General features: G+C 47.1%; 1 long non-coding RNA gene across 1 annotated transcript; it reads left to right on the forward strand.

Annotated features, from left to right (window-relative positions):
* Positions 1–28,175: 28,175 nt before the first annotated feature.
* LOC129533817 (uncharacterized) lies at positions 28,176–36,971 on the forward strand. The gene is made up of 3 exons (XR_008680189.2): positions 28,176–28,318; positions 32,822–32,936; positions 36,880–36,971. It is a non-coding gene; the product is annotated as an uncharacterized lncRNA (long non-coding RNA).
* Positions 36,972–71,827: the final 34,856 nt, after the last annotated feature.

The raw sequence follows: 71,827 nt of genomic DNA on the forward strand, positions 1-71,827 counted from the left end.
ATAAGCAGGAGGGGTTTAATAAATAGTAGATATTATTGTTATTATATCCCTGTTATGCAGTCATTGAGTTTTTGGATCATAAAGACCCAATGTTACTAAACTTTATTGTTAACTGTAGAAATATCCTCTTAATAAAAGGAAATAAGTGCTGATTATAGAGAATTCACATAACTTTTGTTAAGGGCAAACAAGATGTTTATTGATCTCTTAAGAGAAAACAAAGAAGAAAATTGTATTCTTGTGCATGTACAAAGGATAAGCCTCTACTTGAGTGAGAAACTAGAGGTTAATATCAAATGCCAACTGTAAATAAGGTTTTACATACAAGCATATTATGAAACTATGTTCCCCATATAATCTGGTTTAGATGGCAGTAGGCAGACTCTGGAAAATGTTACATATGTGTAAATAGGGATGTCATGGTTGACATAGTCTTTCCAGACTTTAGATATGTAAGCGTCAGTAACAATGAGAAGGAATACCTGCTGCCCAGGGTTATCTTGGAGATAAATGAGATAACCTATGTAAAGAACCTACATAGTGCTTGGCATACGTTAGGTGTTCAACAAATCTTAATTCTGCCAATCCATCTATCCTCCCATCATCCACTGTTAGTCTGTCTGCTGTTTTCCCTATGCCCAAATGCCCTGCATTTGGCCTACATGCTTAATAGTTAAATAGTTTTGCTGTCTATGTATTCTCTACGCATCTGGGTTTTTTAAGGAAATTTTTTAATTATCGTTTTTTAAAATTTTATTTATTTATTTATTTATTTATTTATTTATTTATTTATTTATTTATTTATTTTGAGATGGAGACTCGTTCTGTCGCCCAGCCTGGAATGCAGTGGTGTATTCTTGGCTCACTGCAATCTCTGCTTCCCAGGTTCAAGCGATTCCCCTGCCTCAGCTTCCCCAGTAGCTGGGACTACAGGCATGTGCCACCACGCCCATCTAATTTTTGTATTTTTAGTAGAGACGGGGTTTCACCATGTTGACCAGGCTGGTCTTGAACTCCTGACCTCAGGTGATCCACCTGCCTCAGCCTCCCAAAGTGCTGGGATTACAGGCTTGAGCCACCTCGCCCGGCCTTATTTTTTATTTAAAAATTTTTTTCAGACAAGGTCTTGTTCTGTCGCCTAGGCTGGAGTGACAGATCGTGCAATGGCATGATGATAGCTCACTGCAGCCTTGAACTCTTGAGCTCAAGTGATTCTCCTGCCTCAGCCTCCTGAGTAGCTAGGACTACAGGCATGTGCCACTGCACATACCTAATTAAAAAATTTTTTTTGTAAAGACGGGGCCTTTCTATATTGCCCAGGCTAGTCTCAAACTCCTGGGCTCAAGTGATCCTTCTGCCCCAGCTCCCAAGTAGCTGGAACTACAGGTGCATGCCACCATACTTGGTTCAATTTTTTTATTTTAGTTTTTGTAGAGATGGAATCTCACTATGTTAAAGCATGCTTATTCAACTTTAATATGTATACAGATTCTTATTCAACAGTCCTGAGAAACAATCTCCCAGGTAAGTCTGGACCTCAGTCACACTTTAAATATCAAGAGTGTAAAGCAGGGCTTCTCAACCTCAGCACTATTGATGTTTTGAGCTGGATAATTCTTTGCTATGGAACTCTCCTGTAATTTTAGAGCATTTAACAGCATCCCTGGCCTCTACCCACTGGTTGTGACAACCTCCCTGGTTATGACAACCAAAAAGCATCTCTACACATTGCCAAATGTCCCTTGGGGGGCAAAATTACCTCCAGTTGAGAACCATTAATGTAGAGAACAACTTATCCACAGGTAAGGGCAGAGACCAGGTAATTATTTTCAAATAGTCCCATCAATTACCATATGCAATCAAGCGTTTAGTAACAACATTTGATATTCTGATGATGATGGTGATGATGATGATGATGATGGAGATGGTGATAAGAATGACGAGAATTTTAACCCCCACAGATTTCTATGCCCAGAGCCTGGTCTTAACTTTTGCATCTGCTTAGGGAAAGGTCCTGCTTACCTTCATTTTGCATCCATTTTCCCAGTAATCCTACCAGGACATCTTATTGAATGTGAATCATCATTTGGAGTTCACATGTTGCTGTCACTGCTATAAACTACATGGAGTGGCAGGTGTTATCACCATTGTTTTGCAGATAACATAACTAAAGCTCTTCAGGGTCAAGTGAAGCATCCAGGGCCATAAGACAACTTGGGAGCCAGATCTGGGTGATAGCTAAGATGTCATAGCTGCCCCCTGGGAGGAGGTAGATCTAGTCATTCTACCCTGGAGCACAAGGAACTGCTATCCCTCCCTTCCCTCCTCTTCCCTTTGGTCAAGGGTACACAGAGCCACTGGACTAGTAATGGCTGGCATTTATGGGGCACAGTTTAAAACATTTTATGAGTATTATTCTATTATTCCCTCATGACAATACCTTGATGGTAATATCACAGATGAGGAAACTGAGGCACAGAGAAAGTTAAATAACTTGACCGAGGTTGTAGAGTTAGTGAGAGAGTTAGGATTCAAACCCAGACAGTCTGGCTCCAGACCCCACATGCTATATTGCCCATTGAAGCTTGGAAATAAAGTTGGCTGCCTGGTAGGCTGTCATTTTGTCAGCATGGAACCAGAGGACATGGTCACCAGCTGCCAGAACACCCAGGATAGACCCCTCTGCTGGATTGTGGCTGCTGCTGAACCCAGGCAATGCCTAACCCTGTTGGAACATCTCCTGCCATCCCTGCCTGGTGGGAGACAGTCCTTCTGTGCAAGTCTTCAAAGCTTATTCAGGTGCTGTCACTGAATGACAGGTGCACAAGCTTGTTAGCCTTGTAATGAATATCCCAGCCTCCTCTGGTGGGAGCCAGCCTGCCTAAGGATGATGGGGAATGGAGAGAGGCAGAGGAACCTCCTTCAAAAGGCTTCAGTCATTGTCAGAAAGTTTAAGAGAACACACCTGTGCTGGCGGCTAGCATGCAGATGCCAGCTGGCTGTTGGGTTGTCACTAAGGAGAGGGAATGAGAGAAAAGAACATGGGATTTGGATTCAGAGTTTGAATCTTAGCTCAGCCACTTTCTAGCTTTGTGACTTTTGGCAACTTACTTGACCTCCTTGAGCCTCGGGTTCTTTATCTGTAGAATGGGGTGCTAACACCTATCTTGGAACCCTGTTGGGAGGATTAGGGAAATCCCATGGGTAGTGCCTGGCAGATCCTGGGCATTCAGTAGGTAAAAGATGTGGTTATAAGGAGGCCTAAATGCCAATGAGCCAGGCGCCGGGAGACTCTGTGGTGCTTGTTGGGAAGATGGAAAAGCCACACACAGGAGCGCTGTTGTGTTTGTCTATTCAAGATTCCCCGTCTTGGGGGAAACAACTCCCCATCTTTGGGGAATTTCCTGTCTCCCATTCCATGCAGTACTAGTGGAATTTCCAACTTAAGCATTTCAAACTCAGGGTGGGCATATGGCCCAAGCTCGACCTGGAATTTTATATCAGACACTTGGGCAAAAAACTCTTTCCTTGTTGCTTGAAATTGCTAAGCTGGATTTATTTAAGCCTAGAAATATCTAGGGCACAACACCTACCCCTACCCTTCTGTCCGACCTACACAACCCCATGGAGACGCCTGTCTCCAGCAGGAAAGGGCCACAGACCTTTATATAAGAAAGAGGGCACTTAAGTGGTGGTATCATTTCAGATGTGTCCCCCTCCCCCCTCCCAGACTTCTTTATTAAATGAGCCAAGTGAGTCCTATTTTAGCTTCAGCTTTCTCAAGTTGGGTTTTTATAACTTTCAACCATAAGAAACCTAGCTACTACAAAGGAGGTATTCTAAGAGAGTTGGGGCAAACTATAGAGGGCATCGTGCTAAAGGTGTTGGGGTCAAAAGTCAGGAAAGGCTGTCTTAGAGTGAATTTCCCCTGCCATGGTTCTCTTGCTTGTATTTATTTCTTGCATCTTTCACGTCCTTTTATCTTAGAGTATTTTACAGACTCCCATTGTGCTTGAGGGAGGCTTAGATAGTCAGGGCTGGAATTCTATACCTAGAATTTTATTCTAGCTTTGCTCGGTGGGCCTTATCTACAGACACTGGGTGCTGGGCAGGATGTACATGATCTGAGTTGTAACCCTAATGCCAAGAAGACAGCATATTCTTGACTTGGATGTGAGTTCCCAAGTGCCTCTGGGACAGTGCAGATGTGCAAGATGCCAGAAGAATGAGCAATAGTGATGAAGTGAGGTTAAGCCAAAAGTTGGCCCTCCCAATTATGTTTGGGGGATGAGCAAGTGAGGTCCTGTTGAGGGCTCCTAGCATGCCCTCCCTTGATGCATGGGGTTAATTTGATTAAAGAAACTTTCTCTATGCAACTGTGATATAAATTGGGAAAAGGAACTCTGCCCTAGATTTAGAATTAGGTGAGCAGGTAGCCTTAGGTTATGTGTTGAGAAGAGTTAAAAGTGTTAAGAACACTGACATATTATAATCATAAAGCAAGGGAAAGAGGAAACTATTATTTCTTTGACTACATGTCACACACCATACTAGGTACTTTATAAACATCATCTCAGTGAAACCTCCTAAGAACAACTCTGTGCCTCATGCACTGCTGGTGGAAATGTAAAATGGCTAAGATGCTTCTGAAAACAGCCTGGCAGTTCCTTAGCTGGTTAAACATAGTTACCATATGACCCAGCAATTCCACTCCCAGGTTCATGCCCAAGATAAATAAAGACACATGTCCACACAAAGACTTGTGTACAAATGTTCATACAATGTTATTCGTGATAGCCAAAAGGTGGAAACAACCCAAATATCCATTGACTGATGAGTGGATGAATAAAATGTGGTACTGTCTATCTACAAAATGGCAAAAAAACAAATGAAGTACCTCTACATGTTACAACATGAGTGAACCTTGAAAACCTTATTCTAAGTGAAAGAAGCCAGTCACAAAAAAGATCACATATTATATGGTACCCTTTACGGGAAAGTCCAGAGAAGGCAAATCTATAGAGACAGGAAGTAGATTAGTAGTTGACAGGGGCTGGGATTAGGGAGGGGATGCGGAAGCTGGGAATTGATGGCTAAAGGGAGGTGAGACTTTTTAGGGGGATAATGAAAATATTTGAATGCACAACTCTGTGAATACGTTAAAAGCCACTGATCCATACATATTAAGTGGGTGAATTGTATCGTTTGTGGATTATATATCAACAAGGCTGCTAAAATTGAAAGTTTCTTAGAGAAGTGAGAGATGGCAGCTATTTTTCAAAAGTCTTGAATAATGATTTGACCTTTAAACTATAAGCATGTATAACACAGAAGAAAACAAAAATTAAATTAGAAATCACACACTAATTCTGAAAAAAAAAAAGAAAAAAAAAAGAGGAATAGTCCTGTAATGTATTACTGTTTCTGTTTTACAGAGAAGAAGCCAAGATTCAGAGAGGGCTAAATAATTCACTCAAGGTCAGGTTGCTAATAAACAGAGGAGTCAGAATTGGAACTTAGGTCAGTTTGAGTCCTGATGTTTAACCATTTCTAGGCATAAGAAGGATCAGATGTTCCTTGGAAAATCAGCCTCTTTGGGGGATTGTGCATGGGCCACGGACAAATGAGGTTGATCTCATCCAGCCAGCCAAGCCAGTCCAATTAGCCCTAGTGATCTGTGGAATGGCGGGCACCCTCTCACCCATCCGCGTACTGTAAGAAATGCCACGGGTCTGGATGCAAGACTCCATGCTTCCAAGTTTGTGTAAGAAGGAGGGGCTGGCAGGAGAGCAGCGGACAAGGATCTCAGCTCCACCTCTTCTCAAAGATTCCCATTCCAATTTCTGCCGCTGGCCCTAGGGGGATGCTGGCCCTTCGGTGTCACTCTGGCCCCACCATGGACAAACAACTCTTCTCTTTATACCCTATAACAGGGCCAAGTAGAGACCAGATGATCTTTAGTAAAGGCTGTGGCGAGTCTTGACTCTAGACGGTGGAAAGCAGGGTGGAGAGCAAGTCACTTTGTGGTTTTGAACCTCAGTTTCCTCATTTGTACAAGGGGGATAAGAATGCCCAGATTGTAAGAGCATGAAGATTTAATACTCAGGCAAAGTGCTGGTATGGGGGTGAGCACCCAATGCCTTTGTGTCCTTATGCCTGTGCGAAATCCTGGGGATAAGAGGTAGCAGTCAGGGCATTTCCACATTTGAATCCCTAAGCTTGTCCTCTTCATGTGTCTAAACTCACTTTGGAGGAGTAGCTCCTGTGAATTATTTCCTAGAAATGGCTTGGGAACCATCTTGCCTGGGGTTGAGTACAATCCCTCAGGAGCTGGCTCCTGCCACTAAGTACTTGCCAGCTGCTGCTTTTAAGTGTGGCACTCTGAATGGCTGCATCGTCCCCACCTTGGGACCGTGAGGTCCTGTGGGTGGGATGGGGGTTTGATTGCCAGTCCTTTCCTATCAGTCAGCATGGTGCCTGACTTGCAGTGGGCGCTCAAGATATAGATTCAAGGAAGGAAGTAGAATGTCAAAGCTGAAAGAAACCTCAAAGGACAACCAATCCAGTAATTCTCAAGTTATTTTTAACCTAAAAACCCTTTCTTCAAAGGAAAACTTTATGCAGAGGCCCAGTCTATATATAGATACAAGCTGAGTTGTTCTGACAGTGGTGGGTGGGGCCAGGCCTCTCCCAGCTTCGACTTCCCTCTTTCCATCCACTTTGGTAGATTCCTTACAACTGCAGGGAGGAGAGGTTGAACCTCACTGATCACATCTCAAATGCTCATTTTACAGATGGGAAAACTAAGACTCAGAAAGGAGGAGCGAGTTGTGACTTGCTTAGAGTCTTGGAGGGTGCAATGCTGGGTTTGCAACAGGGACCCTAGCTCTGGGGCTAGTCCCCCTTGCCACATGAATCTCTAAGCACCCTAGGCCTTGAGTGTGGGTTGAGAGCCCCAAGTGTTTCTAAATGCTCTTTTCTTTTCAGCAGTGCTGACTGCCCTGGACTCACACAAAACAGCATCACTATCAGGATCACGTTAATCTTTAACTGGAGGGAGCACGGGGCAGAGGAGAAAGGCAGAGGTTTGGGAACCTGCCAGAATAAGTCAGACTTCATTAGCATCATAATAAACGGATACAACTCCCACCTCCTCAAACGAGCAATTCCTCCAAGGTGGAAGGGATCTATTCCTCTTCCATTCTCTTTCTTCCTTCCTCCTTCCTTTCCTTCTTTTCTACCCTTCTCCTTTTATTCAGCTGTTCGCCAATGCAAGATGCAATGGGCCTTCTGTTATTTAGTTGTTTTTTTTTTTATTTGAAAAGCAATCTACATACCAGTCCCTGGACACATAGAATTTCCACTGATAAAACACACAGTCCCTGCCTTTCTGGAGAACCTGTCCTAGAGCTGGAGAGAGACAACAAAGCAGTTTATTATGCTGCACTCTGCTAGGTGTTCCAAAATAAGGCAGCCAGCGTGGTTAACTGTCCATTATCCTTATGGCGACCACATTTTCCCAGCCCCACATCAGGACACCTGACCCGGCAAGCACTCATGTACCTAGGGAGACAACAGAATGGAATATGGGAAATTGTGATGGCCAGCAAAAGTCTGGGCTATTTGGGCATCTTAATTATAGCATTGATCTCAATTTACCTGACATCAGATTTATGTGTGTGTATAGATGGAGTGAGGAGTGAAAGAACAATAGTGGATGTATTTCAGAGGGCATGCTCAGGTATCTTTGATGCCTTGACCTTTTCATCAGATGCCACCAAGAATCTGTATTTTTGTTTTCTTCTTTAATAAAATTTTGGGAAATTTTAACCCTGTTACAGAGCAAATAGAATCAGATTTCCGTCTTTGCAATAATACCCACAGCTGATTCCATGCACTTGTGATAGTTGTTTATGTTGCTGACTGCTACCCTGGCCCCCTCTCTGGGGACTAGGGCTCTGTAAGGGTGTCTAGCTTCCTCATTGGCAGGACAGGAAGTTCCTTGAGAGCAGGAATGGAGTCTTATGTATCTTTATTTTTCTATCCCCTCCAGTGCACTGTACAGCCCTTAGAATAAGGTAGGGCTTAAGTAGGGCTTGTTGAATTGAATTATTGAGTAGACAGGCTTGCAATGGGAAATAAACAAACAAAAGGACCAACGCCTTATAATTCAGTGCTGCTCAATCTGTCACTTGCAGACCAAATCCCCAGCTCCCTCGGATGGCTGGAGAAGGGAGCTCCCAGACATGGAGAGAGGGATGTACCCGGCACTGCACTGTGCACACAGGATCACACTCATCCTTCCTGCATCTCTGGGATGGAGGTGCTCTTACTAACAGGTTAGGGAGCTTCAGTCTCCCAGGGAGGAACTGGAGAGCTGGGATTGGGCCCGTGGCCTGCCTATCCCGGCTGTGCCCTTTTCCTCCCAGACAGTGCTGTCTGGGTCAATGTTGCTATGACTCCTCCCCTCCCCTGGCCCCTCACGATTCCTGGAAACAGCCTGCAATCCCCTGACCTCTTGATCAGTGGCTATGGAAACAGTATCTACTCTGACCTCTGTAGTGGCTTTGCTCTCCTTATTGGTCCCAAGTTTCTAAAATATGTTAGTGTAAAGATCTCACACAGAGTCCTGTAGCCATCAAGGGCTGTCTCACTGGTTTTTGGTTATAGGAAGGAATTTTGTTTCTTTGGCCTTCTTTCTGTGTGTGGTGTCTGGCACATAATAGCTATGCAATTCCTGCTTGTTGAAAGAGGAAGGAAGCAGGGCTGGATTGAATAACTGAATTGTCCTGGCTTGGGTCATTCCTTAGCCCTCCATTCTTTGGACAGTGGAGGCTCAGCCTGTGAAAGCAAAGCAACCAGGAAGGAAGGAAGGAAGGAAGGAAAGAAGGGAGGGAGGGAGGAAGAGAAAAGACCAATATCTCCCCTTTTTCCCCTACAACCCTCCCTCCCACAAGCTGTGTACATTTCCCAAGAACAAATGTTTACCCTGTGGGCTAGCCCCTAGCACTCAGAGTGTGGGCCATGGCCCAGCAGTATTAGTATCTCCTGGGAGGCTATTAGAAATGCAGAGTCCTAGGCCCTACCCATACCTACTGAATCAGAATTCTCATGCATCAAGATATTCAGATTTACGTGCACATTAATGGTTGACTAGTGTGGGGCTAGATGACCTGCAGTTAGAACCTTGTCTATTCCTCTAAGAGAGTAGTCAGTTTCCTGAACATTATAAGGAAGGCATTGGAGAGGATTTTAATACCAGGACCTCAGGAATGGAGAGAGGAAACATCTTGAGAGGAGACTAATAATGATTTTTATCATCATAATTGTTAAAGTTTATTGAGCATTTACTAAGTGATAGGCACTTGACATTCATAATCTTATTTAATCCTCACAACAACTTTATCAAGGAGATATCATCATTACACCCGTTTCAGAGATGAGAAAACTCAGCCTGGGGTGATAGAGCAATTTGCCAGGATCATACAGGGAGATTTGAGTTATTCATCTAACTCTGGCTTCTCCTTGTTCTATAACGTTGGCCAAATGACTTTGATCTCCAGGCCAGGCTGACCACCCTTTCACCTTCAAACCAGAGAGAACAATGCCCAGAGCCTTCTCAAAAGCAGACAAGGAGAAGAATAGTAAGTACACAAGTCTGCAAGGTCCTTCAGAGCTAAGATGTCCTATTTTCAATGCAATAGAATCATTTAACTGATAAACATAGAAGCAATGTCAAGATGGCAATAAATTGGCTCGCTATCAGGCAAGGCCTTTGTGTAATGTTCAAAAGAAACTAATTAAAGAAATTTTTCTTTAAAGTATATTTGACCCAGACATTTCTACATTGGCCCAGGATGCCAATCCAGTTTGAAAACTTGGTGTAAAGCTTGCATTATTAATGCACACTTGAAAAATGATATTGCATATTTGCCTTAGAACATTTTGGGAATGGGGGAGGATTAAATGTATCTCTTGAGGATTTGATCAGGGACGGAAGTGGAGGGTGGGGTGATGCCAGAGAAGGTGTGCATCTTTGTAAAGCATATATCATAAAGCTTGGGTCTTTATCGGAACTCCAGCGTTCAGATGACTGAGACAAATTTTAAAGAGAATTTTTTCACATCTAATACATAAAACATGATCTCCACCATCTCTCTCTTTAAACAGCTTTGTTAAATAGTCAGCTGAACGACATCTCCCTTGCTGGATGAATCCATTAGGGAATCATATTTACATACGGGATTTTACTTGACAATCTCTAACCACTTGGAAAACATCAACCTTCTCAGCCTCTCAGCACCCTTTGGGGAGCTGTATGCATACTCCTGGTTTATTTCTCCCACCCTGGTGTGGTGACAGTGGCTCCCAGAAAAGTGGACTTGGCAGAACCAGTGCCCCAACTAGTGCTTTCCAGGATACCTCTCACAGGGCTGCCCCCTGACTCCCACTTGCTGGATTGCTTGGACCCATGGAGATGGGCATGGGAATGGGGCTGGTGCAGCTCCTGCCATCCTCATCCTCATCACTCAAATGTACACTGAGCAGGCATGGAGTCTCCAACAAGGAAAGAAGCTGGCATCTCAACAATGATGGCAACAGTAAGAGTAGCTCATGTGTATTGCTTAATATGTGACAGGCAGCATGCTAAACACTTGGTGTGGGGTTGCCCAGTAAATCCTGGTGAGCCTGCGAGGTGCTTCTAGTGTTACCTTTACAGCATCGATGAAGACGTTGAGGCCTAGAGAGCTGAAATGATGGGCTGAAGTCCCACTCTTACGAAGACAGTCTCAAGCCCTCATTTGTCTGTTTTAGTTCACACTCATCTACACTATCATGATAGACCAAAGGGCATTATATGTACAGAAGGAGTTTCAGGAAGGGAGAAAATGGAACTTGAAGCGCTTTGTCATATATGTATTCAATGTGTGCATTCAGCAAATGCCTCCAGCTTTGGTTCCCTTCCATTCCATCCTAAAAGGCTGAGATAATTTTCTTCTTTTCACTTAAAATAGTCTCTATCTAGATATGTGAAGCAGCTAGCACGGTAGCTTGCACACAGTAGATGGTCAATGACGTGACTTCCCTTTTCCATTTGTAGTCCATGCACACATGCTGACACTCCCTAATTCCATGAATCGATATATTTCTTAAAACGATGCTCAGAGGAGGATTCTGAGAACACAGATGGGACAGGACTACGGCCGTGGTCACTTTAAACGTGGTTTGCCACGTCAGCAGAAGCCATTGAAAGCAGAGGTAAGGTTTCAAGGAAGGAGAGGGGCCTGTGAGGCAGGTGGAAATGGACAGAGTGGTGGATGGGCAGCAGAGTCGAGCAAGGTGAGGACGGATTTGATATTCTGCTGTGTGAAAGCAGGCAGGGCTGATGCTGAGGAAGAAAATCACCGATAGCCTAAGGGCCATCCTGTGTAGCTGTGCAGGTTGTGCACTGCAGAACTCTAGGGGGCGCTGTTCCTACCACCCTGGGAAGGGAGGCCCTGAGCGGACCCTGCACAGTCAGCAGGGGCCTACGGAAGGACCTTGCCTGCAACATTTACTGAGTACTCATAAGAGTGGAAGCATGTGTGGTGGGGAAAGGGTTTTTAAGTTGGGCCTTATAGTTAGAATTTTGACAGATGGAAAACAGGGAGGGGCAAAGCCCAGGTGGCTGACTCCTATTCGTCCTTTAAAGCTGAACTCACGCCTCCCTGTGCTGGGACCCGTTCTGTGGCAGCAGCTGCGCCACCCTTTTCCTCCTACAGCACCGGACCTACCTCACCCTAAGCTTCACCACCCCTCCCTGAAAGGGTTCATTCCCAAGTTCGTGGAGTCTCATGGTCCCCCTCCCAACCCCCCCGAAACCCACCATCCCGCCTCCACTACCCTGTAAGCTCCTGGAAAGCAGGAACTATGTTTTTCACTCCAGTAGGCAGGGATTAGCAGTGGTGCTAGCACATAGTAGGTCCTGGCATGTAGTAGGAGTTGAATGAACCAAGTAACCAATGTATGAGTACAGGAAGCTGGTGTGGGGGCCAGTCATGCGGGCAGGATGGCCAGTGTACAGCCAAGAGATGCCAAGGTCCCCAGAAGGGGCAGTGGACCAGGATGAGAACAGGCAGAGCTCAGGGACCTCCCGGCTGTGGGCAGCAGGGAGAGTGGAGAGAAACCCAAGGAATGTCAGCCACCCCACGTGGAGCTGGGGGCTATGCTCAGGAATCTAACACGCAGCTCAGAGCCAGGCGACAGGCTCCAGCCCTGTGTCCCTGAGCCTTGTTTGAAGGCTGATGATTTTTTAGCGGCGTTTGTCTCCCTGAGGGTCAGAATTCAGGAAATGCCTCTCTCTAGTAGAAAAGAGAAGCGGCTGGGAGACAAATATCTTTTATCAGATCAAAAAATTAACATGTGAAGCAAAGCCAATACTGCCTGGCATTCTGGGGCATGGAGAGGCCAGAGACCCAATGATGTCTGACGACTGACTGAGGGACAAAACAGGCAGTCTTCAGGGGCCAAAGCAGGGGAATGCCCTGCTCTCCAGCTCCTGCTTGCAGGGGCCTTCCTGAGACACATGGGCTTGTTTATTAAGGCCTCAGAGGCACTGACACCTGCCCTCCTCCCCACAGTGGGAATTGGACCCTCCTGTGGTTGCCACTTACTGAGTACCTAAATCCCATCCACCCTAGATGTGGGTGGGAACACAAATAGAGGCTCTGAGAGGCAGTGTAGACAGTGAGAAAAGCAGTAGACACACCTTTGTTCAAATCCTGGCTTCCACTTCCTGGCTGGGTGACTAGAGGCAAGTCACTTAACCTCTCTGACTGCCTGTCAAAAAGAGCTAATGAGTCCTTCTCATACAGCCGTTGTGTGGATTCAGTGGGACACCTTCTGTAAGTCAAGTGTCTGGCGCATAGTAGGTTCTCAATTAATTACAGCTGTTATAAATGATTAATAACCTCGTGTCTCCTCTCAGCCTAGCTCAGGCTCTGCTGCCTGCTGCCTTCAATGTCCCTGACCCCCACACTTGCTGCTTCCATCTCCAGCCCCACTCCTCCTTCCAGGCCTAGCCAGAGGGCTGCCTACTCCATGAGCCCCAGGCCAGCTCTTCCTGTAAGAAGGGTCCTCCCCTTAGGCCAGGATGTTCCAGTTTCTCTCTGCCAGCCTCAGCTACCTACCCCAGACCCCATAATAACACAGTGAGACCTGAGCTCTCAAGTTGGACACTCTCTTTGATGTCTCTGTGCCTCAGTTTCTTCATCTGCAGACCTGGTAGAGTGGCACGAAGGCCTTAGGTCTATGTTCCCTGCAGGCAGGAGGCAGGGAGCAACATGTTCTTGGAATAGGGGGTGCCCATGTGTCCTGAGCACCACCAAGTACCCCCCTTTCTTTGAGACTCATAGAGGCTAAGGGGCTGGGTGGGGGCCATGGGGTAAGCAAGAGGCAGAGTCGGGGTGTGGGGCTAGGGGGGCTGCTCCCCAACTGCCAAGGTCCTCAGAGGGGCAGAAACCAGTGTTAGATGTGGAATACTCCAACTATCTCCTTGTCTTACTTCCTCCCCTCAGCTTCCTGCCCCCTCTGCATAGTCAGCTGCTTTCTTCCCTCCTATCTCCATAAAAACCCTCTGGATGCTCTCCATCCTCCTCTGCTGGCATTATCGGTTTGGCTGTTATCTCTCTCCCTGGAAGGCTGGATGCTTCACATACGTCCTGCTTCCTGGGCAGTACAGCAGATTCCTTATAATGAGCATAATCTTCACATTAATCCAGGGCTCCTCTCTGAGGGACCCAGGGTGCCCGATGGGCTTTACTGAAGCCCTCCTCACTGGAATCCACTGGGGAGGAAGCAGGTAAGAGGAGTATTTTCCCATTTCACGAATGGGGAGGCTAAGGCTGAGACACCTGGTGCCCGGATCTCCCCCTAGATCTCCCCTTGCCCAGGAACCAAATATCAGCCACCCTCCCCTGGGGTTGCCTCAGCCTCACCAGCCGCATCCCCTCTCCATGGCTTTAACCCCCTAGCCCACAGATGCCTAATTCCTCCCTCCCACCTCACTTCCTGGCTGGCTGCCTCTCCCAGCCTCTGCCCTGCCTTTAGGCAGAGACTCAGCTCCCCTTCCTGCTTTTCCAGTCCCACATGACTTCAGATCTTTCTTGAGGTATGGTGCCTTCCCTGCTTGACTCTAGTGATCCTGGAATTAGGGGCTCCCACACATTGTCCAAGGAGCTTCTCAGTACATTAGATCAGGGTTCTTAACTGCAGGGGTAGGGGGGATGGTGAAAGTCTATGAACTTCTGAAATTGTAGGTCAACATGTCAGTGCACGGATACGTGGAAATATTTCAGAGGGAGGGTCCACAGCGCTAACAGAGTCTTCGAAGTGGTCTATTGTTGCAAAAAGGTTAGGAGACATCGCACCAGCCTGCGAATGATGGGAATCACTGAGGAACTGGTTGCTTACGCACAGTGCACACAGAGGGCAGCTTTATGCTTTATCTTATCTGGGGCCTGTGGCCTCTGAGTAGGGCATCTCTGCCTGGCTATTCTGCCTTGGAGACTCTGACTCTGCCCTAATTTGCTCCCCATACCCAGCTCCAAACACCTTTCTTCTGCATTCCCTCAGGGGCTGGATACCGGCACACAGGTTGACTTCTCCCTTGTGGGGTCAACTTTTCCTCTATCAGGATGCCTTGGCCATTTCTGGGTCCTGGTCTCTCTAGTGAGACTGGTGCTACTCAAAGTGTGATCTGTGGATTGGCATGTTGGGTTGTGCTGCTTTAGACTTTATCCAGGCAGTTCATTTTGTTTCCCTTGACTGTGCTGTTTCCCTCCTTGCCTGCCTGTCAAAATCCTGTCCATCCTTGGACAGGCCCAGCAGTCCCAGGCCCAGCTCCAATGCCACCTCCTCTGGGAAGCCCTAATGGATGAGAGCTGTCCTTCCGATTGCCCTAGAGCTGGCTTCTTTCCTCATTGACAGCACTTACTGTGCACCCAGCAGTGCTCCACACATAGAAGGGGCTCAAGAAATGCCTGGCGTGCCCTTCGTTGCTCCTGTTGAGGAAGAATTCACTCATATATTCAACTGTGCATTTGTTCAACACATTTGTGCCAGACATTGTGTTGGGGGACTAAACAATGAAAGGGACAACAACGTGGTTGCCCTTACAGAGGTTCTGGTCAAGGGAGGCAGATGGACACGAGGACAGGCAATGGTCTCGGTGTGAGTGATAACTACTGTGTTTGGGGTCAGAGGGTATCCTGAGCGCATATGAGAAGGGCACTCATTGCCTGAGGAAGATGGGGTCTCCGGTGAGACCTGGTGGCGTAGTTAGCCAGCGCCGTTGAGGAGGAAGGAGTGTTCTGGGAAACAGGGCGAGCCCACCTTAAGTGTGGAGCCTGCTGTGATCCAGAATTTAAGGCATTTCATCTGCAGAAGCAAAGGCTGTGAGAGGAGAGGAGAGGAGAGGAGAGGAGAGAGGAGCCCAGGTCATGGAGGGCCCAGTAAGTTTGAAGAGCTTGGACTTAATAATAAGAGCTGGCAATGGGGAGCTGTGCTAGCTACTCTGCCTGTGTCACAAATTACCCCAACACAGAGTGGTGTAAAACAGCCATTCATTATGCTCCCAGAGTCTATGGGTCAGGAGTTGAGTCAAGGCACAGTGGGGAGGACTTTTCTCTACCCTATGATATCTGGGGTCTCAGATGGACCATTCAAGGACCAGGGGCTGGAATCTGTCTGGATGTTGATGCCGGTTTCCTGCTGGGGGCCTCAGTTCCTCTCCACATGGGCTGGAGTCCAGGTTTTGGCCATTCAACCTGGCCTGGGATCTGTGTCTGAGACTTCCCTACTGCATGTCATAATCGTCTTAATCTCCTCTCTTCCTGAAAATGCTAGAGGTAACCTCCTCTGGGAAGCCCCCCCGCCATCTCTCTGGTTAAGCGGGCCACTTGCAGCCTCTGCCTGAAGTCATTTGTCTCCTTGCCTGTCTCCCCCACTAGTCTGAGACCTCCTTGAGGACATCGTCCTTATGTCTGATACCCGGTCACCTGGCATACAGAAGATGCTAGATAAATGTTTGCTGGATTGTCAACTAAACACGAGAAGGTTGGCCTACCAGGGTTGGCATGGCATTGACTCTTTGGCTTATCTTTGTTGAATCTGCCCTTTTAATGCTGCATTTTACCTGCCTCCTTTCTAAGCTCATTTAGGTCAAATATTTATAACTATTATGGGGCCTCATTCCTTACCTAGGGCTTCCACTCCTGCCCTCTTCAAATTACTCTCTACAAAGCAGCTCCAGGAGGCTGCATCAGATTTAAATCAGAGCATGTCCCTGGCTCAAAACCCTCCGATGTGTTTCCATTGTAAGTGAAATCCATAGCCCTTTTGCAGCCTATGGTCTACGAGGCCCTGCATTATGTGCCTCTGCCTTCCTCACTAACCCCATTTCCTAGACACCCACCTCCCACATTTCAGTGACACTGGTTTCCATTCTGCCTGAACAAGCAAAGCTCCTTTCTGCTTCAGGACTTAGTATGGCTATTCTCTCTGCCAGGAACACACTCCCTTCATCTCCTTGCTTGGCTATTCTTTATCACTGAGACAATAGCTCGAATGCCACTTATTCAGATTTTCCCTGAACTCCTAGCTTATGTAGTATCCTCACCCCAGCCACCCTCTCTTCCAACACTCCTCCAATTTTCTGCATAGTTATTATCAGAAATAATCTAGTTTCTCTACCTGTTTACCTTGACACTGCTGGTCTCCTTCACTGGAATGCAAGATTGCTCAGGGAAGGATCTTGCTATTCATTGCTAGATATAACATTCAGAACAAGATTCTGACCCATAAATATTTGTGGAATGAATAAATGCATGCATGGAGACCCATTGTACAGATGGGAACATCTAGGCACAAGTAGCTTGCTGGCTGAGGAGTCTGTGGCTCTAGGCCTCCAGCCCCGCCCACCTCTTCCTTGCTTTGGCTCCCATCCTTCCTTTTCCACCCACCCCTCCCTCTTGTGTGTTGCCAGAGTACTCCTTTCTCTCCTCAGCAGCCTGGGCTGGGAAGGGTCGGCTGAGCTGGTGAACACAGGCAAGCAGCTGCAGAAGCATCGCAGGAAGTGAGAGAGATCCTGGTCCTGGGGGAGCGTTAAACTCCTGACTTCAGGGGGAGGTGAGAAACAGGCAGTTGTCTCCGCCTGCTTGGAGCAGGAGGAAGGCTCTTCTCCTGGTGTTATTGATGGATCAGATGCAGAACTGCAGATTATGCTTCCTGCACGGGCTTCCGTGCCCACCTCGTGCAGAGCATCCAGGCCCCAGGAGGAAAGATGCTCACCAAGGAGTGGTTGGCCTGCTCGCTTGCTCACTCCCACCCCAGGATTTATGGTGCTGCCCTTGAGCGGGAGTCTCTGATGGAGATATACTGGCCTGCTTTTCTGCCGGAAGTGGGCCCTCCCGATGAATCTGAGCGGTGACTGTAGCAGCCACCTTGCAGGAGGCAGGAGATCTACGGCCCTCTCTCCTGGCCCTCTACCCTCCTGCCCATCCGTCCCACAACCACTTAGCCTGGAAAGAAAGGCCCTGACCCTCTTGGTCCCTGTGCAATAATAACCCTTGGCGGCTGAAGGATGGCACTACCCAGCTCTCTCCTGCTGAGCTCCTGGGAAGACAGCTGGCTGCCAATCAGTGGTGTAAGTGGCTGCACATTACCAAGCATCAGCTGCTCTTGTGGTGCTGTCCACTCCCAACAGCAAATCCTATGATGGACCAAATGTGGAACCCCAGAACTTGTGCCTAGATTTTCCCATCTGTGCAATGGGTCTCCATGCATTTATTCATTCAACAAATAGATACGTGTCAGGTCTTGTTCTGAGTGTGGTACCTGGCAATGAACAGACAAGGTCCTGCCCTGAGCAAGCAGGCAGGGCTGGGGTGGGGGGACTCACATGTACTGATGGCCCCTTCCAAGTGCCAGGCATGCGCCACATGCTGCCTGTTCACCTCTGTCAGTCCCCTCGGCAGCTTTGAGAAGCGAGCGCTGTTGGCTCTCGTTTCCAGACACAGAAACTGAGGCTCGGGAGGGGAAGGAGGGGGCTTTGCTTGAGTGCCATGAGCATGCGTCGCTAGTTAATTTTTCTGTCAACCCTAAGAGGTAGGGCCTACACATTGTTACTGCCTCTTAGAGATTAGGGGCTTGAACCTCCATGTGGGGACAGAAGGGATGGGGAAGAAAGGATGGGAGCAGCTATTTGTAGAGCCTTTTGTACCAGACACCGTTAAGTTCTTTATGTGTGTTTTATCATTGTCACAGTGAGTCTAGAAGGTAGGTAGGTACTTATATTCTCATTTGATTAATGAAAACTAGGGCTCAGAGGGGTTTGGTAACAGCGGGGGCCGGGGAGAGTTATCCTCTTTCTGCATCTCACAACCAGGCCAGCTGGGATGCTTCTTCAGGACCACACTGTTCAACATCTGCTGGCAGGAGGGGAGTGGTAGCCTTCATTTTTAAAGACCAGGAATGCTGCACCCCTTTCCCCACCTATCATTGTTGCCTCCTGCCGGCACTTCCTCCTGCCAAGACTCTGTACCTCCAGCCTTCCTCAGGCCAGGGGGACGAGGAGGTGATGTCTTCTGGCCTAAGCCGGCAGGAATGTCTTGGCAGCCTCCCTGTGATTTCTCTCTGCTCAGTCAGAGTCTGTCACACTGTCTCCTCCCCTCCTACCAGACTGTGCCAGCCCTGGGAGACTTATGGAAAGGCACTTTGATCACAGGAGCCCAGGGGAGCTGTAGCAAGTGGGAAAGTAAAAGAGCGAGAACATGCAGGTGAGTTTTCTATCCAAAGCCGGATCAGAGATTCCTGTTCCCTGTGGTTATGCGGGGACTTGTCCCTGTCAGGCAGCAGTGACCAATACAGATACAGACAGCAGGGGCATGACCAACACAGATACAGACAGCAGGGGCAATGTGTAAGCCTGTCATTAGCAGAGGTCGTTAGGCCACTGGGGAGGACTTCTATGGCTTGGCTGTCACTGCTCTGCCATAGTCATCACGTTTTTTCGGGAGAACCAAACCTCCCCTTTACTCCTTGTCACCCCATCGGCTCACTGGAATCAGAACATCAGAGCCAGAAGAGCCCCTAGAGATCATCTCGTTCACCCCTTTGGTAATGGACAGGGAAATCGAGGCCAGGGGTGAGTTATTTGCCCAAGTCATGTGGTTTCCCAGTGGCAATGCTGAGATTAGGATTTGGAGCCCTGGTTTTCTGGGCAGGATTCTTTCCACGACAGGAGAGGAAGTCTGGGGTAGTAGTTAAGTACACAAGCTTTGGGAGCAGACAGATCTAGGCTCACATGCAGGCCCAGCCCCTGGCTTGCTGCTGTATGACCTGGGAGGGTCTCAACCTCTCTCTTTCATCACTGGATGCACATGGATCAGGACCATTGTGCGACCTAAATGAGAGGTGTACCTAGGAAGAATTGGGTAATGTTTACTGCTATCATCACTGTCATTGCTGTTGGGGCTTCATGCTCCAAGGCAAAGCAGATGAGGAGCCACTGCATGAGTGTTGGGGGAGGTGGCTGCAGAGTGCACAGGGCAGGCAGCCTCCTCCCAGAGAGTCTGGGTCCGTTTCAAGGGCCTGGACTTCTTAAGGGTGCTAAACTCCCAGGAGAGTCAGATACCTGACATAGAGGCTCTTATTTATTCCTCCCAACAGCTCTATGAATTGAGTGGAACTATCCCTATTTTACAGATGAAATTTAAAAAACCAAGGTCCAGAAAGTTTCAGCAACTTACCGCATTTCCCAGTTGGTGAGAGGTAGGGCAGGATCGCAACCCTGGGGCTCCTTAGTTTTTTCTGCTCCACCAACGGCACCTGAGACCAGCCTCGCTGTGCTTGCAGGGCGTGAGATGGGCGGCTGACTCAGCTTAGAACCTTCGGAGATGCTGAACCCCACCCTGTCCTGGCCTGGATGGGGGCCCCCATCTCTCTGGGCTGTCTCCTGGGCTAAGCTGTGTCCAGCTTCACCCAACAGAGGGCGCTAGGGCCCTGGTTCTCTGGCCAAGTCCTGGCCCACCAGGTTCTGCCTGGTTTCCATGGAGACAGGTGGGGTTGAGTCGCCCCAAGATGGTGCTAAGGTAAGAACGCGCTCTCTTTTCTTCCTCTGCTGCTGCCTGTGCTGTTGATATTCTTGACTTAGGTCAGCTTGGGGGTTTTGGCTTGGGAATAACACAAAATAAAACAGGATGGGGTTTCATAGTAAATTACTTTAATTTTTATGGTGCTGTGTGCCCTGTTTCCTGACAAAGTAACTCTATATTTGATAGTTTACAAGTAGAATTTTTCTCTTTGGGTGTTTTTGTTCTCCATGCCCCCACGCTCTCACTTTATCCCTGCATGCCCTCCTCCTTCTAGCCTCCATTCGAATGATTACAACCCCAGAGAAGGAGCTCAGAAACCATGGAATCCACCTCAAATGTTACAGCGAGGAGCCTGGGAGCCCAGAGGGGTGGTGCCTGGGCCCAGGTCACACTGGGGGTTGGTGGCTGACTCTCAGAGGCAGGATTTGATTCCAGGATCCATCTGGGATCCAGAGGCCCCACGGCTGCTGGCAGGATATGCAAATGGGTAGCAGGCTCAGCCCAAGTTTGGGGGTGCCTAGTCTCTAAGAGTGAGCAGAGGCCTAAGGGCCTGTTCTCAGAGCTGACCATCAGGTCTGTGATGTCCTCAACTCACTTTCCCTAGTGCCAAGGCAGAGTTGGGGAGCCCACCCTTCTACCCCACTCCACCTTTATTCAGATTATCCTTCTGGGACCTCCTGTCCTGCCACCTTTGTTCTCAAAGTTCACATTTATTGGGAGGGAGGTCCCTTTGAGGTCACCTTTGAGGTCACCTTTGAGGTCACCTTTGAGGTTCTTGGTAAACTTATCTGTATTAAAAGGCTGGGGTTGTGGGATTGGATCCCCTAGTAAGGTACTAGCACACTTAAAAACTGCTAGGCTGGGTGGAAGGGAGGAGAGGCCTCCAGCAGCCTCAGAGTCCCCAGGGATATCCTGGGCCCCGTATTCACCTGGCTGCACCCCTCCATTCCTGCAACTCCAGGGAGCTAGCGCTACTTGCGAGTCATTAGATGAGGTGTTTGAAATGCACATTCCTCCAGGTGTGCCAGCACCAGCAGCATCACCTGGGAGTTAGTTAGAAATGCAGACACTTGGGCCCTACTCCAGACCTACTGAATCAATGTCTGCTGGACAACGATATCCAAGGGTGATTGCTTGCATGTTGGTGTTTAAGAAGGGCTATTTGAAACCGCACCTTGAATCTTCATCCATCCCCATTTAACAGATGCAGACACTGAAGCCAGGGCAGTTAAATGGGCAACCCCAGGTCATGGTGTTAATAAGTCACAGGGCTTGGGTTCAGATTTCACCCTTTCTGATGCCAGAGGACTTTGGAGGATGGGAGGTTTTCAACAGAACAAGATGGGGGAGAAGTGCCTTTGGGAAAAAGGGACAGCTTGAGCATGGAGACATGAGACAGTGAGGCTGAGGGAAAGTGTTGTGATGGGGTGAATTTAGGAAGCAGATTGGTTACCTGGAAAGGGGCCTTGGCTCTCCTCTGGTAGGTAATGGAGAGCTATTATCTGGGAACAAGAGAGTTCATTGAGCCTGTAGGTCCTGCCTTGCAGGAGAAGTTGGGGCTGAGATACGTCCTTGGGACATTTTCTTAAGGGCCCTGGCTTCAACTCCATTCTGGCCTCATACCTGAATTATCTAGCTCTGTGAGAGTGAAGCAGAGGAGTAAGTGGGCAGGCCTCTGGGGGCTTGGACTGCAAGGAGCCAGGTGGGGACCATGGGAGGAGCTCTGGATGGGCAGGCAGGTTCATGAGCCCTGAGTCACCTCTTCTCCAGTGGAAACACCTGCAATGCCCTTATCTAGATCTTGAGGGCTTGGTTACCAGTTCCTGTGCCACACTGAGCCGCCTCTGTGGATGTGCTTCCATGTGTCACTACTCTGACCAAAGCATGGGGCTCAGGACGGACCCCCGCCGTAGATCCTGCCTGATTAGAGAGGAGACCAGGCCATCTGCCTTCTTCCTGGGTCTGGGCGCTCTACATCTAGTAATGTAACCTAACTCTAGCATTTTTAGCAATGGATTCATTGTAGGGAGTATTGGCATCAAGTACAGTGGAAGGAGCAGTGGGCTCAAAAGCAGGAGACTCAGGTTCTACCTATTTCTTTCATTCTTGTCCCACAAGTCAGCTCAGACATAGGACCACTTTTCCCATTCCTCACTCTCTTCCAGTCACCTCATTGCCACCCTCTATCTCAATCAGCATCCTCACAGCTGATGGCACTTCCCAAATCAAATTCTTTCAGAGCCAGAAGCTCATGTCCTCTTTAGGGAAACCCGGTGGTGAGATAGGTCAGATTTGCTGTCCCCATTTTACAGATGGGAAGATGGCAGCCAATGAAGGTTAAGGAAGTGACTTACCCTAAAACCACACAGCAAACAAGGGCTTAGGCCAGAAACCTGGGCTCTTGACTTTGAATCTACAGCTTTAAAATCTTGAGGATTTTTAATAGTTTGTCTTGGGATACTTCCTAGAATGTGAAACCCTGGGCTCAGGACTTGAGTCTGTGTGCCTGGTGCTGAGCCCTGGGGCTGGCACCTGGCAGGTATTCAGGAGTTGTGAAACTGCTTGTGTCTTATCTCCCCTGTCCCGGGTCTAGCACAGTCGGAGGCACTGATGAGGATGTATTCAGTGGATGCCCAAGTGCTGACCAGAGCAGCTTCATGCCTGTCCCAGTCACCTCTGACACCTCACATGCCCCTTCTTATTCCCTGTCTTTGGGAAGCCTCTTTTCTACTCTCTTTCTTTTCCCTGTTTCTAGTATTCTGCTATTTTCTTGCTGTGCTGAATACCCCTCCTTCCAGACCTGCCTTTCCTCCAAGATTCCTCCTTCTGACCCAGGGCATAAGGCATACGTGGGTGGGTACCCGAAGTGATGGTAGGTCTCATGGGATGGGGCCACTCTGAGCTGCTCTCGGGCCCTACTTCTATTTGTGGCCAGTCTGTTTCTCAATGTGGGGACAGCCTGGAATGGAAGGAGCCCTGGCTTGCAGCCTCTGCTCCTTACACACTGGGTGACCTTGCGCAGTAGTCAAGATATGCGTTCTGGAATAAGCCTTTCCAGGCTTGAATTCTGTTTTTGCTTCCTGTTAGCTGCATGATCTGGGACAAGTTACTTCACTTCTCTGAACCTTAGTTTCCTCATCTTTTAAACAGGGGAATAATAGTATCTGCTCCATAGGATTTTAGAGGCTTAAAGGAGTTAAGACCCCAAAGTACTTAGAAATAGCTTAACATACGTTGACAATTACTATACTTTGGGCCTCAGTTTCCCCACCTGTACAATGAAGGGGTTATGCCTGCTGCTCTCTAAGGTTCCTCTGCCTCTGACATTCCAGAATTTAAGCTCTGAGCCATCATGAGCTCTGCTTAGTTCTCTCCTTTTGTGGAATTCTCAGTGCAGGGTCATGTGCAAGATTAATAAATAAATGAATAAAGAAATAAAGAGTGCCTTTCATTTGCGCAGTGTTGACTAGTTTTCAAAGTGCTTTCTCATCCATTAATTATCTCAATCGAGTCTCATTCAGGCCTGCGACGTAAACAGCCCAGGGATTATTACTGTCATTTCAGATGAAGAACAAGAGCTTCCAAGAGGCAAAGTGACTTGCCCAAGGTCATACAGTTATTTGATGTCGGATGAGAAGAGGTGGAAAAGAGAAGCTGAAAGAGAAAGGAAGGCTGGAAAAGGTGGGGGTGAGCCTGGGCAGTCTGGGTAACAGAAAAAGTGGAATTTGGCTGTATTTGCCAAAGCCAACTTTAGAGTTTTGGGGTGTTTCTTCCTGCTTTAGGGTTTCTTGAGTATTTGACTTCTTGGGAGTTTTCTTCCTTCTACTGTGACTGGGTCAGTGGCTGGGGCTCAGTCTAGCCTTTGGATAGAAATTAGCAACATCTTTGGCAGCATTTGTAGAGGTGTGGTGCTCAGAGCAAAGGAGGTGATAACCCACTCTGTGCAGGACACCAGGGTTCAGTCCTAGGCACTGCACTTTGAGATGGACTTTGACACACTAGAGGTGGGTGATGGAGAGTCTGAACTTTGAGCCACCTGGAACAAAGTTGAAGGAGCTGGACATAGAGACGAAAAGACTGGAGACTTTCTGCACTGCTTTGACATATTAAAAGTAACTTAGACTCCCTCCAGAGGCCTCAGCGGGCAGAACTGATATCAGGGTGGAAGGTACCAATGGAAAATTTTATTGCAACAGGGGAAGAACTGGTTAATTTCTGCTGTGAAAATCCTTGACCCCCATTGTCTCCCACTCCAGGCACACTGAGACTGATGTCCCCTTGTCTCCTTGTTCTTCCCATTCCTCTCCTTTCCCCAGTGAAGCCCTTTCCTGGCTGCAGGAGTTGGATGGACCCAAACCCTTGTCATACTTCCCAGGAACTGAGCGCTCCCTGCAGGCTGGGCCACGCATTAAGGGACCCTGCCTGGGGTGCAGGCTGACAGTTCAGGTCCCTACCAGTTGTGAATAATAGTCATGCAAAATTCTGTGCAGGGAAGGCCCCTGGGAAACCAACAGTGCTTGTTTTTGGAGACAGCACCAGAGTGGTACAGAATTAAAACACTCTCCAGGCTTGACCGTCTGCTTGTTGGAGGCCTGGGTCACTGAGTATTTAGTTAATTCAGGTATAGCGGTAGGAGAGGGGCCAGGGAGGGTGTGTGTGGAGGGTGGTGCTGGGATCCCGAAAGGGGATAAGGAATGAGATCTCTGGGTCTCGGGGAATGAGGAGACATGTCTGTCCTGGCACCGTCTCTCTAGGTCCAGGGCTCAAATTGGAGCCTGCTGTCCTCTCAGCCACAGTGCTTATCCCCAGATGAAATAAAAACAAGGCGATTATTATGGGTGTTTGGGGATTCAGAGCATCCCCTTGGAGACCACATCAACTGGTGGCAGGAAAGGATCTTTAAGAGAGTAAGAATGAGAGAGGCTTAAAAAAAAACCCCAGCTTGTCAGCAGTAATCGGCTCCTGCTTGGCTCTCTGCTGGGGTCCAGGCCACCTTGCAGGAAGATATTTTCCCTCTAAGAGGCTTTATGATGCTACAGTTCTGAACACAGGTGCCTGCTGCCTTAACTTGGTGCTCTGTGGCACCTCTACTCACTCTGACTGTCCCACTTCTGCAGGGACAGGTGACCTCCAGAAAGGCACCGTCTCTCTCTGGTGCAGTGTTCCTCTCTGTCTCCTTCATTTTCTCACATCTTCCCACTCCTGCCATTGCTTTGGGGCTCCCTGCTTCTCTTTCTGTATGCTCAGCTTCATGGCAGTGAGGACCACACAGAGGCGGGAGGCAAAAAGTTGGGGGATGAGGGGGTGCAGCTAGGTGTTTGGTACTTGGTGTCTCCCCACAAACACTTCCAACCTCACCTGGGTCTGGCTTAGATTAAGCAAATAAAAATACAGGACAGACACTTAATTTGAATTTCAAATAATCAACAAATATATTTTCATATAAGTATATCCCATGCAAGTCTTGGGATACACTTACACTAAAATTAGTTGTTGTTTATCCAAAATTCAGATTAACTGGGCGTTCTGCACTTTATCTGGCAAGTTAGTCTTGACCACTCCTTCCTCCTGCCTCTGGAAGGGTCCTTGGGTGTCTCTCTCTCTTGGAGGGCACAGTCCCAAACAGGGGGACTGTCCCCAACCATTTATACACAAGAACAGTAGCCCTCACCTTCTGGTAGTGGATCCATGCTAACCAATGGCCTTTAGGAAGCTTCGGGTAGCCCCCAGGAATCAGTGATTGCTGCCATCATGAAGAAAGATATGCATGTAAAACATAGAGACATTCTACTTAGAGATGTTGGAAATGAGGCTCAGAGAGGCAGACTGACTGGCCTAAGGTCTCTCAGTGCTCTGGTGGCAAAGCAGGCCTGAGCTGAGGCCTCCTGACTGCTTGTACAGTGCTCTTCCCACCCCATGCACTTTTTGCAGCAGCCAGCTTATTTGCTGCATTTCAGCTGGGAAAGGGTGGGGATGGGTCCAGTGGTCAAGGCTGAGGAGTGGGAGGAAAGTTCCACTTGGGACAGACCCAGGCTCATGTTTTTGCCCTCACAGCTTCCCTCCCTCTTCCTACTCATAAATCTGCTCCCTGCCCTAATCCCCACATAGTTGAGGAACATACTCTCTAGAGTGCACCCCAGTGGAACCTTTGGCTGCTGCTAAATTAATTTCAAGCTGAGAGTGCACAGGTTTGGAGGCTGCAGGTGGGAGCTCATGCAATGATTCTGGGGAAGCTCAATTCAACTCCTGCTGCTCTGAACAATGCCCTGGGATTGATGAACCCAGAGTAAAGAAGTGATAACCCACTCTGTGGGACACTGGTATCCAGTCCTAGGCACCACACTTGGAGATGGACTTTGACAAATTGGAGGTGGGTGCTGAAGAGTCTGAACTTTGAGCCATCTGGAGCAAAGCTGAAGGAACTTGACTTGAGGAAGAAAAGGCTGGGGAGTTTCTGGACTGTTTTGACATATTAGAAAGAACTTGGACTGGCTCCAGAGGCTCCAGGGGGCAGAAACAGGACTGATGGGTGGAAGGTACCAGGCGCAAAGCACTCATTTGCTCAAAAGCAGGGAGAAGAATTAGGATTCTAGTCTTAGTTTTCTGTGTGACTTTGTGCAACTCACTTGCCCTCTCTGAATCTCAGAGCCGCTAGACTGTATCTAAGGCTCCTTCCAGTGTAGAGTCAAGGTCAATCTAACTTGTGGTCTGTGAGTTGACTCCACAAGAGCAAACCGAGGTCAGAGATCATGCCTCCTGCTTTGTACTTCTCCTAGTCCTCTGTCTGGCTTAATGAAGACATGTTAATTGTTAGGGGATAAAGAAGAGGGAGATGAATTTATTCAAAGCACAGCTCAAAAGCCCCCTCCTGCCTGAAGCCCTTTAGGGTGCTCCCAGGGAGCTGAGTCCTTCTTTCCTGTTTGGCTACACAGTGAACTCAAGCCTTGATCTGACCTGTTTCCCTCAAGCTTGTTCCATGTGGGTGGGGCAGTCAAGACATTATTAACCACCTTCACAGATGAGCCCAGCCTTCTCCACTGCTGTGGCCTCAGTGTACCCACCAGACTGAGCATCACTCCTCCCCAACTATGCCTGATCTTTGCCTCATGATGGTCCCCCTTTTCTGTAATTCCTTTTCCCTTGTTTCTAACTTCTATCTGCTTATCCTTTAAGGTTCAGCTCAAATGTCTCTGTAAAGCCTTCTAACTCCACGCCGCCACCACCAAGCCCTATCATCTGATTTAGTTACTTCCTTTTTGATGTCCCCAGGGAGGGATCCTGTCTATATTATAGATAGCACTTGCTGTACTGTATGGCAGGGTTTCTATCTACTCATCTTCTCTGCCGTTCAGTCATGAGCTCCTCAAGGGCAGGGAGGATGCTGTATTCATCTCCCCACCCTCAGTTCCCAATCCACACATGGGATGCTCAAGGCTCCTTCTCACCCTCCGCCTCCCAGCTTTAATGTCCTTGCCTCAGTGAGCCCTCCCTGACCACCCATTTCAAGAAGATTCTCTCTGTTATTCTCTCTTACAACACCCTGTTTATTTGCTTCAAGGAAAATCAGGATCTGTAATTTACATAAAAATGGATTGTTGACACATTTGTTTTCTGTCTCTACCTCTAAAATACAAGGCTTAGTAACTTTGTCTGTCTTGTTCACTACTGTATCCCCAGCACCTACAGTACAGCCTGGCACATGACATGCACAAAAGAAAGACTTACTGAGTGAATGAATGAATGACTGCAAGTACTGAGAGGACTTTGGTTACTTTGCCAGGTCCATATCTGTCCCTCCTCCTTCTAGTGGCAACAATGTGATTATTCTTTGGAGGAGCTGCCCTTTTCCTCTCTCAGTCTGTGTTGGTGAATGGGTCTGACCTCTTCCACAGTCACAGAGCCAGGCCTACAATCTAGACCTGGCCCATCAGAATACTTCTTCTCCCTGACTGAGAATGGGCACTGGGCCAAGCTGTTCCAGGGAGACTCAGTCCTGGAACACTTGCTGCCAATGCAGTAGGATGTAAGCCTGTTGTTGCCGGTAGGAAAGTCTGCCTGGGAAGGATGCCCGCACAGAGGGAAGCTGATTAAGAGATGAAAAGAGACAGACTCTTGACAACATTGTTGGAGCACCTGGATCCAGATGTGCCTGAAGCTACCTCCGGACTTTCCAGCTACACAAGCCAGTAAGTTATCTTTTCTGCTTAAACCATTTAAATTGTAATTTATTATTACAACTGGAATAGACCCTCATTAATACAGATTGGAAAAGTGTCTTAAATCCTCTTGTTATTCTCATCTAGCATCTAACAGGGCCTGACATACAGTAGTTATTCAATAAATATTTTGAAGGAATAACTGACTATAAGCATGGAAAGACATGAACAGTGTCTAATGCACTTTACATTTTTTCTTTTTCTCTGCAAATAAGTGTTCAGTATACATTATGCATGCAATAAGTGTTGATTGATACCAGTTGGCTGAGATTTATTTCTTCTCTTCTTCCTCCTTCTCTATTAACTCCCTGTTAAGGAGGTCACTGCCTCTCACCCCACCCCCTTTATGGCTCCTGAATTCTCATTCTTTCATTCTTCTTTCAGTTAATAATTGCAATGAGATGTAATTTATCATCCAGAATAGGTCCATGTCCTAAGTCTCAACATAACCTGGGAAAGAAGTGAATACTAATAAATAAAATCATAGGTGTTGTGTATGCAAGGGGAATGGATTTTGGCCCACTGTGTTGCTTATACAAATTGCTGGGTTTCACATGACTCTCCAGAGAGGGAAGGGAGCCGCATGCCTAGAAAATGCCCCCTGTTATTGCCTCACACATCATTACCTTGGGAAGTAGGACACAATATCTTGAAGCAGTAACAATGGGAGAAGGCTGTAGTCCCCCTTGGGTTCTCCTAGTGTTGGACACTGACTAGCCATTGAAAAGAAACTTTTTACCATAAAAAATTTTGAACACATATAAAATAGAGACAATAATGTAATGATCCCCTATGTATTCATCAATCAGCCTCAGTAAATTCATGGCCAATCTTATTTCATCTCTATACCCACCCACTCTCTCCTTCCCACCTCCAGTTATTTTCAGGCTTATCATTTTATATGGAAATATTTAATATGTATTTCTAGGGGATAAAAACTCTTTTAAAAACCATAACCATTCTACCATGGTCACCCTGTGGTAGGTCACTATAGTAATGACCTTTGATGAGCCGTGGCCATTAGTGTTGGTGAAGTCCCCTCCTACAATAACTCTGAGCTGGACAATGTGTGTCTCTTTGGTCAATGGGACAAGAACAAATACAGCACAAGGCAGAGGCTCTGAAAGCACCTGCCCATTGGGGCCTTCCTTCTTTTGATGCTTACTATGAATGCTTCTGCCACCGTATGAAGGCAGGAAGAAGCCCAGGCTAGCCTCCTTGAGAATGAGAGACCACAAGACCACAAAGAGGGAGAGAGAGAGAGAGAGAGAGAGAGAGAGAGAGAGAGAGAGAGAGAGAACAGCCATTTCTGTTGAGGCTCCATACATATGAGTGATCCCAGTCACACCATATGGGATAGATATGAGCCATCCTAGGTGACACTGCCCATATTCGTCATCTGGAAGAATCATAGGTAGACAAAATATTTGCATATTTAAGCCACTGTATTTTGGGATGGTTTGTTATTCAGCAATAGCTAATTGATGCAAACACCCACCAAAAAAATCACAGTAATTCCTTAATTTCATCAAATACCTAATCAGTGTTGACATTGCCTTCATTGTCTCATAGACTTTTTTCTTTTGTACTTGCTATTATCAGGATCCAATAAGACCTATCTGTTTTGATTGGCATGTCTCTTAACTTTCCTTTAATCTACAGTTTTCACTTCCAATTCCAATCTTTTTTTCCTTCTCGCTGGGTCATTTTTCCTGTAGATTTTCCCATAATCTGATTTTACTGAATGCTATGGTGGATTCCTGTATCCCTAAATTTCCTGTAGGTGGGGAGCTGGATATATCTGGAAGCTTGATCAGATTAAGGCTTGATTTATTTTTGCCAAGGTCACTACACAGGTGGTCTTGTGTTCTTCTATGGGGAGATATCAATGTCTAGTTGTCTTTCCTAGATCTACTAATCCATTAGTTGCTACAAAATGATACAGAAGTTATTCATTCTTCATTTATCATTTATTTGTTATTATTTATTTATCATTTATTAGGACTGTGATACTTCTATATAAATTTCTTCTTATAAAGTATTTGGTTACCCAGTGGTATCATTTGTATAGGAAAGGAAGGATAAATGTTTGACTTTTTTCCCTTTATTTGCCATGTTTCAAAACGAGTATCATAATAAACTCACTAATTTAAACATTTTGATGTATTTTAATACAGGGTAGTTATTGTTCTTATTGATGCTTAAATTATACCATCTTTGACCAATGGGAGCCTAATTATTTTGGTTCCCTTGACATTTTGACACAAATCCAATAATCTTTGATAATGTTTGGTAGTTTCCTTGTTTCTAGTTTATTTTGTACTTTTTCTTCTCCTGGTTTTAGAATTAGCCTTTTTCCTAAGGATACTCAGTTTTTTTTTGACACAGTTATACATGATGTTTTATAGGTTAACTATGATAGAAAAAGCCTTGATAGGCTTTTTTGTTAGAAAGGAAAGGCCAAATATTTTCCAGGAATATTGGAGGTCAAGTTGCTTGGCACAGATAGGTGGTTTTCTCTGAAATTAATTTGGAAAATTCTATCAGGTGAGAGCATATCATTGTTGTGTTTGTAAAAAGCAATGGCCAATAGAGATAATAGTTTATGAAAAACCACTGTTTTCTATAATGAAGAAGAAGACATCTTATCTTTGTAAACAAAGGAGCAAAGGAAAGTGTGATTTCAGAACTGCTTGATTCTATATACTGGAGATTCAGATGTGGGGAGGCACTCAGAAGTGTGACTTTTGGTCTCAGTCCTGTTTGGAGCCCTTAGCCCTAAGTCAGAGAATGTACACAATCTACCTGGGGAGGCTGAGCTGCCCACTGGGGAACAGAGGTGCTTGGGTGTTCCACTGCTCCCAAGTCAGAATCCTGGGTCTCCTACTAATACCTGGGAAGTTCACTTTTCTCAGGTCCTCTTTTCTTTTATGAGGAATGGAAATAACTACTTCAGAATGCGTTTTGAAGATGAAATGAGATGACCACATGAGACAGCAACAACTTGTGCTCAGCTTGGGCCCCTTTCTTTCCTTTCCTTTCCTTTCCTTTCCTTTCTTTTCCTTTCCTTTCTCTTTCTCTCTTTCTCTCTTTCTTTCTTTCTTTCTTTCTTTCTTTCTTTCTTTCTTTCTTTCTTTCCTTCTTGCTTTCTTTCCTTCCTTCTTTCTTTTTTGACAGAGTCTCGCTCTGTCTCCCAGGCTGGAGTGCAGTGGTGCATTCACAACTCACTGCAGCCTCAACTTCCTGGGCTCAAGCAATCCTTCCACCTCAGCCTCCCGAGTAGCTGGGACTACAGGTGCCTGGCTATTTCTTTTTTCTTTTGTAGAGACAGGGTCTCACTATGTTGCCCAGGCTGGTCTCAAACTCCTGAGCTCAGGCAATCCACCCGCCTCAGCTTCCCAAAGTGCTGGGATTATAGGCATGAGCCACCACGCCCTGCCAGGCTATTTTCTTCTGTGTTTCCCATTCTTGCTTAGGAGCTCTACTGCACCCAGGCTTCTTCCATCTGCTTCTTCCCCCAAACCAAAGTACTGTGTGTGTCAGAAAACCCTGTCACTGCTCTCAGGGAACTGAGGTGGGAGGGAGGAGGCAGTGTGTGAAACCTTAACCCAGAGCCTGTGAGTTTCCGAAGTGGGTCCCCAGGTTCACACAGCCTCACGTGGGGTTCAGCAGGGTCTGGGATTTGTTCCTGCTGGGAATGCAGGATGGTTAAGACTTTTCCTGACCTCCTACCCTAGATGATGATGATGAATTTGATGATACCAGCAATAATAATTATAAATAACATTGACTGAGCACTTTGTATGTGCCAGGGTCTGTTCTAAGTTTTATATATGTGTTTCTATCTGTTCAAGCTACCATCATCTCTCTTCTGGATCATGCGATAACTTCCTGACTGGGCTCCCTGACTTTGCCCTTGCTGCCCTACTGTCTATTTTTCACAAACAGACCAGAGAGATTCTTTTAGAACACAAGTCAGATCATGACACTCCTCAAAGGCTTTCAGTGATTTCTTATCTTACTCTGAATAATAGACAATGCACAGACAATGGACATCTCCAGGCCCCTCATTATCCGATCTCTCACTATTTCTCTGGTCTCATTTCTATCCTATAAAAAAGAGCATTTCCCTCTTTAGCCACACTAGCCTCTTGGCTATTCCTTAGCTCTGTCAAGCATGCTCCTGCCTCAGAGTCTGCCTAGGCTGTTCCCTCTGTGTGGACCTCTGCCCTTCCCATCCCATTCTGTCACTTCCTTCAGGTCTCTGCTCAAATCTCACCTCCTTGGTGAGACTTCCCTGATTATTCTGTATAAACTGGCATCCCCCATTTTGTCAATTTCTCGTCTCTTATCTGTATGTGAAGCACATAAGACAGTGATAGGTGCGTAATAGATACTCAATAAATACGTGTTGAGTCAATGAATGGCTATTAACTCATGTAATAATCTCAATAGGTATGATTATTTTTCCAGTTTTACAGAGGAAGAAACCCAGGCTAAACTACAACTTACCTTAACCAGCAATTTGCTCAAGATTACATAGCAAGAAAGTGAGAAGATGGGATTGGCAGACCAAACTGGAAAATGGGTACCAATGCTGAGAATCTATGTGCCACACTACCTCTTTCCTTTCCTTTTCTCTGCTGTTGTGTTTTATAGGGGATTCCTTCCTCAGTAGGATCCACATGCACTGGAATTCTGCCCTGACCCCATGTTTGCCTCTTTGCTCTAGAATTTAGGCTGGACAAAGCAGAAGGAAATCCAAGGTCCCCTTGACCTCCATGATGAACAGCCAGCTCCATGCATGCCACTTCCTTACTGCTCAGAGCCTGCTCAGGCTATTACAGCAGAAGGATTCTCCATCTCTGCAGACTCACCTGCTCCACAGACTATATGGGAGATGAAAGAAGATGAAGGAGAGAGGAAGCATCCTCAATAACTTCTCTGTTCCTTCTGAAAAATTTCCTATTTACATCCCAGAGACCTGAAATGCACAGAAATCTAGGGAAGAGGGGTCTAAAGCAGGACAGTTGACTAGGGCCATTTGATGCAGCCATTTTAACATGTAAAAATGGCCACATTAACGTTTTTTGGCTTTGTGTTTTCATTTTTTTAGAATTTATTTTTAGGCTTGCGTCCAAAAAAATTTACTCTTTGTAGTGTACAGTTCTGTGGGTTTTTACAAATGCACAATATCATGAATCCACCACCACAATCATGATACGGAATACTGTCATCAGTCTCCCAAATTCTCTTGTAGCCTGTTCCCCTAAGCATCTCCCTGACAGTCACTAATATTGTACTTATCCCTATAGTGTTCCTTTTTCCAGAAAGTCATATAAGTGGAAACATACAGTATAAAGCCTTTTGGGTCAGGTTTCTTTCACTTAGTAAAATGCATTTGAGATTTATCTATGATACGGCTGCAGGTATCAGTAGTTTGTTCCTTCTTATTGCTGAGTAGTTTTCCATTATATGGAGATACTAGAGTTTAGAGATACTATTGTTTGTTTATCCAGTTCCCTATGGAAGGGCACTTGCAATGTTTCAGGTTTTGGCAATGATGAACAAAGCTTCTATATACTTCATGTGCAGGGTTTTTTTTTTTTGTGAACATACATTTTCATTTTTCTTGGGCAAATACCTAAAAGCAGGATGACTGGGTCATGTGATAAGCATACACTTAACTTTATAATAAATTGCCAAATGGTTTTCTAGAGTAGCTGCACATTCTGATTTCCTGCCAGCAACGTATGACAGTCCCATCTTCACCAGCACCTCATTTGTATTGTCAGTTAAAACAATTTTTTTAGCCATTCTAGAAGGTATACTGTGGCCTATGACTAACGATGTGGGCATTTTCAATGTGCTTATTTGCCATCCTTATATCTCCTTCAACAAAGTGCCCAAATGCCCCTATATCAAAATTGTTGCCTTTTTAAATTTATGCTAAATTGTCATGTATCCCAAGAACTTTGCTCCCTTGCCTGAGGGGCCTACAAAAGAGCACTGTTGCTCCATCAAGAACCTTTGCCAAGTATTGGGAAGGTTGGTGGGTGGTGGGTGTTATCTAGAACTGAGAACCACAGCAGAGCTATACTCTATTTTTAGTAGCTGAGAAAATTCTTTGAGACTATCTAGTCCAATCTGGTTCTTAGTAATAAGAAAACTGAAATCTAGAGGGATGTTTTGGCCAAGATCCCACAATTAGAAAGTTGGTGAATTGGCTTAAGAACTTAGATGGACTGACTTCATTTCTAAAGATTCCAGGGTCTCTCTGCTGTAGACCTTAGTGCTGTAGATGATAGTGAAGGCATATACATGGTCCCAAGCCCTGGAAAGTTTTTGGGAGAAATGAAAGAAATGCAGGAAAATTTGAGGATGAGAAGATACACATGGATATGTGTTTCTGCGCTGCTGAAAATACTGGAGGAAATGGAGTGAAATGATGGAGTTAGTTAAGCAAAGCTTCCCAAAGGAAGGAAACTCTGGGGTCCAATTTGGAAGGAAAGCATTAAGTCCATGTGTTGGTCCCTGTGGCCACGTGTGAGAGTTCCATCTCACAAGAGGCTGTGTAGACCAAGAGTACTCACCAATATATACAATAAGGCCATTTTCCTTATCTGGCAATATACACAAGCAACTATAAGGCTCAAAGTGAGTTTTTCTTGGTATATTTTTGTGGTGAGTTTTCAGCTGTAGCTTAACCTCGAATCTTCTTCATTGCCCTTATCTCCTGGGCCTCAGGTGGGGAGCACCTGGGTGACCCATCCTTAGTCCAAACCGCAGCTGCCAGAGCTTAGATCCAGTGAGCAGCAAGCTTCTCGGATTTGCTTCTAGTTGAAATCAATATTTGCTGAGAAGAATGCATCTTAATTTCAGTGGCCTGTTCTTGGGGAGAGAATTGCTCTAAAACAAACCTCCAAACCCGCAGACTTAATGTGTCCTAGTTCAGTTGTTTAGTAAATCTCTCTGTACAGAGAAAAATCCATTAGCTGTCAGGGGCAGGGATGGGGGTGGGGAATGGGAAAAGAAAGCAAAAGCCCGAATGGGGCCTCAGCAGCAGAGACAGGCCTTACAGCCCAGAGCGCCCACGTGAGTCCTCAGCCACATCCCTAGGCCCAGGCTGGGACTTCCCCAGCTTGCTGCAAGCCAGGAGGCACAGCCAATGTGTCACTGACAGAATGAATGGGAAGTGGAATGAGACCTCCTTCCCCAGCGCCTGCCTGGCGAAGTGTTTTCTAATTGCCAACTGTCCTGTTCTAAATCTACAAGAAGGCGATCGATTTTCTTTTCAGAAGGACTGGGGGAAAGCAATCATTTACCCCAGAACATGGGCTTTAATGAATCCGTGAAACATATGAGGTCACCCTGATTACATCTTCCCATGACAGCCTGGGATGGCTTTGCAGCTCTCAGAGGACCTCCTGAGTTAGGAGGTTTTCAGAATCTAGCTCCCTCCTCTGCTTCCTTCATGCTGCCGAGTCAGGTTGTGTTTTGGGGCTTTTCTACTTGGAAGGCAGGATGCTTGGTTCCAGGCTCAGCCTTGGATACATTATAGTGAGGCAGTGAGAGCCAGCAGTGAGAGCTGTGGCCTCTGGAGTCACAGTGACCTGAGTCAGAGTCCAGCTTTGCTACTGTCTATCTGTGCTTCTCTAGGTGGCAGATTTAACTGCTCTGAGCCTCAGTTTCCTCAAGCCTGTATAGGGCAGAGTTGTTGTCAGGATTCAAGGTCATATATTTAAAGCATCAGGTGTATAGTCAGTGGACAAGGCAAGGTAACACTAATTGCCACTCTAGCATTTGTTTATCCTCTCTATATAATGGACAGAATATTATTTATTTCACAATGAAGAAAGAACAGAGAAGGGGAAGCATGAACCTCCTATGACCTGGAAACTAGCAAGAAATGGTAGTAGGGGAGGTCCTTCCTTTGTCAAATGATAAAGATAAAAAATGAACTCAACAGATAGGAACAAGATCTGCAGGAAATGGTGGGGAAATCATGCCCTTTTGCCCCAGAATGGTGCATTAGAATCCTGGACTGTTGCCTCCGCACTAGGACCTCCCGTATTTAGCTTATCTCTTAATTTTAGAGCAGGGGCAGCCAACATTTAGAGAGGGACAGAAACTTGCTTGGAGTCACTAGCCAGCTGGTAATAGTACAGTCTCCAATCCAGGCCTACAGACTCCAGGTCCCCAGCCTTTTCTCCCTTGGTAGGTTCCCACCTTTGCAAACTGAGGTGATGCTGATGAAAGGGGAGGAGGGAGCAGAGAGGAAGAGGTATTTTTACCTTGAATTATTTTTATTAAATGTCACAACGGCTTCGAAGCACTTGGGATCCGAGTAGACAAATCAATGAAAATAATTACAGTGAACATCCTGCCTTCCCACTTCCCTCCTCTTTCCACCCCCGCAGCTCCCTTGAACTCACAGAGAAGCTGGCTAACTTAGCCTTGCGCTCCAGTCCCGGGGGAAGCAAGGGCAACAGCCCCCTCTGACCTCTGCCTTCTCTTCACTTTGTTTGCAGGAAGCTTGACCCTACTCAAGTCTCAAATATTGGAGAGAGAAGCAGCTCCAGCAGCAACAGCAGCAGCAATAGCAGGAAAAATGAGCCAGAGGCCAGAGAGACGTAAGCAACTCCTACAGGGATGTACAAACTGGGAAGAAAGCTTTTATTCTTAGAACCCATTTATGGCTTAGAAATAAACTTTCTAACATGCCTCATATTTCTAGTCAGGTGACAAGATTAATCAAAGGCACATGAATGAAGTCTTCATGAATTACCCATCCATCCATCCATCTATCCATCCTTTCAACCATTCAATGACCATTTACTGAGGATCTACAGGAAATGGCATTGTAGTGGCAGGGGTCTGATAGCCCTGATTCAAGTTCTTACTCTGACATTTAAGAGTTAGCTCTGTGTACCGAATATCTTCCATCTGCCCTCCAGATCCATTCCCTACTACCTGTGCCAGTGAGGCTGACCTGTATCGACTTCATTGGTGGGCTCCCTTTGTCCCCTGGCTTATGATTGGGTTCATGTCATAGAGAGCACCAATAGGAGACGGGAGGGAGGGGGAAAAGTGAGGTTGGAGTATTTAATTCTCCATTCCCCCCTTAACACATGGTGTCATTCAGCTAAAGACCGTGACTGCTGACAGCTGGCCTCCACACAGCCCCTACCATCCTTGGGTTCTAGGAATCAGCTAAAGACGTCTGTAGTTACCTGCCCCCAGGTACTTCCACATCTCTGTTGTTTCCTTATGCTCTATGTTTTCACAAATAACCTTTTATTAGACTCAGATTAATTCCATTTTGGTCTGTCTTTGGCTTCCTGATATACACTGTGTGACCCTGAGTATGTTATTTTACATTTTTGAGTCTCGATTTCTCTGTGGGTAAAATGGGCAAATAAAATATGCTTTGTAGGATTGTTGGGAGGCTCAGGGCAGATAGGTGCTGTGCCCCAGGTTGCTCAGCTAGTTAAGGGGAAGGTCTGGCAGGTGAAGCCAGAGAATCTAAGCTGTAGCCCACCCTTCTCACTATACACTTCGATATGTGGCCCTTGGTGGCCCTAAGCATTTTGGGATCAGTGGCAACAGAGGCTCACATTAGTGAATCAATGCCCTCTCCAGCCTCTTAAGACTCTCCTGGCCAGGCTGGCATTGGTATGTTGGATTCAGCACTCAGGTGGGGGCTTGAGGTGCTGTGACAGGGAGAGAGCACCCTTCCTCCTGCTGCTGCAGGGGAGTCTGTTAGAGAGGCTGGGCTGTCAATTTCATTCAGTAGTGACTTTTGAGGAAAGGATGCCCTGGTGTTGGCTGATGTTGTCAAGGAAGTACTTGTCAAATTTCCTTCTTGGCTGAGCAGATGGTAATGTAAAGGGAGGGGGAGCTGGTATTTGTTGCATGATCTCCGAGTACCAGACACTTTACAAATGAATTCTCTCATTAAATCTCTCAGCAACACATGAGGTAGGAAATTTCATCCCCATAGTGCAGGAAGGAAACTGAGGCAAAGAAAGCTTAGACAGCTTCTGCAAGGTCCACAGCCAGTAAGGCTTTGGGTAGGCAAGACATAACTCAGACGCTGTTTCCTTTGCAGAGACTTCACTCTTCCTATGATACAAGGATAAACAGCAAGAAACAGTCTATTTTACTTGCTTAGCAATTTATAGTTCTTCCTGCAACTTCTGGGATTTGGGTCCATCAATTACACTTTCTCTCTCTCACACATTTTCAACCTTACTGTCTTCCTTGGCTCTTTCACCTCAACATAAGAGTGTACTTAAGTCTCTTGTGCCCTTGGGATATGTGCTTGCTCAACCCTGCTGCTTCTTCCAGTCACCACCTTTTCTCTTCCTCGCCCTACTCTACTCCCTTACCTCCCAGACTGTCCTCACCTATTGGAGCCAGGCTTCTGTCCCCATCAAGCCCTGTCCAACCTATGACTTCCTGGTTGTCAACTTCAGTGGGAATTATGTAGTTCTCATCTTCTTCAGCTTCATTCATTCATTTATTTGACAAATATTGTTGAGTTACTACTATATGTCAAGCATCATTCTAGGCCCTAGAGATAAAGTAATGAACAAAACAGAAGCAAGTCCCTGCTGTCATAGCACCTACATCCAAGTGGACCAGGTTGACAGACTACATACTATCATGGAAACAATGAGGCAGTGGCAGTCAGTGCTATGGAGAAAACAGAGCAGGATGAGGGAGATAATGGTGGAAGAGGCATGATGTTTAGGTGGTCATGGAAAGTCTCTGAAAAGATGAAATTTGAACTGAGAACTGAAACAAAACAAGGGAGGAGGGTAGCCATGTGGATGCTGGGATGGAGGGTTCCAGGTGTTGGAGCAGCAAGTGCAAATGTAGCAGTACATATGGTGAGTTTAAGAAGCAGCAGGGAAGCCAGCGTTTCTGGAGGAAAGTGAGTCAGGGGATGGTCGTAGGAGATAGGGTCAGAGTTAACAGGGACATGGCCATGTAGCCTTTCAGGCTGGGGTGAGAACTTCGTCTGTAACTTTGAATGAGAAGAGAAGAAATCAAAGGACTGGAGCAGAGAAATGAGTGGTCTGACTTACATTTAAAAGCATCCTTCTGGCTGCTGTATAGAGAATAAACTAAAGGGGGCAGGGGTGTGGCCAGGCCCCTCTGCAACATGTGACATTTGGGGCTATTTCTTCCTTCTAGAAGCTCTATGCCTCTCACCTGTTGCCTGCCTCCCTGACCAATTCTTCTTAGTCTTAGGTGAGTACTCTGCCCTTCCCTTTTCCTATCAATGGATGTTATCAGTCACACAGCTCTGTCCTTTGTCCTGATGTCCCTCAATTACTCTAGTAAGAATTTACACCCTCCCTGGCTTCAAATGCCTGAACCTACAGGACTCTGCAATCCTTATTCCCAGGCCAGGCATTGCTTCTGCACTCCAAATGTGTTTATTCAGCTGTTTTCTTGACTCTTCCACATGGGTTCCTCATCTCAAGCACCCATTTACCACAATATATTCATACCTGAATATTCTCTTTTATCCCCCAATTCTGCTCCTTTCCCTGTATTCTCAGGTTCTGTGTAGTCCCCTGCATTTCCCAGTCACACATGCCAGACTCCTGGTCTGTATCTTCTATATCCCACTGCTTCTCCTCTTCCTAAGACCTAGTATCTCCTAGGCTAACTCCTCCTTCTCCACTTCTACCACTACTTCATTTCAAACATGTATCATTCCTTATGTGGATCAATGAAGCCACCTCCTAGTCTGCAATCTCCCCTCCCGAGCTCAACTTTGCTCCACTCCCCTTCTCAGGGCTTGATCTATGAAATACATCTTGTTATGAGAGTTTCCTGTCTAAATTCTCCAACAGCCTCCAATTTGCTTTCAGATATTAGCTCATATTTCGAGCTTCATCCCTTAAGTCCTCTTGCAAGCACTTCAGGATCCAGCAGTTCCCAACTTCTCATTGTTCCCCAGGTTCCTCAGTGTTCCCATGCCTCTGTGGTTTGTTTATGTGGTTTCTTTGCCCTGTGACTCCTCCCCCATCTCTGCCTGATAAACATCTTCTTTTCCTATAAGATCTCAATCAAAGGCCGCATCTTTTAAAAGGTATCCCTCACATTTCTAGGTACAGTTCTTAGCTCCCCTTTCCACAGGTCTGAAACCCTTGGTTCCTATCTTTGTTTATTTATGAAAGCTCAATTTGTGCCAGGCATTGTGCTGTGATGCACTTTTATAACTCCAGTCCTGAAAACAACTCTAGAGAATAGCTAATCCTCTTCCCATCTTGCAGGTGAAACAATCAAGGCTTAGAGGGGTTAAGTAACTTACCCAATATTTTAGAGCACCCACCAAGGGGTGGGGGTAAAATTGAACCCAAGTCTTCAGGGTCTAGAGTCTCTTTGCTATGTGGCTTTTCCCTCTTCCTTTGGTAGTGCAGTGTTATCATTTCTTCTCATGTTTCCTCCCCTGACTATGTTCCTCAAGAGCGAGGACCATCGAGAAAACTCTATCCCTACTGCCTAGCATGGTGCTTGGCACATAACAATAATCTACCTAGTGTTTGTTGAGTGAATGTGTGTGCACATAAAGAAGGAAATGCAAATACCTTCCCTGTCCACATTCCCATTGAATTTTCACAGCAACCCTGAAAATGGTCATTAGCACCTTCCTTTTCACAGCCCAGGAATCTGACACTTGGAAGTAGAAAAGAAAAATAAAAGAAGAAAATCCAGAATTGAAGCTTTCTTTTTTCTTTGGATTTGAGAAATCCAACATTTAAGGCCTCAGGGTTGAGCTAGAGCAGTTCCAGGAGCAACTTGCCAAGAAACAAGAAGTTCCCCGAGAGGATGAAGTAATGTTTCCAGAGCTAATAAAGCCAAGGTTCTTACTGCATCCTCCAAGGGAGAGAAATTAAGAGCGCAGCCGCAGTTCTCATTGGCTCCATGTGACCACAGAGCCCAAAGTCAGTCCTATCAGGGGGTTTAATTCGTGCATCCCGGAAACCCCCACATCTATTGAGTGCTGACAGGGTGCACCATGCTGTGCTGGGCCTGGCCAAGTGGCTAAGTTAATACCACTGGCTGGTTGTAACATCATGGGAAATGAACTCTTCAAAATAAAAAAAAAAAGCAAAGTATATCATTGCAAGCAGAGAAAAAAGGATCATTGCAGATGCATATTAAATATATCTGACACTGTGTATAATATATTTTCAATGCCAGGCAACTTGTTAGTTTCCTAATATGTGTATTCTGGCATGTTTGCAAATATGTTATAGAGCTCGGCAAACAGCTCTGCAGGCATGCTGGAGGGGCTGTTCCCGTTTTAAGCTGATGTTCTCTGTGGCGTTTAAACTTTCTTCTCCCTCTGTGAACCCAGGCCTGGCTCAGTAGCTCTGAGAGAAGAAACACATCTCACCATCATCCTGTTTATTCTATCACAGAGGGACAGAGAGTCAAGGATCTACCAGCTCAGTGTGACAAACTCCCTGTGAAGGGTGCAGTCCTACCCTCAGGCGGTCTTAAAATCCAGAGCTACAGGGGCCTATGGAGAGCATTGAGTCCTATGGCCCACTTGTAGCCAGAAGAATTGAGGTCCAGAGAGGAAAGGTACTTGCCTAAAGTCACTGGTGCAGGTGATGGCAGAGTGGAGGTTGACCCAGGCCAGCCACAACATTCCTAGACATTCTGTTCGGTGGTCAGAGTCTAGGGAAGATGTTGCATCCATACCCGAAACCACTGCATTTTTGATAGAGGCCAGAACCAGAAATCAGGGAGGGAAGGAGGAAATGGCATCCAGTTTTCAAGCCTCTGGGCAGATGAAGGCCTGGTCCTTGTCTCCATTTTCCTCTGAGCCTTGCAAAGAAATTGGCTTGGATGCAGGCACCAGCCACAGCTCTGCTGTGATAAGGGTTGGAACCCCAGTGGGGCAAATGCCACCCTGAGCTCCGTCTCTTTGGCTGACTTGCTGTCCTTTGGCCTAAGAACTAGAGTCGGGAGAACTCACCCAGAACAAAGGATATCCCCACTCCACTTGGTTTTCATAATCTGCCTGCAGATCTTGGCTGGTTAACCTGGTGGGTCATTTTAATTTTCCCAAAGCTTTTCGACTTCCCTTGGATTCTTAATCAGATAAGGGGATCTTTCTGTGTATGCGTGTGTGTGTGTGTCTGTGTGTGTGTGTGTGTGTGTGTGTGTGTGCGTGCGCACACCCAGGCATGTGCCTGGGCTCACTTAGCTGTCCTCCGCCTTCTCTCCTTCCCTCTCTTCCCCTGCCATGAGCCCTCTCTCTTTTCCCATAATCACTTTACATCTCTTCCAGAATGCTTAATGGAGTCTAGAGACAGAGGAAGGAGGATTTCATCTCAAAGCAGGAACCAGCATTTGCACTTCTTTTCCTGTTATTTTGAAAGTGGATTTGGCATTGGGAGTGAGTGTTTCTTGGGGGAGGGAGAGGAACTTCTTTCCACTGCCCCTTTCTCCCTTCTGGAAAAGGCTTTTTTTTGTTTGTTTTTTTCCCATCCCCTGCTCTGTTGTCACTGGTCCCACGTAGCTGTCCAAGCCCAGTGCTGTCTGTGGTCATGGACCAACTTCAGACCGAGAGGAACAGAATGTATGGAGAAGGATGATTGGAGGGAAAGAATGCTGATGGCTGATGGGTACCCTGGCAATGTCCAGGGAGAGGGACCCCAATCCTGTGCCTCAAATAGCTTGTCTCCTAATGCTTGTTGTTGGGAAGTGGTTGTCTTCCCCTCCTAGCCTGTCTGCCCAGTGAAGCGCAATTCTGTTGGTGTCAGCTGCTTCTGCTTGTCCAGAGAATGCCCAGCCCCCTTGGCCACAGAGGGCTCTGCGCCTATCTCGGTAGAGTGCATTCTTCTCAGACCTGGGGGGTCTTGCTCTCCTGTGGGAGAGAGTTCAGCTCAGCACAGCAGAAGGGTAGGAAAGGGATTCAATGTTTTCTTTGCAGATCCTTTGTCTGTGTACCACTGTGCGTGGCATGGTGCTTGAATGCAATAGCCACTGAATAAGTGTTTGTGGTTCTGAACTAAATTACCTGTTGGTGGCCTTGGGCTGGACCAGATCACTTTCACGCCACTCTAGCCCTGAAAGCTACCAGTCTGACCATGTATTATATGTGCCTACAGTGAACTATGAGGCTATGTGCTACTATGCACGTATAGTATGCTTGGCACTGTGCCGGGCATGGCTGGGAACTCAGGGGTGCTTAAAGCATAGATGCTGCCTTGGGGAGCTCTCTTTACAGGACTGCATTGAGAAGGAGGTGAAATCAAAAGTGAGAATGCCAGGGACAGTTGAGCACAGATCAGCACTTTTCTTGTGTCTTACAGAATCATGATATTCATGCCATTAGGGTCCTTGGAGGATCTTCTTGTCTGACTCCACCACTTACAAATGAAGTACTTGAAGCCCCAGGGATGATTTGCCCAGGGCTCTACATCAGTCTGGAACAGTTAGAAGGCACACTCAGGGTGGGGGATACCCAGACCAGTGCTCTCTCAATAATAGCAGGTTGCCAGTGGCCAGAGAGGTGGACACAAGAAACATAATTGTGGTACCAAGTTGGCTCAGGCATAGTTGGGTACTTGGACTGGGCATGAAGTGCTCTAAGAATTCAGAAAAAGAAGCCATAGCCCCAGGATTTGTAGCATTTAATCTTTAACGGTTTGCTCCTTCATTCATTCATTTAATGAATATTTAATTAGCATCTTGTATATGCCATGCATGGATAGTCCTTGCAGAAGGAGTTTACGGTCTTGTTCTGATTCCAAGCTGGCCGCTGCTGGTTCCCCACCTTGGCTCTGCCTCCCTGCCTTTGCTCTTTGAGGATCCTGTCAGCCCTCTGGATAATGTTCCTGCTCATCTCAGCTCCCAAGAGACCCATTCCTGAGCCCCTATGGTCAGCACTTCTTACCTGGCCTGGCCCTTCTTCATAGATGGAACTCAGACCCTTTGGATAGTGTTGAGCATATACCAGGGGCACAATAGATAAATGTTAATTCTCCACACTGCCATCCAGTGAAGCCAGTAGTGTGCCCCTGACTTGGTTGTCTGCCCTGTCCCTGGATCACCTGAAGCTCCTATACTTCTTTCTGTGGCCTCAGCCACGCTCAGAAGAGGACCAACTCTGCCCCTTGGGAGGGAGGAATGTGAAAGAACTCAGCTGAGCTGCTGGTCCAGCTCCGACTATTGGCCCTGGCTCTTGCCATCTCTGTCATCAAGGGCCTGCCTGGTACTTCTGTTTGGAAACTATTTCCTCTGGGATAAGGGTTCTTCTAGGAAGGGGGTCCTGTCCCTACAGCTGTCTCCTTACTTTTTGCAGCCACATTGCCTTATCCCCACTTGCCCAGACTTCAGCATTTCACCTGCCCCTGCTCCTTCTGGTCACCTGGACCTCCTCCCATTGAGGCTGCAATGCTGCTTGCTGCCCGATTGCAGCCATCCATGGTCTGGACTGCAAGTCTCTGACTCAGAGCCAGCAGGGTAAAGCTAAGTCCCCAGGAATCTTCAGGCCTGTCTGCAATTCTAAGTTCCAAGGAGAATAGGCAGGGAGAAATGGAAGTTCAACAAGTACCTTCCTGTCCTGCCAGCTAAGGCTGAGACTGAGGTGACTCTGGTGGGTGGTCACACACTGGCTAATAGCTTGATCTCTCCCTGGGAGGGAAACTGGCAGAGCATCTAAGGGGCCAGAATTGGACTAGGAGTCTCTGAGCTGCTTGTTTGGGGCCCATGAGCAAAGGGGCCTGGGGTGGAGAATAGGCATTCCTGGTTCTGTTAGCATTGCCTCTTCCAAGGCTCCCTCCCCTTCTGCCCCCATGTTCACTCTGCTTCCATTATCAGCGGGTGAAGTGGAAAATAACCTGGCTATTAGAGGAACGCACATCTCTGCTCCTTTCTCTGGCTGCTAATGGAACCAGCAGCTGTCCCCAGCCATGTGTGGCTGCCCTGACCCTCTGAGATTGCGGGTGGAGATCAGCCATGGGAGAGGACTTTGCTCAGTTCTGTTTCCCACAGGGCATGGTGCTGACATCATGCAGGGAGAGTTGAGAAACAAAGCAATTGATTTGGAGGTGGAGACTTGAGCATAATAATCACAGCTTCCATTTATTGAGCTCCTCCTGTGATTCAGGAGTATGTAAGTTGTTCTAGTTGTATTATCTCATTTAATCCTCTCACCAACCCCAGGAGACAGGTAAGGAATTGCTATCATCTTCCTTTGTGGGGAATGAAGCTCGGAGAGGTTAAATAACTCGCTCACAGTCACATAGCTAGAAAAGGCAGAGCTGGGAACTGAACTAGGGCTGCTTGACTCCCAAGCTCTTTCCTAGTGCTGCAGGAAGATTCCAGGAGGGTATAGATGTGCTGTCATTCCCATAGCATAGTGCCTCACACCTGATTCTGCCTTGGGCAGGTAAGGAAGGCAAGCAGGATGACTATCCACCAAGGAGGTGCATTTTCCAAGGCCAGTTGAGACCCCAGAGCCAGAGAATCTATTGGAATCTTGGTTGAGGAGGCACCTGGGCCATATCTAGGAAGTCGATAATGCATCTCACAACTTTTGAACTGTCTTCCAAGTTACTTTTGCCTTTTCCTTATGGTTATACAATACAAATTGTGTGTCTATATCTACCCTTAGATGGGTTGACCCCTATGTTGGGTTCAAGAAATCCAACTCTAGGAAAATCCGGCGATAAGCCCCATGTTTAGTGGGTGGGCAAGTGTCCTTGAAGGTGGACACTGGGAGTTTCAGAGCCAGCTGGAGCACACAAGAGGATGAAGCTGGGCATGAGAGGAGCCTAAAGCTGTGCAACCTTGCAGAGAGCTGGGGGCCAGCTTCGCAGTGCCTGGTCCTTGGCGTGGGCTCAGGGTGGATGCTTGAAGGAGCTTCATGGGTGCTACATCATGCATGTAGTAGGTAATCAATAAATACTTGGATAAAAAATAAATAAGCTCCCTCCAGAGGAGATTTTGAGCCCTGCTGTATATCAGGCACCCTGCTAGGCATTCTATATACTCTATATTCTATTATATATATTCTATATTGTCATACATATAACATATATATGTTATTTCAGCTAGTCTGAGCTTTTTATCAAAGCAGGGCCTGAGCAACACCGAATGTCCCTGGGGTAAGCCCCCACTACCTGCAGAGGCATGAGTCCCTATCATTTTTCCAGTTCTCCTGGGAACCCTTGTGGAGTCCATTCTCCACCCCCGTCTTCAGCTTCCCCTCACTGCAAACTTCCACTTTTGTGTGAGGCTGTGAGGTGTTTCTCTTGCCGCCACATCCATTCCCTGAGGAGGCAAAGTGGCCAGCAGCAGGTGCAGGCAGATAACTCTTGTCATCTTCCTCCATTTCCTGCACCAGGGGCTTCAGAGACTTGGCAGTATGGTGGGACCACGGACTCCGGTACATGGACCTGAGCATAAGTCCCAGCTGGCTGCCATCCTGCGGGATTGCTGTGTAATCTTAGGCAAGCCATGGCACCCTCTGGAACTTGGTTTTTTTGTTCTGAAAATTGATGGGGATTGGAAAGGACTCAGTGGCTTTGCAGGTCTTTCCCTGCATGTCTGTTTTGTTCTGTGCGTCTCTCTCTCCCTCCACCCGAGACAGTTAATCACATAGGACTTGTGACTATGGCTCCACCACTTTCTGCATCTTTGACATTGGCAAGTTATTAACCTCCTCGAGCCTCAATTTCTTCATCCGCAAATTAATATTCACCTCTTAGTTGTTGTGAGGATTAAATGAGATCACGTGTATAATCAAGTAAAGCACTCAACGCAGTGTCTGCTGCAGGGCAAGTGCTCGGAAGACACTCTGCTGATGTTTAGTCCTTCTGGTCCTCCTCCCCATCTTCCTCCTCCTCCTCACCATCATCATCACCTTCATCAGGGAGCAGCACAAGGTTTTCCGCAGCCATTGCTCCCAGCATCCCTGACAGAGCAAGCTCCAGCAGAGGACTGATGAAGGAGCCACCGGACCCTGCTCTGTTATCTTGGAAGAAGCAGGCCCCTCTGGTTCAGCACTGTCTCACTCTCTTTCCAATCATCGGTATTATTTCACCCATTTTAAAATCCAATGTCTTTGGTATGGTTTCAGCCAGCCCTTTACCCAGGGGCAGGGATGGACTGTCTGTCTCTGAGATTCTGGGAAGGGGAATGGGGATGGCCAAGAAGAAAGCAGTATAGATGAGTGTATCATGCCAACCATCTCTAGTCCAGGAAATGGTCCTGGGGCAGGGGCTGGTGCAGGAGATGGGGACATGGCTGGGCTGGGCTGGCCAGCCATGCAGCAGCTCTGAGGCCCAAGACCTTGAAGCTGAGAGGATTACCTATTTCTCTGTCCTGAAAGATGAACAGGTGGGACTGGAGGATCTCTGGGGTCTCCAACAGTAGCAAATGTGGGTCCCATGGTCGAGGTTTCCCAACACTGTCAATGTTTTCTCTTTCTACCTCATCCTAAGCCTGGCCTCAACCAAGGGCATCAGCCTTGTAGTTCAGTACTCCCTGCAAATTCTGTCACCAGCCTACAGTCATGGAGCACACCCAGCAAAGCCTGCAGATGTTTGGTGGGGCAGCAGGGCACAGGGCCTGGAGAACAGGATTGGCTGTATGGCATAGCGGAAATTGTTCAACAGAGACGTGAATTCTTGTTCCAGCTCTGACATGAATTCCCTAAACAACCTAGATGATTTGCTGCCCCTCTCTGGGCCTCAGATTCCTCATCTAGAAAATGGGTGAGTAGGGCTTGATGGCCATTAATGACTTTCAGCTCTATTTGTCATTGTCTCTGAACTCAGAGGCCTCAAGTTATAGCCATGGTAGGGACGTGCAGGGTTCCCCACTGACCTCAGACCCCTTCCTCCTCCAAGACCCCAGATCCTTGTCTGGAGAGTAGGACTAGGAGTTATCATTCTCTGACTGGAAAAATGGCATTACTCTGCCTTTTCTCTCTCCCTCCCCTACTTCCTTCCCTCCTTCCTCCCTTCCCATTCTCGCAGATTGGTTGTTTACTTCTGTATGGCACTGGGTTAGACCCTGGGCTTGGGGTGTGGATATAAAGATGGACACTGTCCTCACCCTCAGAGGCACCTGTTTTGGTGGAGACAGTCCATGTGCACAGAGTCATGGGACGGTTTGGGTGGTGAGGTGTATGCCAGGTACTGGAGGCCATGGAGGAAGTGAGGGAGGACTGGGAGGAGATTGGGAATCTGCACAGAAGAGGCAACAGAACTTGGTCTTGAAGGAGGAGCAAGAAAACTCCAGGTTAACATGGGAGAGAAAGGGCATGTGGGCCTGAGGATGGGCATGTGCCCAGGCATGAGGGCCTGAGGGACAGGAGGAGTGTTTAGGGGAAGAGGGTCTTGGTGGCGGGAGCGTAGGTTGTGGCATGCATGAGGAAGTGGAAAGCTGGGCTATAAATGAGCCACAGACAAAACTACCTGGGCCTGATCAGGGAAGACTGAGGACTTCTATCCATTTTGAGTGGGCCATCTGTCCATTAGTAATAATAGTAATAATAATAGCTAACATACACAGTAGCTCATTCTATTTCGCAGGCAGTTCTAAGCATTCAACACGTGTTCCATTGAGGAACCTCTGTGAGGTCAACCTCTGTTAGCCTCGTTCAAATCATCTTCCAGATGAAGAAACTGAGGCATGGAGAAGTTAAGTTACTTGCCTAAGGTCACACAGCTGGCACGTGACAAGAATTCAAATCCAGGTAGTCTAGCTTCAGAGCCTGTGCCCTGAGCCACCAAGTCAGGTGGAATGCAGCCTCCTGAGGGTGTCAGCTGCAACAAGGCAAGGGTTTTCACACAAGATTGGACTCTTCTCCCTGGCTGTACCCCCTCATCTCTCCCCCAGTCTCTCAGGCAGACAGGTGAGGGACAATAGCCAGGAGCCAGATTTTTGGGGATGGGGGTTGAGGCAGTGAACTGTGCCCAGTTCTGAACATCTGCCTCCATTTTGATCTGATTACTCTGTCCTCTCTCTACTGAGAGGAGATAGCACCTGCTTTCCATGGTCTTAATTAAGCCACATTTTTGTTTTTATTTATTTAGCACGAGAAGCAGCCTTTCCTGATTTGTCAACAGAATGGAATTTCTCTTTTCTGAACTTGTGTGTTTTTTAGATTTGAAATCCAAGGATAGGAAGAAGTGACCCCTATGAGCAACTGAGAGTGGCAGGTGAGGAGGTGGGGAGAGGTGCTTGGAAAACCTCACTGCTGAGCCAGGGAGAGAATTGGCCACTGACACTTACTTCCCCCAACCTTCCAAACTCCAAGGACTCCCCACTGCCCAGAAGCTCCAGTCAATAAGGCCCACATTCCCTGATGTATTGATCAAGCCTCTTCCTGATTTCAGCGTGAGTTCAAATCCCACCTCCACTATTTATGAGTTCTGAGACCTTAGCTGAGAACCTGACCTTTTAGAGCCTTGGTTTCCTCATCTGTAAAATGTGGTTAATAACACTCACTTTTAGGAATTTGTGTGACACCAGTGATATTCCATTAAGCCTCTAGCCTGGGACCAGCACACAGGAGGTGCTTAAGTGCTTTCTTCATGTTTTATATGACCCTCCCTAGACCTCTATGAAGTATGTATTATTATCATCCCCATTTTTACATAAGGAAACTGAGGCATAGGGTAGTAAAATTAACTGCCTAAGGTCACATGGCTGGCAAATGGTAAAGGCTTTAAATCCACCAGTCTCTCCTACCTTGGCCATCCCTCTACATAGGTCCTGCCCTTCCCCCAGACTTGGCTGCTTGCAGCTCTTATTCCTAGCACCTGTGTCTTTGCTCACCTGGTCCCCTCTGCCTGGCCCTACTTTAAGGTCCTTTAATGCTGTCCCCTTTAGAAAGCCTTTCCTGATTTGTCAATAGAATAGAATTTCTCCTCTCTGAACTTGTGTGTTTTTTGGATTTGAAATAAAAGGATGTGGGCTCAAATCTTAACTCTTCTACCTGGCTGCAGGGTGTGACTGTAGGTAAATCATGTTATCACTTGGAGCCTCAGTTTCCTCATCTGAAAGAGGGGCAAAATCATGCCATTTAAAAGGTGGCATACCTTGGAGTCAGCTAGTCCTAGGTTCAAATCCTGCCTTTACCTTTTACTAGCTGTGTGGCCTTGGGTGGTTTCTTTAAATGAGCCTCTGTTTCCTCACTGTTATGAGTAGAAACACTTGCCCAGTGTCCAGTACCATGATCATTCAGAAGCTGCAAAGAGTGGAGCAGGGTGATGGTACGCCTGGATTCAGAGTTAGATTGCCTGGGCTCAATCTAACTCTGACCTTGGCAAAGTTACTTAACCTTTCTGTGCCTTAGTTTTTCCACCTGTAACATGGAGATGCTGGCAATTATACCTAACCCACAGCGTTGTGTGGATTAAATGTGATAATACATGTAGAACTCTTAGAATAATGCCTTGCTCTTAGAGCACAATAAGTATTGGTTGCTGTAGCTCAGGATTGTTTAGGGATTAATGGAAACTTTGTAAATGTCCAAGGTCTGGGCAGACACAAGGTATTGATCATTCTCCTTCTGCCTTGGATGTCAGCCATTGGTACCCAGCCTCATCACCCTGAAGGGGCAGGCATCCAGCCCCATAGTTTTTGTCTCTCCAGGGTCTTTGCCCTAAGCTCTGTGCTGGGTAGGAATTGAATCAGGTGCCAGACTTGGGAAGGTAGCCCTGCCTCAGTTTCCCTGAGAGACCCAGCTGTCACCACATTCAAAACTGAGGTGAGAGGTGAGCATTCCCCTTCTGGCCACTGCTCCCCACTCCCTACTGACTTGGTGCTCTCTGTCAGCCCTTGTAGGAGAAGCCCAGTCAGCAAATCTGTGGATGCCTGCAGTGAGGCCCTCCTGACCCGCCTGGAGGGAGGCAAGCGGAAGACCTCCCAAGACCTCTCCAGCTCTGATCTTCCATGGACCCAACCCATCTTGAGACCCGGGGACTTCCTGTGCTCTACCTGCTCCTGCCTAGGGGCTTTTCTGGGGAACACCTTTGCCGAAACAGCGGCTTTGCTGGGACAGTGGGAGGAGTGGCAGTTGCAGGAGAGTGTTTTCTTCCCCTTCTTCTGCAGTTTGCATTTACTTTTCCAACAGGTCAGTGAGCCATGGAGCTAATTCAAAGAATTGCCGAGGCAGCAGCAGCAGCTGTGAGCTCCGCGCAGCCAATCAGTCAGCCATCAGGGCGCTAACCAGGGGAGGCAGCTCAGGGCCACTCATCTCCCAGGCTGTAGAGAGGGCGGTGCCAAGTGAAGCTGCAGCGCCCGGCTCAGCCTTCAGCTCTGGGCGGTGGTGGTGGCTGTGGCTGTGGCTGAGCCCCTCAGTGCTACAGGGAGCAGCTCAGGAAGCAACCAGCTCACACAGCACCTGTCGTGAAAATAGGCACACCTGCGTTCAATTTCAGCTTGCCAGTCACTAGCTGGGAGACCCTGGGCAAGGTCTTTAACCTCTCAGAACCTCAACGTCCTCATCTGTAAAACAGGCACAGTTGGTGCCAAAGGCACAACTTCCAAAGGCTCTTGGAAGGATTTTAAAAGATTAGAATGGAAAGCACCTAGTCAATGTTTGGGCCTTAGCAAGTACTCCCTACACCTATAATTCTAATTAAGAGATATAGCAAATATTCCCCTGTCCATAGTGGTACAGCAGGGGCCTTAATTGGGACTTAATTTGTCAATCTGGGTAGATAATGAAAACATTCATTGCAGGATTATTCCTTGTTTTCACAGACGTTTTGAGGTAGTTACACACATGACCCTACTGTGTGACATGCTGAAATGGAAGTGAGGAGAGGGGCTATGACAACTTGAATAGGGCACAGACCCTCACTGAAGGAGCTTGCAATCTGGTTGGGGAGGCAGAGGTGGGAACCTTGAGGATTAACCAAGAAACCAAGGGAGCAGAGGCTGTGAAGTGGCAGAGGGAACAGAAGCTGGCTCTGCGGGGGTCTCGGGGCGGCTTCCAAGGGGTGACACATGCAGGTCTGGGGTGGGTAGAGGGCGATGTCTGCCCAGGATTCATGGTGCAGACCACAGAGGGCCTTGAGTACCAAGGCTGTTACTCTCCCAGCAGGAGTGCTTCATGCGCCAGCCTCACACTAGCAGGTAGGGTGCCAGCTCGATGCTTATCGCATCATGAGGAGAAAATGTGCCGTTTTTGCAAAACGTGCTAGTCTCTAACTGACACAGACTGGCTGGATGAGGATGCTTTTCTTACTCACAGAATTCTTCATGCCACAAAAGGCTGTACAACAATTTCATTCAAAGAACAAGTCTCCTTTGTGTCTTTTTCTCTTCTTTTTTTTAGGAAATATACTTGAAATGCAAGGTGTAGCAGACCTCCGCACTGAGCTCCTGGACATAGGCTCTCTCTCTGTTTTTTTTTTTTTTCTTTTTTTAAGTTAAATTGTGACAAAATACACATAAATAGATTTTACCATCTTACCTTCTTAACCTTTTTTTTTTTTTTTTTTTTTTTTTACCTTTTTGATACAGGGTCTCGCTCTGTTGCCCAAGTTAAAGTGCAGTGGCGCAGGCACAGCTCACTGCTGCCTCAACCTCCTGGGCTAAAGGGATCCTCCTTCCTCAGCCCCCGGAGTAGCTGGGACTACAGGCACCACACCACCACACCTGGCTAACTTTTGTATTTTTTCTAGAGATGGGGTTTCGCCATGTTCACCAGGCTGGTCTCGAACTCCTAGACTCAAGCAATCCTGCCACCTCAGTCTCCCAAAATGCTGGGATTATAGGCATGAGCCACCACACCCAGCCTTCACCATTTGTAAGTGCGCAGCTCAGTAGTGTTAAATATATTCACACGGTTGTGTAACCAATCTCCAGAATTTTTTCATCTTGCGCAACAGAAACTCTACTCATTTAACAACTCCCCACTTCCTCTTCCCTCCAGACCCTGGCAACCACCATTCTATTTTCTGTCTCTATGAGTTAAACTACTCTACGTGCCCTCTTCTAAGTGGAATCATATGGTATTTGCCTTTTTTGTGACTGGCTTATTCTCTTAGCATATCATTTTCAAGTTTCATCTATGTGTCAAAATTTATTTTCTTTTTGCAGCTGAATAATATTCCATTGTACGTATCTACCACATTTTGTTTATCCCATTATCTGTTGGTGGACACTTGAGTTGCTTCCACCTTTTGGCTATTGCAAATCCTGATGCAATGAACATGCGTATACAAATACCTGTTCAAGTCCCTGCATTCAGTTTTTCCGGGTGTATACCCAGAAGTGGAATTGCTGACTTGTATGGTAATCTGTTTTTAATTTATTTGAGGAACCACCAGATTATTTCTGGCCATAGACTCTTAGACAAGAGAGGAGCTTCAAAAGCCCCATACCCTTGCTTATGGACAGGGAAGTGGGGGCCCGGTGATGAGCTCTTCATCTGCCTCTCGTGTGAGGTGGTGGCCCAGCCAAGGCCACTCTGTTTAGGGTTCTTAGTGCATGCCTCTGGCACCTTTGAAGATGGCCAATGGGAACACCAAACTGAGGTGTGATGATTCTGCTTGTGATAAATGGGGTAGACAGGGACACAGGAGCACAGAGAGGCAGAGTCTCCTGAAGGTCACACAGCTGGCCACACACAGCCTAGTGTGCTCCAGCTCCTCAAGGCTCCGGGAACCCCTTCCAAGGTGAGCTTTAGTTCAGGAGGCAGAGCCTTCCCGTCTGCATCTGCAAAGCCCCAGCAGGCTGACAGGGGATGCCATAGGCCTCAATTTGCCCTCCTGTACAACTGAAGGAGGCAGATGGTCTCTAGGGGCTGTTGCAGCTTTGCTCTTCCCCAACTGAGGAAGTCTCAGTTCCTGAGGCATGTTACCAGCCTCCTCTGGTGGAGAAACCAACAACCCTTCATTTGGACCATGGCTTCCCAAACTCCAGGATTCTCTCTGATTTATAGGCAGGTAAACTGAGGCCCTGGGCATAAGGAGCACTGCTGAGAGGGTGGCCGAGAACCCAGGCATCCAGACTTCCTCTTCTCTCTCCCTCATTACCATGACTGGAAGAATATGATATGCCTTAGCCCATGCCGATCTGGTGCCATTTGCTCCTAGGAACCTCCCCCAGGGGGTCAACATTGCTGGGTACTGGCCCTCTAGCTCTGGAGCAGGCCCTGTGCCCTTAGGGTCAGCCTGCCACCCATGAACCTATTAAGGGTGCATGAGGGTTGACATGTGAGTAAGACCCAAAGGCAGCCGGGCCTATAATAAACCTCCCCATTAGCCACCCCTCCCACTCTGCCTGGCAGGCACTGTGGAAGCATTAGGTGTGGCCAATATCACTTATTTATTACTGAGCACTTAGGGAGCTGTTCCAGGCTCCCACCCAGCATGCCCTCCTTCTTCTTCCCTTGTCTCCTTACCCAGGATGCTCCTCCCTGCCTCAGCCAGTCTGGCCTTCAGCTGCCCAAGCCACCTAGAGGGTGAGCTCAGAGGGCAGTCCTGTCAGAGCCCCACTGCAGCACAGGGCTGGGATTAGCATGATTACCCCACCATTCCAGGGAAGCAGACTGCCTCTCAGAGTGGGTGAGAGTCTTGCTCAAGGGCACACAGCTGGTGAGTGGCAGAGCCAGGACTTGATCCTTGTCAAGTTTACCAAATGACTAATGACCTGCTGAGTCCCTGTGCAGCCTCCCAGCCTCCGGGAGCTGTGCTGGGGAGCAGGCTGGAGGATTTGGTGTGGTCCTACTTTGGAAGCCAGCGTCACACATGGATGATGGAGACTGTAGGTCTGGTCTGGGATTCTGGAACGGGCTCTGCTCATTGCTGGCTGTGTGGCCTTGGACCAAGCACTTAAATTCTCTGAGCTGAGCTGCTGCTGCTGCTGCATCTTTATACTTGGGATCACAACCACGCTCATGACCCTGCCTTGTGAGGCTGAGCCCCATGCCATGATAGTGTGGGCCTGTGGAGCCCTTACTGTTGGTAGTTACTGTTTTTCTGTTATCATTAGAGCATGGGGACTTTCAGTGGAAAACAGAAACCAAAGGGCTAGAACCTTGTGAAGGAAGGCCTGACCCCTACTCTGTGGATTCCAGAAAAGTCTGGCTCCTCCCACCTCCTGCCCCAGGAGCCCTGCTGGGGGGGAACAGTCAGCCAGCCCTTCTCTCCCATCTATCTTATTTTCATTGAGGTCAGAGCCAGAAACCTGAGGGACCTTCTTGTGTAGCCCCACACTCCCAGGTCCAGAGGTCCAGAGAGAGAAAGGGGCTGGTGCAGGGTCACACAGCAATCACTGGGGGGAAAGCAGGTCTCTGCCGGCCAGTTTTATGCCTCTTGCCTGTGCTGCTGGCAATGGGGGCATGAAGCCATGGCTCTGTGGAGAACTTGCAGACATTTCAGCATCCTCCCTGAGCAAACGCTTATATCAGGGGTCACTGGCAGAGTTCCCTCTCCCAGGAGATCCGGCGAAGTGAAGTGGGTGAGAAGACAGCAGGGAGGGATGAAAGATGTTTCTGGGGTCCCAAAGAGTTGGCAGGCCCCAGGGATGGGAAGTAGGGTGAACGGAGTACTATTCACCACCACGTGCTCAGGAAAGGACTCAGTGCTGTGCCAGGATTGTGGGGTTCAGGTTGTGGCAAAGCAATTATTCCAACCATCTGGTAGCATTTGAGGTTTTACCCCAACCCAGCTCATGCTTTCCATTTGCTAGTTGAGAAAACTGAGGTTAAATGGTTCTCGAGAGCACACTGCTTTGATTATGCTTGGAACTCAGCTAGAGTCCACCCTTTTCCAGTCCCATGTTACCCCCGCCTGTACTTTCAGCAGACCCATGACCAGGATGCAGGTTTGGTTTGGCTCTGGCTGCCATCTGGTCCCTGCCACTCTCCCAGGTAGGGGCTGTGACTGTGCTTTCTCCAGTTTCCTCTTGCCCTCTGGGCTCTGGTCAGAGCCTGGCCACACTGGACATGCCAGGCTGGCCCCTGGTGAGTGGTGACGTCCCACTTAGCCCATTGTCATGCCACCCCCGGGCTGCAACAGCAGCTGCCTGGCTGAATAATTCATCAGACCTTGTTTACTCTTCCCTTCCTGGCTGTTAGTGGCTCTCAAAACCCCACCACAGCCCCCTCCCAGGTCCAGCTGCCCTGGCCTCCACCCTGCTCTCCAATTTAGCCACCAGAAAGCTGCTCCACAACCGGGCCATGCGCATTGGCCATGAATTATTCAGGCCTCATTTGGCTGGAGCCAGGGTAGACATTGGGGCTGGAGGAGAGTTTGGGCCATGCGGTCTGTGCCATTTGGAGGGCACGTGGAGGAAGCATGTGGAACACAGAGTTGTCTCTGTCTTCATCTCCATTCAAGCTGACACCCACGTCCTGTTGGATCCAGAGTGATCTGCCCATTGTGAGCCCAGGGGAGCAGAGGATGCCTCAGGGTGAGAGCTCCCCAACCTTGAAGCACAGAGACCTGCACAGAGCATACCATCGGTTCTCAGGACCGCGGGCTGATTGGCAGGCTGGCCTACATCAATCAACAAGAGGATGACACATTTCATATAAGGGGCGGAGGACAAAACTCTGGAGTCAGACAGCTTAGGTGTAAATCCTGACCCTTCTACTTTACAGCTGACTAAGCTTGGGCAAGTTACTTAATCTTCCTGTGCTGAACGTTCTTCACCTGCAGGATGGGGAGAGCGATGGCTTCTGCCTCACAGGGCTGCTGTGCACAGAGCAATGGAGATCAGACGTCTACAGTGCTGGGGTGGAATGAGTGCTCAACCTCCAGACCACACTGGATTGTCATTGCTTGGTTGGTTGTTTGCCTTTCTCATCATCCTGGGAGCTTTTTAAAGAAGGTACTGGATCACATTTTTCTAGGTACCTCCAAGAACTAGTACTGAGGTGGCTCCTAGTAGATGCTTGGTAAATGCTTGTTGAATGAATGAATAAATGAATGAGTGAGGAATTGCTCTCCAGAGATGCAATGGGCTGATTTATGAGGCAGTGAGTAAGCTGCTTATTGCTGGGAGTGTTCTACTGGATCACAATTCACATGGAATTCCGTAGCAAGGATTGATGTTCTGGCTAGAAAGATGGTCTTTAAAGCCTCCTCCCCCATCATTAGCTGCTGTGGTTCCAGGATTCAATGAATAAATATGGGTTGTAGGAGTTGGTGGTGGTGGTAGTGGATGATGATGACAATGATGGAAACAAGGCTGATGATAAAGAGGCTAAGTCCTAGGACTTGAGGTTGGGGAGGCAGAGAGGTGAAACAGCTGATTCATCAGACTAGCCCATCAGACATTGTGCTTAAGGACAAGGAATTATGGCTTTTTCCTCTGTATTCTGGGTGCCTGGCACATAGTAAGCACAAAATAGCAGTTCACTGAAAGAATGAGTGTTCCTTAGTCCTTAGATAATCAGGCAATCTGAGGACCTACCCCTTCCCAACCCAGTACACAAATTCTTCAGCCCACCCTGAGCCATCTTCTGTGGCCTTTCTGCCTTGTCCTTTGCCTCAGTTTCTCCAGTCATAAAAATGGGTCACATTTGTTGCTTCCCTTTCCCTGGTAACATTATCCAAACTGGCTATTTCTGGCAACACTGCAAGAAGAGGGCAGGCGGGGCAGGCCTGTCTGGTGGGACCTCTGACTATCAGGCTTCTGGGAACCATAGGCTATACCCACACCACAGAGCATCGATAAACTATTTTGATGTTTCTCTTGCTTTCAGAAAGACAGCTTCCAAGATTCAAGCCCAGGTGGTGCCGGTCTTTTTTTGGAGGTGCTAATTAATAATTTAACTTCATCTAATGATAATTTTATCTTATTGCAGTTTGTGGATTTATGATTATCTCATCCATCCGGTGCCTAGTGTTTGGCATAGAGTGTGTCTCTGCTGTCTGCCAGAATCTGCTACTGGGAGAATTTCCCTACTGGGAGAGGGACCCAGGAAATGGCATGGTCTTAGAAGGTCTCCTGAACACATTCCTTGGGAGGGCTCCTGTTATCTTCAAGGTTGATGGCTTTCTGCAATCTCTCAAGGGCTGTTTTGCCTGGAAACAGGACGATGGAGACAGAGACCTATCAGCTGTGGGCATCTCAATATCAGCGGAAATGGGTATCAAGAAGTCTCAGCCAGGTGCAGTGGCTTGCGCCTGTAATCCCAACACTTTGGGAGGCTGAGGTAGGTAGATCACTCGAGCCCAGGAGTTTGAGATCAGCCTGGGCAAGAGGTGACACCCTGTCTCTACAAAAAATACAAAAATTAGCCAGGCGTGGTGGTGTGTGCCTATAGTTTGAGTTACACAGGAGGCTGAGGTGGGAGGATTGCTTGAGCCCAGGAGGTCAAGGTTGCAGTGAGCTGTGTCCATACCACTGCACCCCAGCCTGGGTAACAGACAGAAACCCTGTCTTGAAAAAAAAAAAAAAAAGAAGAAAGAGAGAAAGAAAGAAAGAAAGAAAGAAAGAAAGAAAGAAAGAGAAAGAAAGCCAGCCAGCCCCATGTCATAGACTGTCATAGCAGGAAGAGCCCCAACAGAATGTCACATCTGGCACCTCTTTCCATGGTCAAAGAAGCTGAGGGACTAGCTCAGGAAGGAACTAGCTGAGGTTCTATGGCAGCAGTCACAAAATCTGTTTTGAACCCAGGTCCCCTCCTTCCAGCTATGCCCTGCTGTTGTCCAATATACACCTCTCTGCACCAGCTGACCAACCTTCCTTCCCTGGGCACTTGGCGAAAAGTGGTCCAGGTACATTTTGAATGGAGGTGGGGTGGGCACTTAGGTCCTCTCCTCCTATGTTTGGTGACTACAGCTCCCTAACTGCCTTTCCTTCTGGCAGGGAAGAGTCAATAAGCCCAAAGAGGTTGGGTGGGCATGGCTGAAAATCCCTCCTGAATGTATGCAAAACCTTTTCACAGCCTCATGTTCTTTCTATCAGGTGAGTGATATTGTACCCCTGCTGTCCAGAAATGGGGTGACCTAGTTAGAGTAAACTGACTTCGAAAGGCAGCAAAACTACGACCAGGTATTAAAGGAGCAGTAGGATTTAGCTGAAGAAATGGGGGAAGAACATTCTAGACAGAGAAACTATAAGGAGAAATGCTCCAGACTTAAAACTGTAGGATATGACCACTTAGGTGAGACCCTTGGCCTCTAGGGACTTCAGTTTATTCTCTTACCATACTAGGAGAGTGCTTGGGGAGGAGGCTAGAGGCAGTGTCTGCACCCAGGCTGAATGTTGGGTTCTGCGTGGCCACTTCTGACTGCTGGACTGGACGAGGGAGCAAGGTGAGACTGCTAAACTCCTCCCCTCTGTCCACCTGGGTTCTTGGTTTCCCCTCCCTCCACACAAAGCTGGGCTGTTGACCAGGCCCCAGGTTGGCCTCAGCCCATGCTAATGAGATGCTAATGCTGAAAACCAGACTGACTGCAGCCTCCAAGTGTTTGGGGACCCTCTTGACAGCTGGAAAAGCCCCCCAGCTACTCTGGGCAGCTTCAGCTCTAAGCTGGGATGTTCCCCCAGCAATTGCGCCTGTCACTTCTCATTACAGCTGATGCCCGTGGTACCTGCCAGGGAGCCGTGGGGCAGAACTAGCCACATTCTCTCTCAGAGGCCCCAGGGAGGCTGGAGCCTGGTCTGACAGGGTCCCTGGGGACTCAGGAGGTTTCACCAGTATGAGAATCAAGTCTTGCCCATTCAGGATCCCCTTGGCTGCAGTTTTTAGTGCAAGATCTCACAAAGACCCCTTAGGCTCAGAACAACATGGTGACCTTTGTTTTGACTTCTCCAACCCAGGGCCTATGACAGTTTGTGTTCAGATGAATCTGCATTGTGACACAATGGATGCTTAGAATTCAAGAACCCTAGGAGGTCAGAACTGAACAAGTCTTAAGTATCGGAGAATGCAGGGCATTTTTATCATTAGTTTTTTGTTTGCCTTAAAAATTGCCCAAATAAGATATGTGAAAAACAAAAAAAATTTTTTTAATGCCAAAAGACTTAAAATAAAAAAGCACTATCTTGCCCCCCAACCTTCCTACTGCTACTCTTGCTCTCCTGGGACAACACATTTTTAACCCTTTCAGCTGCTTCTTTTGCTCTGTGTGTTCATATTTCTAAATAATATGCATATTCTGCTATTTCTGCTTTGTCAGTTTTAGACATCCTCTATTGACTTCCTGCTATAGTAGACACAGATTTTGCTTTGTTACTCACCTTTCTGTCCCCTTCCTCCTTATATAGTCCTATTGCAACTTTTAGTCAAACCAAGAACATTATTATAAATGTATAAATGAGGCTCACTCTAGAGTTAAGCAATGGGCTCTGATTATATTTTCTTTCCCATACATTTCCCCCTTCAGTGTGGCGAGTACAGGTAGTGCCTATTGAATATCTACCTGTTCCCCTACATTCCTCAGCTTCCCTTCTAGTTAGGTTAGGGCCATGTGACTAGAATGATCTTTTTGAGTTGAGGCAGCTAAGAGCCCGTGTGGCTCTTCCATCTTTCTCTTCCCTAGCAAGGAGCTTATACATGTTGTGGGCTCCATGCTGTACAAATACAAAATGAAGGACTGCCTCCTTATTAGATTGTGATACAAAGGGAAATAAACATTTATATCTATTGCGACATCTAGCATCAACTATCCTGATAAATATACCCAGAGGTAATAATTGCTCCATATTTTCAGTTGCATCGTTTTCTTAAATGTTTCCAAATGTTGCATTATATCTGCCACACCATTATTATTAAGATTATTTTCATAAGTTTTGTCTTACATCATAGCATCTATCAGTCTCTCCTCTTTCCCTGGAGTCTTCCCTCCTGGGGCTCTGGATTTCTTCTTTCAACCTGGCCTGTTACTCTTTATGCCTGCTGCGAAGCTCACGTCCTGGGAATTTCCTCTGCTACTCTCCTGTGTTGAATCCCCTGGATTCTATATTCTTGGTTTACTTCTAATTATTGCTGAAACATATCCTCTGGTACTCTGCAAAGTAAATTCTCTGAATTCTTACACATCTAGAACATATTTAAAGTCTCAACTTATGTTTTAATCATGTGTTTAGCTATAGAGTTCTATATCGAGAATAGTTTCCCCCAAGAATTTAGAAGGCAGGGTTTCACTGTTGCCCAGTATCCAGCGTTGCACTCAACAAGTCCTACAACCATCTGGTTCATAGTCCTTTGTATGAAACCTGTTACTTTCCTTTCTAGAAGCTTTTAGAATCATATCTGTGTCTACATGTTCTGAAAATTTACAATAATCTGTTTTGAAGTGGATTTACCTTGTTTTGACCACTTGGTAGGCCCTTTAATCTGAAGGTTCATATTTTTTAGTGCTAGGAAACTGCCTTGAATTATTTCTTTGATAATTACCTTTGTTGTATTTTCTCCGTTAATTGGGGACCAGTTCCTGGATTGTTACTCGCGTAAGTTAACCATGGCTACAATAATGCTATATAACAAACCAACCCCAAACTCAGTGGCTTAAGACATGGTTACTTATACTCACAGATCTGTGGTTGCCTGAGGGACACTAATTTATGCTGAACTTGGTTGACTGGCATTGCTAGAGTTGACTGGGCTTACCTACACATCTGTGAGCAGAGTAGGGGATGGCTGATTTAGGGTAGTGTTGGCTGGGGGAGTTTAACTCTTCTCCAAATGTCTCACACCTTCCTTGTGGGACCAGTGAGTTAGCCCAGGGATGTTCTTCTCATGGAGAAGGCATGGAAACTACTGTTGCTGCCATACACGGCCACTTCAATAAAAGCTGCTGTCTAACACCATCGACTCACCCTTGAATTATTTCCTGGGTGAAGCCAAGAACTCTTCCAGTCTAAGTCCCAATTTTGGGGCTCACCTGCCCTACATCAGTCTAGAGGCAGAGTGCATAGGCATGGAGCTCAGTTCTATGGCTAACTGTACTTGGGCTTGGCTTCTTTCTTCTTCAAAGTACTCATCTGTAAAATGGGAACAAAATAGAAACCTACTTCACAGACTTGTTGGGAGGATGAGAAAAGTTACTATATGGAAAATGCCTGGAAGCATCCCCAGTGCACATCTAAAATATCTCTTCTCAAATACATGAGTGGTTCTGAAAAGCTCATTGGAAGTTTTGTGTTTAGCAGTGAAACTTGTGGAAAGGATAGGGTAGAGTGCTGGCTGGGGAGCCTGCACCTGCCATTGAAGAGCATACTGGCATTTTAAGCTCCTCTCCAACCCCCGCTTATCACAATTTCTCCCCCACTATAAATGGCAGTGAAGAGTTCTGTGACTTAGGAGGGCCCAAGGCTCCCACTGATTTCTGTTCAGACTTCCACTTCATCCTCATTTGCAGCTCCAGGTGTCATTCTCACCTCCCTGCACCTGGTGTCTTCAAGGCCTGAGCCCCTGCAGGGTTTGCTATCATTTTAGGAGCTTCTAGGCAGAAAGGAGATAAAGCCATCTTTAACTAGAAGTCAAAGCTGCATTTTCAAACTGTTTTAGCTGCAGAACCTCCAGGTCAAAGGAAACTTTCTGTGACAGCCAACGTGTAAAGCCAAGGAAAGCAGAGCTACCCAGCTGGAGAGGATGAGGCCTAGAGACCCCCGTTTGCTACCCCTCAACCCTCTCCAGCTTCTCCCTGAGACACTGGCTGCCAGAACTCAGTGTGAAAACCACTTAGACACAACAATCCCTGCCCTCATTTTACAAATGATGAAGCCCAGGTTAAGAGAGGAAAAAATATGGAATTTGGCCTTTGACCCCCAGTTCAAAGCTCTCTTTTTCACGCTTTGTTGCTTCTGAATAAAGGATATATGGTGGCTGATTTCTATTTGCCAGTGCTCAAAAAGTTAAGGATAATCCCCCCCGGCCCCTCAGCAAACTCCTTCTGGGTCCACTGTCTCTGATTCTATCTTGACATTCTATTTTCATCCCTGCCACTTCCAGGGATAATCACAACAGGTACATAATTGTTATCTGTTGGGTAAAGTAGCTCTACGTTTTATTTGCCATAAAAAGTTATCTTCCCATCGTTTGGCCCCTGTCAGCCCCTGTGACCTAAGCTCCCTCTAGTCCCCTTCAGAATTCCAGTGCACCGCTCAGCAGGGCCACTGACTGCGCCCCCACACATTCCAGGTCATGGATTCTGACGACAGCCAGGGTGGAGAACACGCCCATTCTTCCATTTCTCTGTCTCTCTAGGGCAAAATCCTGTCTTCTTTTCAGCATAAATGTTACCTTTACAAAGTCTTGCCTTGAGTATGTTACTTCATCTCTGGAGCCTCATTTATTCATCTGTAAAATGAGCAGAATGGGGCCTGCCTTACTGGGTTTTGGGGAAGACTAAATATGCTAATGTATGAGTTGGCACAGTGCTAGGCACCTGCAAAAAATGACTCAGTAAATGTTAGCTATTATTATTGTGTGTCCATCCATTGTAAAATGTCCCATTCTGTCTTTTGGTGTATGTCTAATTTCTCCACTAGTTGGATGGGTATTAGTCTCGACTGCGCATTAGAATCACCGGATGGGATAGGGAGGGGGGATTTTAATGAACATGGATGCCTGAGCCCCACTCCAGATCAAATGACTATGAATCCCAGGGGATAGGGCCCAGCTGTTTTAAAAGCTTTCCAGGCCGTGGATTCTGACTGCTAACCAGGATGGAGAATGCTGAGCTAGACCATGAGTTGCCTGAGAGCAAAAGTCAGGCAATGCCCATTTTTGTATCATACACAGCACCTTGTATCTAGCATCCTGTAACTGCGGAATGAATGAATACATGAGCAAGTATTAGACACAAAGCAAAAATTAGAATGAGAAGGTCTTTGTGGGTATGGGTTTTTGTATTGAGGGTAACTGGGATCAGACCTTGTTGGCTGGAATGTTATTAGGAGCCTAGCAGGGAGTTCTTGGAGGGCTGTGTGTGCCTGAGAGTGGGGCTTTGCACCCTAGTCTGGGGAGTCATATCTCTAGGTAGCCTGTGACTTACAAAGTGCTTTTACAGACCTAATAGAGATCACATGAATAGGCACTATTCTTACTCTTACTCTTTGGACAGATGAGGAAAGTGGCCAGAGTCATTATGAGTTGCCCAAGGTCTCCCAGACAGAGGGCTGCAGAGCCAGGCATGGACCTGTGTCTCTGGACACCTGGTCCCATGCTTGGTCAGTCTCTTTGGAGTGAGGCTCACAGCTGCCCCTCCTGGATTCTAGGAGTAAAGTCATGCAGAAGGGAGGCAGGGAAGTGAGTGGCCTCTCTCTGAGAAGTTGGCTTCCAGACTCCAGTTCCTTGGAAAAATGTGGAAGAAATCCTGGGTGCAATTGCTGTATGTGTGTGTGCATGTGCTATTGTGTGCCCCTGCATGTGTGACCATGCTTGTGAACTTCTTGCTGCTTGTGTGTGGCGCGTGTGGCTGAGCATGTGTGCCTGCCATGGTGCTGTGTGTTGCTGTTTGCAAATCTATGTGATTCATGTCTGTTGTTGCTATGTTGCATGTGCATATTGTGTGTGTGCTGTGTTTAGAAGCCTCCTGAGCTCCTCAAAGCCTACTCCTCCAGCCAGGAGGCCCATGGCCTGGCTGGGAGTCTAAGGACTGTAGTGGCTGTCCCTCTTCAGGAAAGAACCCAGAGGAGAATGACCTTTCTCTCCAGGCCTGGGTCCCGCTCCTCTCTCTGTCCAGCACCCTTCACTTTCCCTCTCCCTGGCCCCCACTGCCCTCACCATGACAGCTTCTTACCAGAGAAAAAGTAGGCAAAGTGCAAAGAGGCTGCCCATGGCTTTCCCAGCCCCATGCCCTGCCTCACTGCCTTGCTCCTGCTGAGCTTTCCCGTCTGCCAGGCTTGGGTTCTGCAGGAAATTTCCCTGGGCACCTTTACTCCCAACTGTGTGTTAATTACTTAGTCTCCAGCCTCCCCTTCCACCTCAGAATGGAGGGACAGGGTCACCTTGCTACATAACTTTACCCCTGTTTGAATGATAGTAATAAGAGGCAGTCAGGGGCCAGGGGAGCAGGTTGACAGGGTGCCTAGGCCAAGACTACGGCCACCACAAGGAAGACACTGAGTATGAGGGGCTGAAATACACAAATCTGGCCCTCATGCCCCACTCCTGTCCTCCCTCCTTGAATCTAAATGCACTCATCTCAGGGATTGGAGGTATTTGAAGGGAGATGACTTACCTGGTTGCCCAGAGACCTGTAGGTGATGTGCCAAGCCTGTTTCAGTCCAGGGGAAGAGTCCTTTTCAGGAGACAGCATGAGGTGAGGGGTGGTAGCCCAGAGGGGTGTAGACTCACCTGCTTGGAGACAGGAGAATGGCTTAGGTAGGCCAAGCTCCTTCCTCATTTTACTCTCATTAGTGACATCACACTAGCCCCTCTTCTGGCCCCTCCCATGAGTGAGATGATCTTCTTTTCCCCAATTTCTACTCCTCCACCCGTACATCCCTGTGGCTTTCCTCTTAAGGTCATGGGTCTAATGGTTTCTTACAGCTTCCTGGAAATCCTTTCACTGTTATGAGAGTAGACTGAGGCTCAAGACCAGAATTCTTTCTTTCAAGGGCACAAGAGTCTTAAATTCTAGTCCCAGACCCTGTGATCCTGATACTGCGTGACCTGGGTACATCATTGCTGTCCCTCTGTATTTTGGTTTCTTTACCAATAAAAGAATCAAAGACTTTACAGGCAGCTTCATGCTCTGCCACAGGGCATCACAGTGGGATTCCAGAGTGCTCTGTGCATGGATCCAGGCCCCTGGGCCATCCAGCCACACAGTCAAGGAAGTTCTTCCAAGGGAGGTCCTGGTAGTGATGGAGGACCATGGTGGGGGTAGTAAGTGCTTCCTGACCTTCCTCTTCAAGGACGAGTCAGATGGCCAGTGATTAGAGCATTGGATTAACAGACACAGGACTTACTAGGAGTGGGGAGACCTGCCCAGGCCAGGGCAGGGTCCACTAGACTGTGAGTTCCTGAGGGCATGTCTGGTTCATCTCTCTAGTTCTTCATATTCTGTCTCCTTGGAGCTGATGCTCAGGGAATGTTTGTTAAAGAAATGGATAATTGAATGGAGAAGAGAAGATCAAGTTTGTGAGATAAAAAACTAAGGAAAGAAGAGATCTTGGAATGCTGGACCAAGTGGAAGAAAAAAGAAGAATTAGAAGGAGATGACAAGATAGATTAAGGCTGTGTTGTGCTATGGTGACAAACAAGTCCCAGATCTCAGTAGCTGAAAACAGCAAAGGTTTATTTCTCATTCATGCTACATGTCTACGTGGGTTGGCAGGGAAATTGCTCATTTTAGTCACTCAAGCATGTAAGTTGATTGAGCATTGAACATTGCCAGTCACTGTGTTAGAGAGAAGAGGGTTTCACTCTAGCCATTAGCCCAGAAGTAACATTTTCATTCGTACTCCATCGGCCAGAACTAGTCACATGGATACTTTTATTTACAATTCATTGGCCAGAACTAGTCACAGAGTTACTTTTGCTCACAATCTATTGGCTATAACTAGTCACATGATTACTGTTGCTTACAATCATTTTGCCAGAACTAGTCACATGATACCTCCAATAAAAAGAAGATAAGGAAAAGCAATCCTACCATATGCCTAGAAGACAGAAATGGAAATGCTTGATAAATAGCATTAATGAGTAATTGAAGAATTAGCCATGGAGAGCTGGAAGGGGAGGGGTGCAGCCGATATTCCAGATCTTCACCCACCCACATGCTAGGGTTCCGAGCCTATGGGTTGTGCTTTATTAAGATCTTAAAGTCATAAACTGGCCCTAGAAGTTAATGGGGTAAGGCAAGCTGCACATGAATTGAGTACCAACTATGTGCAAGATTATTATGACCACTGGAAATATAAGATGGATACAGCCCCTACCCTGATGGAGCCAACAATTAGATAAGAAATACATTAAAGTATGAAATAGCATGAGGATCTGATATCCTAGATTCCTGTTGGAAATGGACCAGCTGAGGAAAGAGGAGACAGTATGGCTTGTAGCTACACTTAATGGTTGCTATATTTTTTCCTATTGTCTCAAAGATTTAGATTGCCCATAAGTAGTCACAGACCAGTACAATTACACGGCTTCTAGTTCCTGCCTCTACCTCTGTCCACACCTCTCCAAGATTAGGAGCCTTTGTAAATGAAGATACTCCCGAGAGAGAAGCAAAGACTCCATCAAAGTCTTAAAAGCACTTAATGTTGTCCCAGTAAGCTATGTGCTCTTATTAATGGGACTGCTTCCTTCTGATTACATTTTTATGGACATTTTCCTCATGACATTGTGCTAGCCTTGTTCTGAGCTCCCCAATTCAACTGATAAAAGGCCAAAATGAAAGACAGAGAGGGAGAAAGACAGAGAGAGAGGAAGGAAGAAAGGGAGGGTGGGTGGGGAGGAGGGAGGGAAGGAAGGAAGACTGGGCTTCCATTTCAGCAGGATGGGTTTCCTTTCCAATCATGTGGAGGAGAATTCCTCCCTCACTGATATGGTTTGGCTGTGTCCTCACCCAAATCTCATCTTGAATTGTAATCCCTATAATCCCCACATATCACGGGAGGGATCCGGTGGGAGGTAATTGAATTATGGGGGCGGTTTCTCCCATGCTGTTCTCGTGATAGTGAGTGAGTTCTCACGAGATCTGATGGCCTTAAAAGCATCTGGCATTTCCCCTGCTGGCACCCATTCTGTCTCCTGCTGACCTGTGAAGAGATGCCTTCTGCCATGATTGTAAGTTTCCTGAGGCCTCTGCAGCCATGCAGAACTGTGAGTCAATTAAAACTCTCTTCTTTATGAATTATCCAGTCTCAGGTATTTCTTCATAGCAGCATGAGAAGACTAATACCATCATCAAATTTTGGCTTTGTGCAATTTGGCTTGAATTAGGGAAATCAAAGGACTTATAGTAGTAATACTTGAGTGAATACCAAATTTACCAGTGTCAGAAGAGGAGAAGAGGACAAATTACACATATATGCTCACTTAGGAGCTACAACTTCACTAAAGAACTGTAACTGTCAATGGTTGGATCCTTTTGTGGCTTCTTTTTGCCATCAGAATAAAATCTAAATTTCTGAGCTTGGATTAAAAGACCTTTATGATATCACTCTGTCTTTTCCTCTAGCTTCCCCTCCCCTTTGACACCTACCTGCACTCCACACTCTAGTTCTAGGCTGCATACCTTACACTTACCCATACCCAAACGTGGTTCATGTCTCAGTGCCTTTGAATTTACTGCTTCCTCTACCTGGAGTGCCCTCCCAGTCACCTACTTGGAAAATTCTCCTCATCCTTGTATCTGTGGATCAAGCATCTTTGGTCTTCTTTAAGCCACTACTCTCTTGTACAAGCTTCTATTACAGTTCTTATCACACCGACTGACAATTGTTTCCATGCATGTCTCTCCAGTTAAGCTGTGGAATTCTTGGGGGCAGTGATAGTTTCTTATTCCTTTTTTTTTTCTGTTGTGCTTATTATAAGGCTTAGCATACAGCAAGGGTTCAGTATATGTAATAAAATGAGTGAATAAATGAATGAGTTGGGAGGAATCTAAAGGGTTACCTAGTGTAAACTACCTCTCGAAACAGTAATTTTTACCTCTAGCAGGGGTCAACAAATTATGGCTTTTGGGCCAAATCTGACCAGATGCCTGCTTACAGGAAGAAAGCTTTATTGGAACACAGCCACATCCATGTGTCTACTGTTTACAGCTGTTTTTGCACTACAGCAACAGAGTTGAGTAGTTGGGATCCTATGGCCCTCAAAGCCATTTCTGATCTTGCCTTTTACCTACCACTGTTTTATAGCATTGGCTTTTAATCTTTCTTGGACCAGAGACCCCTTTGAGACTTTGATAAAGGCTTCGAGATTGAATATATGAACACACACAGAATATGTTGTATTCAATTTCATGAGGATAAGTGACTCCTTGAAGCCCATTCATCAATCCCCTAGGGATTCGCAGACACCAGGTTAAAAATTCTGTTGCCCAAGGCTAGTGAGGCTAGAGCTGAGAAAGTGATGGAAGTGTGGTCCAGAGGTAGCTGGGGGAAGTGAAGAGGTCTAATAGTCATATCTCTTAAAAATAAAAAAATTTAAAAATAAAGCATTGCCCTGAAGGATTCCTGACACCTTTAATGTGGTATCTCAGTCCCAAGGAACTCACAACTATGCATGATGTTGCTTGGTTGAGGAAAGCGCAATTTGCGGGGAAAGCCTGTCTTCACACTCACCTGAACTCTGTATCCTTACAATTTGAACCCATTGGTCCTCCTGGATGTTGAGGCTGTGGCCCAAAGGGCACAAACCCATCTCCACAGACAGTGTGGAGAGGCAAGGAAAAACCAGAAGGCAGGAGAGAACATGCCTACCCTCACCTTCCAAAGGAGAGGCACAAAGGGGAGAGGGAAAGGAAGGGAGCTTGGGACCATTACAGTTGATCATATCCAGCTTTGCTTTCTTAAAAACAAGGGCGGGTAGAGAATGTGTGCATCGGAGAGCTAATGAAGTCATGAGCAATAGGAGGCGTTAGGCCTCTGGGAAGCAAATTGTGGACCAAATGAGCTCATATTTTAGCAGAATTATTAAATTAGCAGATGAAGGGAACACATTAGACATTATGAATCTTGCTTTTAGCAGAGCCCTTGATAGAGGGTTGTGCAGATGCTTGCTAAATTCATTCCATTTGGGTTGGAGGGAAGCTGGCATCACCGGGATCCCCAGTGGAAGCCAGCACTCCTGGAAGGGACAAGAGGGGGATGTTAAATGTATATCTGGGCTAGGCATTGTCTGGGGGCTTTATTCAATACCACAACACTCAGCAATGAAGAGGCTATTGTTCCAATTGCAGAAGAGAAGATGCACTCAGAGGGGTAAAGTACCTCATCTCAGGTCACACGGGGTCAGTGACTGAGCTCATGGTTGGAGTCGGGTCTGCCTTAGTCCAAACCCAGTGCTCTTTCCCTGAGGGGAAGAAATACCTCACTGCTGGGATCTCATGGGAACTACTTAGAAATGGAGCAAAGCGCGAGACTGGAACAAGAGGGATAGGTGAGGTAAGATCTGGGGTCAGGCAGAGTGGGCTGAGACCTTCAGGTAGGGCTTAGTGAAGGCATAGGAAGGAAGCTGGGTCTCCAGGGGCAAGGCTGATTCTAAATTCTGCATTTCAGGAAGGTGCAGCCAATGGGAAGGTGCTCAGAAAAGGGGGAGTGAGTGGAATCCACATCCTATGGGGAATGGTTGTGTGAACATACAGGACTGTCTCTTGCCAAAATATTTAGAGTTCTGTCCTGGAGGGTGCTGGAGATTGCTGTGGCCTAAGAGGGTTGAATGGGTCATCCAGTGCCTCACAAGGAGGCTAAGAGAGCTTTGCTGGGAGGTGCTCAGTATTGTAGGGAGTGAGCTACCCTTCCCTGAAGATATTCTTGGAGCAGGCGTGTAATGGGAGGAGAGCCTGACCATAAAGCCACTCCCTATGCTACAATTTTTTACCTTCTGAAGTCAGGCATGAGAAAGAATGTTCTAATAAGAAAGCTTTCCAGAGCGGCCTACAGGTGTTTGGGAGTAGGGCAGGAGAATCTGTATTTATCTCTGAGATTTAGTGACTGACTATATGCTTGCATACAAAACGGATGGACTCAATGGCCCCTAGAGACTCCCCTAGCCTGAGGACTGCTTGCATGCAGTGGGTGACTGACAGACCTTCCTGAATTCTCTTGGCATGGTGTGGGAAGTTTGGGAGCTTCACTTCCAGGGAACTTTCTCTAGCAGTGAGCTCCAGACCCACCATAAAAAGGAGAAAAGAGAGAAGGCAACAGGGGAGGTGACTGAGAAAGGACAATGGTCCAACCTAGCTGCCTACAAACCTTTTCTGAGGTTGTACCATGTGCCAGAATCTCAGACAGACAGGAAATGAGCTACGGGAAGCCTGTAGTGCAGCAGGTAAGGTGAGGCATGGTCACCACTTTCTCAGACAGGCTGGACATAGCCACAGGTCCCAAAAGAGGACAGATGAGGCCATGGACTTGCTCAGAGCCACGAGAGATCACCTCTCTCTAGGGCATGTCTGAGTGTATCCCTGAAGCAGTGGTCTTCATAATCCTGCAGTGGATTTGGCCATAGGGAGCTAGAGGAAGAGCACCAGAGGCATGGTGAGACGTGAGTGGTGGGGAGTAGTGGGGATATACAGGAAGGTGGAGGGGCCAGATTTCACAGGGCTCTGCATGCCAGGCTGGGTTCCGACGCTGGAGCCAGTAGGTGCCCTTGAATGTCCTCTTTCCATATAGGAAAGCAAGAGTTCCATGCCAGAGAAGAGCAAGATCAGGATCATGTTTCAGGAGCATGAATGTGACTCCCATGTGGAGGTTGGAATGGAGTGCATGAGACTGGAGCCAGGAGGCCAGGGAGGGGTTTCTTGCAGAAATGCAGGGATATTGGCAGCCTCCGTCTGACAGCTTAAAGAAGCTGATTAGGAGCAAAATATTCTCCATGCATGT

This window comes from Gorilla gorilla, chromosome 4 (assembly GCF_029281585.2).
Source record: "Gorilla gorilla gorilla isolate KB3781 chromosome 4, NHGRI_mGorGor1-v2.1_pri, whole genome shotgun sequence".
Classification (NCBI taxonomy): domain Eukaryota; kingdom Metazoa; phylum Chordata; class Mammalia; order Primates; family Hominidae; genus Gorilla; species Gorilla gorilla.